Genomic DNA, 70,203 nt, shown 5'->3' on the forward strand with positions numbered 1-70,203 from the left:
CCGTGTTGAACCTCATCAGGTTCACCCGAGCCCAGCCCTCCAGCCTGTCGAGGTCCCTCTGAATGGCATCCCTTCCTTCCACCGTATCAACCGCACCACTCAGCTTGGTGTCGTCAGCAAACTTGCTGAGGGTGCACTCAATTCCCTCATCGATGTCATTAATAAAGATGTTAAAGAGCACCGGTCCCAAGACAGACCCTTGGGGGACACCACTTGTTACCGGCCTCCACCTGGACATAGAGCCATTGACCACCACCCTCTGTCTGCGGCCTTTCAACCAATTGCTTATCCATCGGGTCGTCCACCCATCAAATCCACTTCCCTCCAATTTGGAGATGAGGATGTGGTGGGGGACCATGTCAAAGGCCTTGCTCAGGTCCAGGTAAATGACATCGGTCGCCTTCCCTTCGTCCACCAATGCCGTCACTCCATCATAGAAGGCCACAAGATTAGTTAGGCATGACCTTCCTTTGGTGAAGCCGTGCTGGCTGTCTCGGATCACATGCTCATTCTTTATGTGACCGAGCATGTTGTCCAGGAGGATCTGTTCCATGATCTTCCCAGGCACGGAGGTGAGACTCACCGGCCTGTAGTTCCCCGGGTCCTCCCTGCTCCCCTTCTTGTATATGGGAGTGACGTGACCCTTCCTCCAGTCATCCGGGACCTCACCTGACAGCCACGACTTCTCAAATATGATGGAGAGCGGCTCGGCAACCACCTCAGCCAGCTCCTTCAGGACCCTGGGATGCACGCCATCCGGCCCCATAGACTTGTATTCATTCAGTCTAAGGAGGCACTCTCGGACTTGCTCTGCCCTTACAGTGGGGAGGGATTTACCTCCTTGGTCCCCACATAGAGGTTTGGTGATGCAGGGTTCAGGGACGTGAAAAAGACTAGAATCCTGGCCACCAGTGAAGACCGAGGTGAAGAACTCATTCAGCACCTCAGCTTTCTCTTCATCTGTTGAAGCCAGTTCTCCTTTTAAATTTACCAAAGTAGGTACGCCCGTTTTGGCCTGTCTCTTCTGGGCAATGTACCTGTAGAAGGTTTTCTTATTGTTTTTCACGTCCCTTGCCAAGTTCAGTTCTGCCTGCGCCTTGGCTTCCCTGATCCCACGTCTGCAAGTCCGGACGGCATTCCTGTACTCTTCCCAGGTGACACAGCCTTGTTTCCAGAGCTTGTACACCCCTTTCTTTGCCCTCAGTTCTCTCAGCAGGTCCTTGCTGAGCCATGCCGGTTTCCTACCTCGCCTGCCCACTTTCTTATTCAGAGGAATGGAGACCTCTTGTGCTTCCAGGAGGGCATCTTTGAAGAGCCGCCAGCTCTCCTCAACATCCTTGTCTTTGAGGGCAGCGCACCAGGGGATCTTGGCCAGCAATCCATTGAGTAGCTTGAAGTCTGCTCTTCTGAAGTTCAGTGTCCTGGTCCTGCTCTTTGCCAGGCCCACATCGCTTGAGATCACAAACTCAACCAGGGCGTGGTCGCTGGAGCCCAGGCAGCCTCCAACCTTGACGCCTTTGATGATCTCCTCAGTGTTGGTGAGCAGCAGGTCCAGCAACGCTTCACCTCTGGTTGGTCATCTGAGCCAGCAGTGTGCCCTGGCAGCCCCAAGGGCCAACCATACCCTGGGGTGCACCAGGCCCAGAACTGCCACCAGGCAAGGGGAGGTGTTGTCCCACTGTGCTCTGTGCTGTGCAACTGCTCCTCTGGCACTGGGTGCAGGGTTAGGTACCGCAATGTAAGAAAGACATAAAACTACTAGAGAGCATCTAAAGAAGGCTTCAAAGATGGTGAAGAGTCTGGAGGGCAAGACGTGTTGAGGTTCCTGGGTTTCCTCAGCCCAGAGCAGAGGAGCTGAGGGGAGTAGAGGGACAGTGCTGAGCTCTGCTTTCTGGTGACACTGGACAGGACCTGAGGGAACGGCATGGAGCTGTGTCATGGGAGGGTCAGGTTGGGGGTCACAAAGGAGTAATCAGGCTCTGGAACAGACTTCCCAGGGCACTGGGCATGGTCCCAAGCTGCCTGAGTTCAAGGAACATTTGGAAAATGCTCTCAGATGTAGGGTTTGAATTTTGGGTGCTGCTGTGTGGAGCCAGGAGTTGGATTTGATGATCCTTATGGGACCCTTCCAACTAAGGATATTCTGTGGTTCTATGACAAGATGTAGTACTGTTCTATGTGTTAGCCACTCGTGGCCAAGGGCTTCATGACCTCTTTCTGAATGTGCCTCTAGTGAATGATCACTGGAGTAATCCTCACTGTCAACACTGAGATACACATCTCTGTCACCACCTGTGTCACCACCTGTGACAGGCTAAGGCAGCAGTGCAGGCAATGATGTCAATCTCTTCAGAATGGCACAGCACTGCTGCAGAAAGGTGTCTGATACACTGTGAGCCTCTGTCTGAAAAAGCTTGACCAGACACTGATTTTCTTTGGACTAAGGAAACAACAGAACCCCATAGAACAACTGAGTGGGAAATCACCACTGATAGCTATTGCATCAAGTTCTGCAACAGCAACTAAGAAATCACTGGTGTGGGCAGGACAAACACTAAATGATCAATAAGCTTGTTGCTACCAGAGAAACAGTGGAAACATAAATGAGAACAAAATCTCTAGTTGTGCAAATGTTTTTGTGATAGAATGAGCTGACCTGGACTTCATATTCTTTTGGAAAGGATCAGACGTCAAAGAGCCTGTTAGTTTAGGGCCAGGACCACAGTGAAATACTTGGAAAAGCAAATAGCAGCTAAGTCTTAGCTGACCTCTTTCTTGGGACAAGCATTGTCAAAAAAAGGACATGTCACAACAACACATCCTTTTGTGTTTGTGCAGCATTGCACAGCTATGCTGGACAGCTTAACAGCATAATCCATCAGCTATCCCAGAAAGCATTTCACCTACAGGAAGGGTTGCCTAATCTTGCTTGACTTCACAACAGATCTAAACTTGATAAGTAGACTACACAAGAACCCTAATACTCTGATGATTCTGCACTGATGACTGACCACGATCCAAATTTTCATTTATTGTAGACTGATTTTTAAATTCTGCATCTCGCTTTAGATTAACCATTCGTTTGACAGAAAGAAAAAGTCCAACAGCAATAGCAGGGATGTGTATTAACTTCTTCTGGAGGAATCTGCTGCCCCTTTTCTATCTCAAAACAAAAATATTCCTCTCAGTGCTGAGTATATTTAACTCAGAGATATTTTGAAAGAATTACTAACAGCATTACTGCTCTGAATTCGCTGTTATGACACAATTGTAGTATCTTTGTAGATCCTGAGTTGTAGGCTGTCTGTGATGACCCAAGCACATGATTCAGGAAAATGGTACACAAATGCCCATGGGGCTCTTTTACAGCAAGCTGTAACATGCTGCTAGACAGTTTGATAGTAAAAAGATTTAAGGCATGCTTAAAAGGTAGAAGTGACACAGTACTACTTGTTGGATAATCCTTTGACTTTTGAGCTGTCAAGTACACAACAAGGGACCGCTGCACTGTGTTAAAGACTGAACAGAAAACAGCCTTAAGCAAAAAAGGGAGAAGGGGCAGCAGCCACAGAAACATCTTGCAGTGTGGGGAGTGCTTTAAATTGTGTGATTAAAGATATTCACCATGAACAGACGCATTCAGTCAGTTGATATGTCTTCCCACCAGCACAGATATCATCTTCAGCAAAATGGAAGTCACAGCAGTCGTAATTTAAGTACTGTTCAAGCAAGAGAATAGCTCGCTCCCTTTATAACAGATTTGATGTAATTGGCTACCAATATGAGTTAAGGCCAAACGATCCTTACTCAAAAGTATTGCTGTTGCATAGCAATGTCTGTACCAGACTGGACTGGGTTATAGATGGTACCATGTAACATATTAGTTGTACCTAAATGTATCAGACAGACAGAGGTCTTCATTATTAGTATTGCTCTAGTATGCTCAGCTGAACAAAACTATTAGGCAGAAAGGTATGGACTATTCAGAGGCTTTCCACTTGCACAGAAAACTAGAAGGATTTTCTCCAGAAAGCATAATTTGTTCTAGACAATTTCAGAGGCATTTTGTCTATTGACTTTGGAGTTCTGTTTTAAAATCACAGCATACTCAGAGGTCAAAGTAGTTTGCTTGCTGCCCATTCTTTTATTTCAAAGGATTTATGAGATTGCTTTATGCTTGCTATTGTATATTATGACTGTCCTGCAGACCATGAATGTTTCACCTGATGTGCCATGAAGTTACTTGTGGGCAATCTGTAAAAATGTTCTTTGAATGTACAAAAGACACATTTTGAAACTCACATCTGACGCTGTGACCTGGTTGAAAAGAGCAACTCGAAACAACATTCTACATTGTAGCAGTGAGTTTGAATGCTTTCCTTGTAGCTTCTGACTCCAGTCTGAATATTTTAGTATCTTAAAAAGCAACAGAAGTCTCTTCTTTGCTCAACCTCTTTTGCCACAATACATCTTTCTTCAGTTCCGTAATTTTTTTTTTTTTTTAAATACAGACGCTCTGAATATTGCTTTCAAAATTAATTTGTATTTATACAATATGCTTACTGATAGTTTTCTACTGACAATCTGCACAGACCATGTTGGCACACAAGTGTTCCCTGAGTCAGACTGCTCTAGTAATGCTAGACTGCTCTACAAAATGCTTTATTTTTTGCAATTCAGGTTTAAGTGGCACCAGGCACAAGAACTAGACAATAACATACAAGTTTTCACTATAGGTGTTCCTATTCACTGCAGTGGAGTTGGACTCGACGGTCTTCAACAGCCCCTTAACTAAAATGATTCTTCGATTCTGTGAATTTATGAAAAGTTGCAGTAAGTACAGGGTGGGCACAGAACAGCAAGCAGTCCTGCATGTACTGCATTTTTATACTCTCAGAATGGTGACTGCTAGAGGGGTCTGGAGTGTCAGTACTCCTTATGTCAGTACTCATTATAGAGAAAAGAAAAAAAAAAGAAAATTAACTTAGAATTCCTTAGAGACACTGTGCATAACTTAATATCACGCTTTTTTTTTTGCTTTGTTTTCACTATCTATGCCACAGTATTTGCTTCTGTACTCGAGTCATACTTAGTACTCAAATTTCAATGAACAGCTTTTATATTTTTGTTTCAGTCTTTTCAGTATGCTCCATCCTTTTCTCCAAGGTGCCACATGATATCCTTCATTTCATTTAGGGATTTCTTTCTTTCTTTCCCTCTTTCATTCTCTCTTTCTTTACCTTTTCCTTTCTCTCTTATTTCTTTTTTTCTTTTTTTCCCTTCTATCTTTTCTTCCTTCCTTCCTTCCTTCCTGCCTGCCTGCCTTCCTTTCCCGCCTTCCCTTCCCGCCTTCCCTTCCCTTCCCTTCCCTTCCCTTCCCTTCCCTTCCCTTCCCTTCCCTTCCCTTCCCTTCCCTTCCCTTCCCTTCCCTTCCCTTCCCTTCCCTTCCCTTCCCTTCCCTTCCCTTCCCTTCCCTTCCCTTCCCTTCCCTTCCCTTCCCTTCCCTTCCCTTCCCTTCCCTTCCTTCCTTCCTTCCTTCCTTCCTTCCTTCCCTCTTTCTTTCCCTCTTTCTTTCTTTCCCTCTTTCTTTCTTTCCCTCTTTCTTTCCCTCTCTTTCCCTCTTTCTTTCCCTCTTTCTTTCTTTCTTTCTTTCTTTCTTTCTTTCTTTCTTTCTTTCTTTCTTTCTTTCTTTCTTTCTTTCTTTCTTTCTTTCTTTCTTTCTTTCTTTCTTTCTTTCTTTCTTTCTTTCTTTCTTTCTTTCTTTCTTTCTTTCTTTCCCTCTTTCTTTCTTTCTTTCCCTCTTTCTTTCCCTCTTTCTTTCTTTCCCTCTTTCTTTTTTTTTTTTTTTTTTTCTTTTTTGGTACCTAATGAACCTCAACCAAGTAAAAGTTTGTTTCTGACATTGAGTTCCAGCCATCATTTGGTTTGGTAAACACAGAACAGGCAGCCTGGGGCGTGTCATGACATTACACAGGATATATTTCAAGGAGTTCTACAAGGCTGTACCACGTACAGCTGAGAAGCTGTACTCTTATCATCACACGTGAAGCTGATAAGGTAAGCATTTCTTTTGGTTATGATTGATGTTCTAAACCTTTTTTTATTAATCATCATAAAACTTACAAAAATGTTGATGGAACGTCATGTTTGTGCTTTGTGATCAAGAACAGTCAAGAAACAAACGATTAAAGGATGACTTGTTAAAAAATCTATTCTCACCTTCACATGTGTGTTCTGCATTACTGTACTGTTTCACAGCCTGCCAGGTATGAAGTCAAAGTATTTGTATGAAGTAAAGCTTAGTAAATCACAGATGTGATTAAATTAAGAGAGAGATGGAACACATGAATGTACTGATTCCACACAATGAAACATTTGGCAGAATATCTTGGATTTCCCCTGCACTTGGAAAATTCTGCCCTAGGAAGATTCTCTCTGCTTGTGACAAAATGGGAAGATACGAATAGTATAAACACCTTACTGCTGCACTTGGCTTTACAACACTGTTGTCTATTCTATGTTGTCTTCTTTACTAAAGAGGTTTTTTTTCCTTCACTGTTAGATAAAATGCTACGTGCTGAAACTTCAGGGAAAATTTCACAAGAATGTCAGAAAAAAAGGCAGAAAAAATGTTTAAATACTGAAGATGTGAAGTATCTGCAAATGAAACAAGACTAAACAATTTCTGTTTTATTAAAAGGTGGATTTTATGAAAAAGGTGCCAATAAAATTAAAGAACAATTTTTGAAAAGTGAGGTATAATTAAGTCAACCCAGAATGGAACATGTACTAGTTAATAGACATTTGTCATAAAGCAGATGAGTTTGGTAAATCATTATCTCTTTCTATCACTGTGCTTCCATTCCCCTAATCTATTTTTAAGAAGAAAGTAATGATGAGGTTTGAGACCTCTGATAAAGTGGCTGGTATAAGAATCCAGCTTCCATTTACATGCAGGTAGAATAAATCCAGTAAAAACTCGTGGCATTTTTCCACACCTACCGACTTTATAATGTCAATAACTGCAGTTTGGATCACAGAGGGATGATCTATTAACAGGCCTTAAAAGTGATGTTAAAAACTATAGTAAAGAGTCTGGTCTGCAGCCTCAGATGAATGAAGGCTTAGAACAAACCTGTGTGTGTTTTCTTTTCTGTACAAGATGAGAAATGATTATCAATAAGCTTCTTTCAAGGCAAGTCTTTGCAATATTTTCAACACAGTACACATGTACAGAGGATAACTCAAATTTCAAATAAAACAGTCACCAGCCTACACACAACTGGTAGCTATACAGGATTTTGATTGCTCACAAATCCAAGAACATATTTGCCTTTTAAATCCACACTAATCTGCCTTTTAAATCCATACTACTGAATTCTACTTACTGAAAATAAGCTGTGCACTGTGTACAAAGGTTCAAGTGCACTGACTTCCTTGCAATACAACTAATACATTTTAATGTTTCCTTTAGACAACACCGATTTCAGAATGGATTCCATCAGCGTAACAAATACAAAATTTTGTTTCGATGTTTTCAACGAGATGAAAGTCCATCATGTCAATGAAAACATCTTGTATTCCCCTCTGAGCATCCTTACAGCACTGGCCATGGTCTATTTGGGGGCAAGAGGTAACACTGAATCTCAGATGAAGAAGGTGAGTTACTTACACTGGTGTAACGTGGACAGTGGACTCTAGTTCTGCTTGTTAATCCTTCTAAGTAATAACACATTATCTACTCATGAGGCTCTCACATGTTTTAATTCACCAGATGGATCATAGTCAGGGAATTGTATTATTTTTTTCTAAATTCTGACATCTTCTACATAATCTATTTTTTCTATATTTTATATTTTTGTATTAAAAAGACAGAACCCTGGGAAAAAAGGAAGAGAGAGAACATTATTCACAGTGCATAATACACAAATAAGTTAACTTACAGATGCTCACTGAAAAAAAATATAATCTAAGAAATAGGACTATTTCCAATTTCTCAGAAGGTGACATGAAGTGTGCACCAGCTGCAAGCTCACTTGCAGCCTTTTAGTTCATCTAATCTAGCATTTGTTGTGGGCTTTTTTTATTTTTATTTATTTATTTTTTTGTGAGCCAGCAGCTCTACTGCCAACATCACATGTAAATTTTAAATGCATAATATTTTTGGTCATGCTTGTGTTTTTTTCTCACTGGCATTTTCTCTTGCAGGCTCTTCATTTTGATAGCATTACAGGAGCTGGAAGCACCACTGACTCTCAGGTAAAGACAAAACTTCTCTCTTTTTGTTCCTATTTTCTCCTCGGGACAAAACTAGAACTATTCTGCCTCTGTTCCAAGCAGTTTCAGACTGTCAAAAGTGATGGTAATGCTCTCAAACCAAGCAGATCTGTGGAGGGAGCAAAAGTGGGTCTAACTCATGCTTGTTGAAAGCCAGGGAAACTGACTCGGAGACTGGTTTATTTATCGGCTTAATGCATCATCATCAGCCCAGGTCTTGTGGGTGAATTCCACTATGGCCTGTTATTGATGGGGACAGTCCTTCGGGGTCTGATTTGGTAGATAAGGAGAAGCTAATCTGACATATCATCTTGTTTCCCTGTCATCACCTCAGTGTGGCTCTTCTGAATACATCCACAATTTGTTCAAGGACTTTCTCTCAGAAATCACCAGGCCAAATGCTACATACTCACTCGAGATTGCTGACAAACTCTACGTTGACAAAACATTTGCAGTTCTTCCGGTGAGTTGAAGTGTGACTTAACCTTACTGAGATTGCCCACTGGGCTCACCTGGGACTCAGCACTTCTGTGAGCCACAGTGGGAATTGGTTTGGGCCACAGAATGAGTCCAAACCTTTACGTGGCTTTTAGGAGGAGGCCAGGCAATAGCATAAGGGCTCTGGAGATACTCAAGACCCATCTGGATGCTTTCCTGTGCAACCTATTGTAGGGAACCCCTGCAGGGGGTTTGAATTGATGATCTAGAGATCCCTTCCAGCCCCTGAGATTCTGCAACTCTGCAATACATGCCCATGCAGCAATTGCTACAGGGAGCAATCAGAATTGCTGTTCATTCATTAAAAAAAGGTCTTTTAATGAAAAAGGTGATTTGTAAGGGAAGAAAATGACTTGAAAGCGTGAGGACTGAAACTGACTAAAACGTTTTGTTCATCTTTTTTAAAGCTACACATAAAATATCTCACTTCAAGAAAGTTTTAGTTTTGAAATAAAAAAATAGGAATGTAAGAATACAGAATTCAAAAGAAAAGGTGGGCACCAAGACGAGGAAATGAGTATTGTCTGTCTTTAATAAAGTTTGCCGAACAGAAGGTTTTATGGTAAAATGAAGAAAATATTTCAAAATTCTAACTTGCAGTCCTGTCTGAAGACAAAAGTGACAAATCTAAATATGTGAAGTGTCCTTGTCCAGCTTTAAGATTCAGTTACAGCAAGAGAGCTGTTTGAATTGTTCAAGAGTAGGGACAGAAGTTTCTTTTAACCATCATTCTCCATTTCATTAATTTTGCATTTCATGTTCATCTATTTTAAAGTTCTTAACAGTCAAACACAATTCTTCTGCTTACAGGAATACTTAAATTGTGCAAGGAAGTTCTACACAGGAGGAGTGGAAGAAGTTAACTTCAGAACAGCTGCTGAAGAAGCAAGGCAGCTCATAAACTCCTGGGTGGAAAAAGAGACAAATGGTAAGAACTAAAAAATAACTGACATTTATTCCTATCGACCATAATCTATACCCTTGTCTTCCTCTCTTCAAAATGTCTAGAAAAGGCAGACCAAGGAACAGCACTTGATTATTGCCGTGAAAGCAATCTCCCACAGAACTCACCATGCCCTCCATTGCAGACATTCATGCAAACCAGACAGGCTATTCCTAATCGCTCACTGCTTTGCTTCCTTTTCACAGGACAGATCAAAGATTTGCTTGTATCAAGCTCCATTGATTTTGGTACAATGATGGTCTTTATTAACACCGTTTACTTCAAAGGGATATGGAAGACAGCATTTAATACAGAAGACACTCAGGAAATGCCCTTCAGAATGACAAAGGTAGGGACATGGGCACTGCAACTGGAAAAATTCAAGAAAAATTGCTCCCTGCTCACACTGTCTTGTGCTTCTGTTTCGCAGCAAGAAAGCAAACCCGTGCAAATGATGTGTCTGAACAATACCTTTAATGTGGCCACGCTGCCTGCAGAGAAAATGAGGATCCTGGAGCTCCCATACGCCAGCGGAGAGCTGAGCATGTTGGTGCTGTTGCCTGATGAGGTTTCTGGCCTGGAGCGGGTACGGCCCTGGTGGGGGAAGGCCACTAGTTCTGAGCTGAATGGGAGCTGGCTGCCTTCAGACCTTAGGCTGTCCTCTCACCCCCTGGCTGTGCTGTGCTGCCCAGGCAGGAGAGCACAACAGTGGCCCAGGTGCTTCCAGGTGCTCAGGCAGAGGCTGGCCTCTAAGGAGAGCCTTGGCCTCGATGTTATTAAATAAAGAGTGTAGCTAACAAAAAACAAAGGGCTGCTGCAGTCCTGCAGGAGGGGATGTTGGTATATGCAGTTATCTCCATCAGGTACTAGAGACAGATATGTTAGCAGGATTTTTTTTTTCCTTTGAAGACATTTCAATTTCCATAGATCAAGTAATGCTCACACACTATTATCAAGTCACAGGGACCAATTATTCTGTTGATGACCATTAATAGATTTTTTTCACAAGAGTCACCCCTACAAATAATTAAATTATTATTATTATTATTATTATTTGTAAATGCCAGGGATATTTTAAAAGATCTTTTCTCATTGAATTAGAAAAAATAGGAAAAATATAACAAGTACAGAAAACAAACAGCATTTCTGAAAAGTTAGCTGCAAACATCTGCAAATATCTGCAAATGAGCACAAATTTGATTTGACATCATCAAAACCTGATTTTTCAGAAGGGCATCTGATCTGTTGGAAAAATTTTCAGATGACAAAGTTTTGGAGAACTTCATCAAGACAGATGATACGTAGGCTATAGTCAGGAGGAAGCATAAAGGATAAACAAATAGATTTACGCTTGTGTCACTCCTGTTGTGCACACAAATAAATGAAAAAAATAGTAACAAGTGGTATTAATACACTTGTTATGGCCACTGTGTTCTTGCCTTCTGTATTTCATTCTATCCCTCTCTTTGCAGATTGAGAAGACAATTAACTTTGAAAAACTCAGAGAGTGGACAAGTACCAATGCAATGGAAAAGAAGAGCATGAAAGTGTACCTGCCCCGCATGAAGATTGAGGAAAAATATAACCTCACATCTATATTAATGGCCTTGGGAATGACCGACCTGTTCAGCCGTTCAGCCAACCTGACCGGCATCTCTTCAGTAGATAACCTGATGATCTCTGATGCTGTCCATGGGGCGTTCATGGAAGTCAATGAAGAGGGCACTGAGGCGGCAGGTGCAACAGGGGCAATTGGAAACATCAAGCATTCCCTTGAGTTAGAAGAGTTCAGGGCTGACCACCCATTCCTCTTCTTGATCAGATTCAACCCAACCAATGTTATTCTATTCTTTGGTAGATATTGGTCTCCCTAACGAGAGAAAGAGCTGAAATAATGCTTACCTTCCCCTCAGAAATCAAACCTCTTTACTGTAGTATTGTAACATAATTTCAATGCAATATTTTATCCAAGTGGAAAGCCTTCAATATCTAAGGAGATATTCTTAAAGAAGCATGTGAAATTTCAGATCTTTATGTGCAGGAATTTATTCTCAGCTTACATTCAGGATTCATATCTAAGGTGTATATGTTTCCAATATGCTTGAATAACTTGGGAAACAAGGCCAGTGCTTTGTTTTTTTTTGTGTGTGTGTGAAGTCCTGCCATTGTTATTGAGAATCTGGTTCCTCTATAGGAGTTCTCTGAAATGAACACAGCTTTCAGGAAAATCCTGGTCCTTTCCATTGAATTGGCTGGGCAATCATTCTTGGCAATCATCCTTGTCATGCCTGTTCAATTTGCAGATGAAATTTTTAACTTCAGCAGACCATTTGTCTTATTTGGACTTATTTGTGCTGCAAATACTTTAAGGCTGTGTAACTTTTTTTCTGAGGGAGCATACAGAAAGTCTACCATTTCTTCTTAAATCATCTCCAAACAAAACATCTTCCTGATTGATATTATTTCCCGTTTTCATCCCAGTGATATATCACTGATTTTGTGAATGCTAATTAATGGTCTTTCTATTTATTCTAATAAAAGCTTTGCAAACAAAACATGTCATTATCTATTCTGGGTTACTGTACTACACAACCTGAAAAATATGATATAGTGGGTAATAATTATTGACAGAAGTGATTAAGCTGGAAAATGGATTCTATTTTCACAACCCGAATGTACCCATATATGAGGTCACTAAATATTTTAAGATTTTTTTTGTAACTGGGTTTAATCAAGGTTAAACCCTATAGCTCCTATTCTTAAATTGAGCTTCTCACAATACAGCATACCAAATAACAAAATTCTTTGAACTTACTGTATTTCCAGAGAACTTTTACAGAAATCCTCTAAGGATCCTCAGCAAATACATCAATGTGATGCACACAAGATAGAACTTTAAAAATATGAGAGAAGTATTAAAAGGCAGACTGCTTCAGCTTTTCCATGCTGACAAGAACCACATGAAGAAATCTTTCTATTGCCTAATGTGACAATCCTCTGCTATTTCACAGTCTTTAGAGGAAAGGCTCTTTAGGTTATATTTTATCCAATTATAATGGTTACTGGTGTTAATAACAGAGTTTTTTTGCTGGGATACACATGCAGAATTGCAAATTACAGTATTAATACTGAAAAAATACTGATACTTCAGTACTTCAGAGCTGCCTCAAACACGTGCCATGTCAGCACTAACTGTAACTTGAAATGATGATGTTAGCAGCAGTGAAACACATTTCATACCCATTACAAATGGGAGAAATGCGATTACTGGTCTTCTCAAGAGGGTCAGAAAGGATTAGCTACAGTTTGCACTGTAGGATTCAAGCAAAAAAGAAGTATTTCAAGAACTACGAAATTTCAAGTTTTTGACAAGCAGTCAATAAAGTTTTGCTACAACTAAAACCAAACAAACTAACAAATGGCAAAGGAAAAAAGGCAGGACTGGTAAAATATTGTCCTGAGCAGCAGAGTGTGTAAGGTTACTAAGCAGTTATATGGAACTGAAATACATAGGTATGTCACTCTGCATTTTCTGGGTACAATAACAGTAAAAATCCACATTTGCTATGGAAGTATTTAATACATAGCGTGAACTAAAAAAAAAGCAACTATCCAATTGTTTGATCTTTTCAAAGCAAAAGATGAAGAGAATCAAGGCAGAAATGATGAATTCCCAAAACTATACACAAGAGGGTATCCAAGGCACAGAGTCCACCTAATGTCTTAACTGGGAAATGGAAGCATTTGACTTGTTTTAAAAAGGCCATTAAGTGTCACTAAGGATAAAAAATGATGTTTATCGACTTTCAGAAAGAGCAGGGCACTACAAAGGTGCCTCTGAGCTCTAAAGCCCAGCATGGGATAAGAGAAATGAATCCCAAGTCCAGGTGTTGTCCAGTAGTCCTTTTTGCTCCCTGATACCATGACTGAAGTTGTTATGTGAAGACATCGCCTTCTGTCTCTTCACTTCACCTCATATCGTCTCAGTACTGTGTGCTTAGAGATGCAGCGCTTCTAGTGGTCCATGGAATGAAAACAGCCAGGTGCAATCACACTCTTTTGAATGCCTCATGAGAAATGCTCTCTGAACTAAGTGTACCTTTCCTTCTCACATCATCTGTAGAAGGAACCATCACAGAATCATTTCGAGACCATCTGAGTCTATTCTGCACTTCTCTGCACGTTTGACTACCTTCTTCTAAGCAAACCAAATCTATGGCTGAAGTTACAAGACTCCGCATGTGGTGTCATAGTCACCAGAGGAAGAGCAGTCAAGAGAATATCCTGGTTCAGAGCTACTTTGGGCTCTCAAAAGTTACCTGGAAAAGCACAGCATGTTGAACTAGACTTTGGTGTTTTTTTTCCAACCTTTATGATTCTATGAAATATTGATTGGATGTGGAGCAGTTTATTTGCTGTTTCCTGTGGCTCATGATCTAAGATTCTTCAGTCTGGAAAATAAACTGCAAAGATGACTGTCGAGGAGCAGCAAGTGTCAGTCTGCTCAGCAAGGGAAGGAGACCGAGGGCCACAAGTGACAGTAGGGCTAGAAGCGCCCGATAAGGAATTAAGTGCTACATTTCCCAATACTATAGCCATAGATCAGTGATTCCCAACCAAATATGTAGTGGTGAGGTAGGCCAAAGATCAAACCAGAAGGTTAAACCCATGTATACAGCCCCAGAATGGCAACAGGTGATTATGCCTCTGGCACATTCTTTATCTTGAAGAAAAACAGCATGGATCCATATAAACACATTGTTGCTCAACAGTAGAAATAATCAACAGTGTTGCTTACTTCTGTGAATGTCCTGGCAAAACATGTAGACCACAATGCCAGCGAACCTCTGTATGGATGGGATCTGTGCAATCTGCCATGACTAAAGCTCTGTCCAAAATTACACAACTTAGGGTGTCCAGCTTCTGACGGGATGTGAAAAATTACCTGTGCTATGTCCTTTTCCCTTCTTGTGTTAGCTCCAGTAAACTGTATTTTAACCAATACCTTACAGTTCCTGAGTGTCTTCTTTACTGCATTCAAAGGGTATCTTATGAATTACAGGGTCCTCCAGTACAATGAGATTATTGGCCTGATGCAGGCAAGCAAAGTACCTTGGGCAAGGGTCACAATCAAGATACTTAGTTTAATGCTTCTCCCAACTGATGGGATGCTAAAATCTTACATGATTTTAAAAGGAAACTGGACAAAACTGAGGAAGAGATATCCACTGACAAATAATAAACACATAGAAAATAAAATCAGCTATAGAAGTCATGAAACAGGAAATAGTGTTAGAACTCTGAGGGCAAGAGTAAGCCCTAATAGGGGCTTAATAGCCTTAATAGCAATGACAAGCCTCACTGGAGGAGCTCTCCCATATATGTTGTTCTCATGGGCCCAGGAATCTGTACTGGAAATTGGCACAGTTTGGATATCAGGGGTGATCTTTGATAGACAAAGCCCTGAACTGTCCTGGGTCAGCTGCAGGTGTCTCTATAATGGATGAAAACAACTCACTGTGCACCAGATTTTCAGCTAGTAAGAAAAGGACATTGCATCTCTACTCAAACACAGAATCATAGAATCGCTCAGGTTGGAAAAGACCTTAAAGACCATCAAGTCCAACCACAACATAACCGTACTACCCTAACTAAAAACCCTCCACTAAATCATGTCCCTGAGCACCACGTCCAAACAGTTTTTAAACACATCCAGAGATGATGACTCAATCACCACCCTGGGGAGCCTATTCCAGTGCTTAACAATCCTTTCTGTAAAGAATTTTTTCCTGATATCCAGCCTAAGCTTACCCTGGCACATCTTAAGGCCAAATTTAATTAGAAAATGTAGCAGCACTGCAGTGTAGCAAATGTAATTAAGAAAAGGTGGTATCTGCTAAGGACAGAGGACATGCAAGTAGACCCAAAAAATAAAAACTTTAGAAACACAAAAAGGGGACATATGAGAGGTATGTTTGGAGAAACAAAATAAAAGAGATATTTGGAAGTAGATGATGGGAGCACAGATAAAGACACACTCCTGGGAGGAGGTGCTCCATGCCAGAGGACATATGTCTAAGGCACTGCAGCCATGGGCAACCAACACAGGCCAGAGTCACCCTGGTAGGACTGTATTCTGCAGGAAGCTAACACTGGAGTAGGGACAGCCCTAAAGAACTGCAGCCCAGAGAGCACACTAGAGCAGAGGAATCTAGTAAGCAGCAACCACTGGCAGACAGAAACGTTTATATAGATTATATACTGACCCCAGGCTATTACACTGCCTACTGCATCACTGAAAGGACTGGGAAGAAGAGAGTGCAACAAGGAAACTGGAACTAGGAGGAAGGGAAGGAGAAGCGATGAACTGAAGCTGGGGAAAAGGGGGATTAAAGATTTAAGTGTCTATTCCACAGTTTGCTGCATTGTTTTTTGTCAATTCCTGAATCAGCAGTTTTTATGTTAATCAGCAACAAATTACGTAACACTCCCCAAGTCAAGACTGTTACCTACAACAGAAGCTCAGTTCAGCTGAACCTTAATCTTTTGGTCCCTCCTTAAGGAATGCTGTATGTGTGTCTCTCTCCAGGCCCACTCACAATTGACCTCAGACCCAAACTTCTACTGAATCTCCAGTACCACCTCTTTTGCTCCTAAGTAGATAACAAAGCCCTGAGTGCTTTGCTTTAAGTGCCATTACCAACCACACCTGGAGCCTTTACCCACCCCTATGGACCCAGGTCCTCTATTTAAGCTCTGCCCTGAACCTTCACTTCTTTCCTGTGCTATGTTAGATGTACTAGCATTGTGTGTACTAGTTTCCAGTTCAAACACAGCTGTGTCCATACCTGGCCAAGGACTCCTACTGTGACCTGAGCTGTGCCCTGCTGCTAAGGACCTGCTGGGTGATTGCTGGACCAGAACCTAATCTTGACCTAAGAAATGATTTCTTGGCTTGACTATGGACATGCCCCGTGATATGATACTGTCTTGTGATTTGGACTCTTGCTTGCAGCTGTGCAAATCCCTAAGGACCCCAGTCTCTGGCCACCCAGAACCTTGTCACTACCGAACTTCCTGAGGGATTGGCCTTGCTCTGGGTTCTGATCTCTGGACTGTACTCACCCTTTACTCAGTCCAGGCTCCTTAAGCCTCATTCTACCCTGCCAGGCTCTCCTCTGCATCCCTAGCAGGGCTCCTCATGACAGTGTGGCCCCCCCCTTACTCAGGTCAGGGCCACTTGTGCCACAATTTTCCACCCACATCATTGTCTGCTGACTCAGTCTACGTCTCTCCCGTCTTGTTACAAGAATAATTTGGGAGATCACATTGAAAAGTCAAGGCATATGATATTCTCTACTTTACCTTTGTTCCTAGAATAAGCCATTTCATTATAGAAGATGAAAATGATGGTCAGCAGAGATCTGTCCTTGATAAATCCATGCTGTCTTTTCCTATCACCTTATATTCCTTCATATGCTTTGAGACACCTAAGGAAGGCCTTGTGTCAGAGCCTTCTGTAGCAGTCCTCCCTGGAATATAATTAATTGTACATCAATTAGTGATCTACATGATAGTTGGCATGAGAAAGTGGGCCTGTGCTATGCCACGCATAGAGTTAGGGTTCCAGTCCTGTTCTGCATGGCACATAGGCCTGAGCAGCAGGATAATCTCTGCATTCCTATTGGAAGGCAGCTCCCACTTGGCATGGTGATTGTACCACCTGTATCCTCATCTGTACTCTGAAGTGAAGCATCATGTTTTCATTCAAATATCCTTTTGTTTGACAGCAGAAATGAACAGAATTGTTTTTTTTTCTAAGAAAATTCTGCAAGATTGGAAGTAGATGATGGGAGCACAGATAAAGACACACTCCTGAAGAAGAACAAAATGTCAGTGAACTTTTAGCTCTATGGATGAGACTTGCATCACATGTCATGCCTTGACTGGAGGTCTGCCCAATACTGAACAGCTTGGGGTTCCCCAAGGGAATGTAAGATTACTGATACTACTCACTCTTTATGTTAGCTATAATAAGTGGTACATTAAGCAATAGATCTAAGTGCCTTTCTTACAAGCATCATAGTGAACAAATGCACTTTTCAATAACTACAGAGAACTGTAATCTCTTGGGTTCTCCTCCTTCCCCTTTCTGAAAATGTGTCCTTTTTCTTCAGGTTAGAAACCTTCCTCAACCACTCTGACTATTCTTTGGACGTTGTTTTGTTCTTCCTCCTAAATAGGCTTTATTATTTTCCTAAGTGAAAGGCTTTGCATGTAGGTGAGGCTACAACTCATTCAGTAACAATGAGGAAGACTGTCAGATTTTGGGGAAAATTCTCCCACCCAACCTTTTGCTAGCCAGTAGGATGTAATCATTGAATGTCATGCCATGAAGACAACACCGATGTCAGATCAAATATCTACAGGAAGTTTTAAGAAATCATTGTCTGCACAATGAAGGCTAAATGAAATCAAAATGAATGTGAGGTCTGGTAAGAGACCTGATGAGAATTAAGAGCAAAGACAAATAGTTTTTCACAGTCTTGTCATAATCTGTCAAAAACCAAGGCAGCACAGCAGGCAACAATATTATTCTCTTCACAATGGCACAGCACTGCTGCAGAAAGATACCAGGTGGACTATGAACTCACATCCAAAGGAGCTTGACCAGTCACCTGATTTTCTTCAGACAGGGGAATCAACACAATCCCACAAAGCAGGTGAGAGAGGAACCATCACTGATGGCTACAGCACCAAGGTATGCAATGGCAATCTATTAGACATTCACCTGAGCAAAATGATTTCTCTCTCCATGAATGGTTGCTTCTTTCCCTCACAAAAAGGTAATTTCCACACTCACAATGTGCAACAAAGACAGAGAACAGTTAATGTTCTCCTTCCTAATGTCAAAATTGTAGTAGCAAAGAGGAAAACAAAATCTAAAGTTCTGAGTAGGTTTTAGTGATTGGATAAGAGGCTTTGACCTGTGAGCTCATCTGGACTTCATATCCTTTTGTATAAAAGTGCTTTTATTATTTTCAGGTCTCTGAGACTGTTGGTTTAGGGATAGGCCCACAATGAAATGCCTGGCAGAAGAAAGAGCAGGACAGCCCTAGCTGACCTTCTCTTGGGACAAGCATTGTCAAACAATCTGTGACAAAACTATTTGTACTGCTTTGCACAGCTGTGCCGGGCAGGGCAATCCATTACCATCTATCCCAGATAGCCTTCCAACTGCAAGAAGATTGCAGCTTACTCTCTCTAGACCCCAGGTCCAACCAACTATGCAGGTATGCTGACAGTGCTATGCTGACAGCCTGTTCTAATCAAGATATCATTTGTTCATGGACAATTCTGTTGCTTATGCCTGGCCTTCCATTGAAAAAGAGAGTAGTATATTTTTTGTATCTGACAGAGAAGCAGAAATTCTCATCCTCCACACCTCATGTTGTTTTAAACCACAGACTACTTCTTGGAGAGAAAAAATGGCTTTTGTAAGACTCACAGAACAAAGCTCTGCAAGTCAAATGCATACAAAACTGTTCTGTAGGTCTGGAATCAGGATACTGTGGAAGTCAGAAAGAGCAGCTTTAAAAAAACATTTGGAATCATTCTCATTGTATATTTGCAGCACAATAGTATGACAGTGATAACTGACATAACTGCATTGATTTCCTTGGTATTTTTTAGCTCTTAAAGTACACGATGTTAGTGAAAAGCTGGACACGTGACTCAGGTCTTACAGGTATGTAGTCCAGAAGACCTGGAGACCTTCACTACCACAATTTGAAGTGTAAATCCACTACAACTTCCTGAGCTACAGAAATGAAATGGGGACCCAGAAATGAAATGGGATACAAAAGAGGGAATGTGGCATTCAGTGCTCTGGCTCACTGGTACACCCAACCACTCGGTGAGAAACAGCCTGTTGTTACTCACTACTCTTAGGACAGATTACGGTGAATTGTTAATAAAAGCATTTCTTCGTAACATCCAAAGGAGGACATACACTAAATTATATTTTTATTCATTAATTATACATGCTTAATTGTATATGGCATGGTTGCTTTGGAAAAACCTTGTCCTTACTGACCATATCTGCTCTTTGCTAAGACAAAATGGCTGACAATTTCGGCCATGGTGGATACCTTCCCCCTTTTCTGTAGCATTAAGACAGAAGTTACTCTGGATCCTGTTTGACAAGTCAGACTTGATACCTTCAAGTATCTGGAAGTGTAATTTTCATGCTGGATGTCACTTCCAGAACCTCCCTATCTGGTAAGCAGTTCCCTGCCTTAGTAAGAGCCAAAACGGTCTCTCTTTTCCTTGTTATTTCACCAGGATATTGCAGTGTGACAGGACTACCTGAACACTGTCACTCTGCAAATTCCAATTATACATCTGGAATATCTATACACAAATTATTAGTGTTTGATTGACACCAGGTGATGGAAAAGTGCATCTGAGAAGACTCATTCCCAATCTCCTTTCTCCTTCAGCAGACTAATATATGTCTCATAGGTAGAAATAACATTTACTGAGTAGCACATCAATCATCATAAAAGTAGGCAAAACAGCAGAAGTGATTAAAAACAAAATGAAACAAAAAAATCAGCTGTGTTGTAGATATCCATCAAAAATATCATTTGCACTACCATCTCGTCTTGCTCAAGTCCTCAAACTCAGCAAGGAGAATGTAGATTTCTAGTATATTTATTTTCACAAAAGAAAGGAGAGAAACAAAAAGAAAATGGCACTGACCAAACTTCAACTAGTGGTATAGGAAAGTAATTCTTCTGCTTAACAGAGATTGCAGCAATCTCTTTGTATGTCCTGAAGAATTATGTTGTACTTTTTTCCCCCATTTTTAAATCAAACAGTGCTTTACAGAGGTCAGAATGCTTTCTTTACTATTTGTCAATTCTATTATTTCAATACAGAACAATAGCTTCTATAACTGAAATATATTTGCTATTGTATATTATGATTGTCCCTCGAACCATGAACACTCCTCCAGTTGAATTTCACAATTCATCTGTCATCTGCCAGGCCATTAAGTTATTCATGGAAGATCTTTGAGGAACATTGCAAGTTTGTACCATAAACACATTTGGAATTATTATTTTGCTTTGTATGGAGCTGTTTTGCAGTTCCCTTAGAATAAAAGTTTGTTATAAAGCATTTACATCCATCAAAAGATGTATTTAAATATTCCAACTATAGAAAGTTTGTATCTGCTCTTCACTCTCATCTCAACTGGTTTCTTCATGTGCATGTTTCTTTGTTTCCTCTATTTTGTAAAGAAAATAATAGGTCAAGTCTTGTTCTCACCTATCTCCTGTCTAGCATGGCTCAGATCCACGTTGTACAAACAAGAAGAATCAACTGAAACAGACTTCAAGTCTGTTTCAACAACCACAGTAATAAACAGACTAATCGCTAATTATGTTTTCCATCTCTAAGGTTCCCCCATTTTTCTGTTTAAGATCCTGTTATCTGGTTGTAACTGAAGCTCAGCGGAACATGAGCAGTATTTCCCAGTCTTCTCTCCCATCCAACAGTCCTGATGGATTAGCAGAACTGGCAGAAAACACTTTGTTACCCAGAATTAAAAACTAATATTTGCTCTCCCTTCAATCCAAAATGGATGTTTGGAAAATAAAATCTGACCCAATCCCATTAAATGATTTCTATGCATCAAAGGTCAAACTTCTGGACAGAACCTGTGGGTGGGTCCAAATTCAGGCTATATATTCCCCAGGGCTCAGCCAGTCTCTGTACATACAGCTGGAAAGCTGTATTGCCTTTAGTGCTCAAGCTCAAAAGGTAAGCAACTCTCTAGAATTACCCTCTCTCTATATTAGTTCTTGCTTGTGCCTAAACTTAAAATAAATGAACAAGTATTGTGTTATGTATTGTATCTTTAGGGGTGAAATACCTGCATGATACCGGCTATGAAAACTTCTTACCTGTGTATGCATCCTGTGCCATTTTATTATGTATAAAAGCTGTGTGTTTGTTTTCAGGAGGCTTATTCTTTATGCTTAAAATGTTTTGAATTTCAGAACATCTTATCCTGTCATTCACTACCTGATATTCTTTGCAGTTTGCTTGATTAACCTCTAGTCCTACAGAGTGCACCAAGAGCAGAGAGGGTTCTGAAAAACTTCTGGCTTTCACAGGTTATATAACACAGGAAAGCAACTAGATTCATGCTGATCCCAAAAGCTGTGCTTTATATAAGCACACTGTTCAGTTCAGATCTTTATAACAGAAACAGAACAAGTATAAAGCTTCTATTGGTCTACGTCATGAACAATTCATTCAACAGCTCTGTTTTATAGTAGACATTGCTGTTTTATCATATCTCTTTTTTTTTATCATTTCTCTTCTGTCTGAATGTCATCCATAAAATTTAAATCCTCAGAAAGTTTATAGTACAGTACACATACACATTTTGATAAAAGCAAGCCATACCTGAAAGTGCAATAGGGCAAAATATGAATTACACGCATGTCTTTCTCCTAGACTTCATGATCTCATACAAATTACATCCCTTATCTATTCTTCCATCATTAAAACAAAGGTAAAAATACTTTTGAAGATCTACTTTTGATAGTAAGTAGTGTGCAATGAAGAGATATTTTTCTGCGCTTACTTATTTTTAGGAAATAAAACAAGAAATTCGACAAGGTTCTGCTTTCTTATATATCTGTCCAAACTCAGAGTAAGTCTACTGGAATTTGCTCTTTGAATTTCCAGCTTTTCAAGCCTACCAGATTGTATTTTCTTGTTTTGATCAGAAGTACTGAAATGTACCAATGAATTCTAGCTTTCACTGATTGAAAATATGCAGAGGAAACTGTTGTTTGGCTGCTTTTAAATGGTAAAGAGAAATCACACATAGATCTAAGGCTTCTGAGACAGTTTGCTACCCAAAAGGAACTGAATGCAAATGCATAAAGAAATAAATTTATGAATATGGTTTTGAACACGGATGAGAGGTGGGTATAGCAACAGACACAATACCGCAGAATTACTTTAAAACTACTTGCTTACATTTAATTGCCTAAAAACTGCTCATATTTTATGGTGGTAATCTACTATAGAGTACCCTGCGTGGCACTATGTAGCATTCCATCCTTACATTTTCATTATTCTGCTCTTTGCTCTAGACAACTCAGAGTTCACCATGGGCTCCATCGGTGCAGTAAGCATGGAATTCTGTTTTGATGTATTCAAGGAACTCAAAGTCCACCATGCCAATGAGAACATCTTCTACTCCCCCTTCACCATCATTTCAGCTCTGGCCATGGTCTACCTAGGTGCAAAAGACAGCACCAGGACCCAGATAAATAAGGTGAGCCTATAGTTAAACGTTAAAACCTTTGTTCTCCTCAATGGAGCCATAGCACTTAATTATGCAATGATGTCCCTTGGAAACTGCATAGCTCAGAGGCTGAAAATCTGGAACCAGAGTTATCTAAAACTGTGGCCACCTCCAGCTCCCAGAGTGTTACACAAATGCACTAGCCAGAAATCTTGAAACTGGGTTGCCTAACTTCTTTTTGTCATAACTGTTATTTCAGCTACTATTCTTTTCAATTGCAGGTTGTTCGCTTTGATAAACTTCCAGGATTTGGAGACAGTATTGAAGCTCAGGTACAGAAATAATTTCACCTCCTTCCCCATGTCCCTTTCCTCTGGAAGCAAAATCCAGCAGATGAAGCAATCTCTTAGCAGTTCCAAGCCCTTTCTGATGAGCAGTTAGTGCTCTGCATTCAGCAGTTGGGAGAACACTTTGTACATAAGAACAGAGAAAGAAAGGAGGTAACAGGGGATTCAGAACAAACACAAGATGAAACTCAGGACAAAAATACTAGGTGAATGAGGAAACTTGTGGATATTTGTATGCTTAAGCAAGACAGGTAGATGATTCTGGATAAATGGGTCTGGTTGGAAAAGAAGGAAAGCCTGCCTGATCTGCTGGAGCTAGATCATATCAGCAGGCAGTCAGGAGTTCCCTAGAGAAAAGTATGAGGGAATTACAGAAGAAAAATAGCACAAAATTGTATATGTTAGAAAAGGACCACATCAGTGTAGTTACTAGCAGTAAGACAGACAGGACAAACAATATCTAACTACTTTATCCTATTAATACACTACGTAAAGCCTACTAAGTAATAAAACTAGAATAACATCATCTTTCTTTCTCTTTGTATTCAGTGTGGCACATCTGTAAATGTCCACTCTTCACTTAGAGACATACTCAACCAAATCACCAAACCAAATGATGTTTATTCATTCAGCCTTGCCAGTAGACTTTATGCTGAAGAGACATACCCAATCCTGCCGGTAAGTTGCTCTAAAATCTGATCTATTTCCATGCCAAAGCTCTACCATTCTGTAATGCAAAAACAGTCAGAGGCTTATGTTCCACTAACAAAATTTCTTTTTTTGCTGTTTTTGCATATGGAAGAGAGGACAAAACTTTTCTCGAACACAGTCCTGAACCTCTACAGTTTTCAGATAATACATGGCTTGCTAAAAGAATGTCAGATCTTACCATAAAGCAATACAGCTAAAGCATATTACACTACTTAATGCACTATGCGACATAGCGTATAGTAATGCAGTGTAAAATAGCATTTTACACTACTATATTATTTATATCTGTTAACTTCAGTCTTGCAATTCACATTTGCAAAATGCTTTGAAATTCATATCTGAAAGCTGAATACTCTTGCTTTACAGGAATACTTGCAATGTGTGAAGGAACTGTATAGCGGAGGCTTGGAATCTATCAACTTTCAAACAGCTGCAGATCAAGCCAGAGGGCTCATCAATTCCTGGGTAGAAAGTCAGACAAATGGTAAGGGCAAGCCACCATATTTTCCCTTCTGTCACCATATTTGGCCAGCCTAGAAGAGCACTTAATTCACAGGAGGAAAATATAAAATCTCTCTTTTTGTTGCTGCTCCTGGATAACAGATCACTTCCCAGATATAGAACTATCAATCAACTTCTTTTTTTTTTTTTTTTTCCTTCAGACAACCTCCCTTTAAGATGACTATTTGCAAGAGATTTGCAGGAATGTAATACTTCCAGTCCTGATGAAAAGGACAGCATTAGAACATGCTTTGTACATAGTGACAATTGGTTAATTCCAATACTGAGAACCTGGATATAGCTCAGACAGTGTGCTTTGTGTTCAGGCTTCCCAGAGTTGTTGTGTGCCTGTTAAGCAGGGCATACAGTCATTAGGCACTTGAAAAATCTTAACGGATAAAGGGCAGTGGAAAGCCAGAGTTAAGGAATTGTAAAACTACAGTTTTGACTTTTGCCCTAATGCCTCTCTGAGTGGTTCCTCCATTTTTCTACTTCCTTCCTCATCTCCTCACAGCATTCCTTTCCCTCATGCTTGAAACACAGATGAAAGACTGAATTCTAACTGAGATGAAAACATCCACAACCACACCAACCTCTGGTGTGGAGTCACGTTCTGAAGGCAAAAACAAGGCCATGTAACCTATGTGTGTAGGCTACGTGCAAGCTATGTGTTTGACAGGACTATGTGAGGAGCATACTACATGCATGAGGACTGCAGAATGAACAGGAGCAAAGTTTTTGAAGTAAACAGAGTAAAATTCTGTTTCCCTCTTTTGTTACATTTTTTACATAGACCTCAAATTTCCACTTTGGTTAGAAGCAAGTCATATTTATGTTTTTTGGTACTGTTTTGGTTGGAGACCATTCTGGGATAAGAGAGATTCCGGTGGTTCTTCCCCTTATCACAAAATATGCAGGTTTAGTCATTTTGTAACACATCCCTTTGTCCTTTATCTTTTGTTGTGATTCCTTATAGAGAGAGAAACAAGAGTTACTGACAATAGAAGAAAGAAAATCAGTATTAGAAGAACAAGATTATAGTTGCAAAAACAAACCAATGTCCTTGCCCCTACATCCTCTTCTCCATAACTTGTACACTCTCTATCTACCTTTTGCTTGCCAATGTGATATACAACTCTCTTTTCCTATTCATTTTTAAAGGAATGATCAAAAATGTCCTTCAGCCAAGCTCCGTGGATTCTCAAACTGCAATGGTCCTGGTTAATGCCATTGTCTTCAAAGGACTGTGGGAGAAAGCATTTAAGGATGAAGACACGCAAGCAGTACCTTTCAGAGTGACTGAGGTATATGGGCATACCTTAAAGATGTAATCTAGAATTCATGAAGAGTGTAGACCTGTTGTTACATAAACACTACATTAGCGTATCTGCTCATTTGTCTGCATCTCTTTCAGACACTATGTTAAAACCAGGGAGTTTTCTTTATTTCTCTCTTCACACTATTGCTGACATTGCAAAGCTCCCGAGAAATAACTTGAGATTCTCACTTTTCCTAGGAAAGCCTTCCTGAATGAGAGCCATCAGTCATCTTAACCATAACTAGACATTTCTGCAATCTAAGAACAATCTTTGTTAAAACTATATTCTCTCTTTTTTTTTTTTGGTTCTACAGCAAGAAAGCAAACCTGTGCAGATGATGCACCAGATTGGTTTATTTAAAGTGGCATCAATGGCTTCTGAGAAAATGAAGATCCTGGAGCTTCCTTTTGCCAGCGGAACAATGAGCATGTGGGTGCTGTTGCCTGATGAAGTCTCAGGCCTTGAGCAGGTATGGCCCTAGAAGTTGGCTTCAGAAAATTAAAAACACACTGAAATTTAGTTGTTGCAAAGCTCTTTTCAACACAGTTATTCTAAAACATTTAACCAGCACAAATTTCATTGTGATTCAATATGTGATTGTTGCATAGAAGTGTAGAGTTGTCCCTGTGGGCCCTGCAATAGCCTATGCTGAGCATGGCTTGCTTAAGGAACTGCTTTGAGGGTGAAATGTTTGACACAGTAGACAAGATGATTCTCACCTAAGCAGCTGTTACTGCAGTGGCTTGAACTCTAAAGGTCTTATGTCTCCATTCCTGTGCTCTGAGGAGCATCTTGGAGAGTTCATATTAGGTTTACTGGTTCTAATAATTGTCTCATCTGGTGGTGCTCAATGTGCTTCCTTCATGTCTTCATAAATTAACTAAAAATTGGATGTGGTTAAAGCAATTTCAGAAATAACATGTACATAATGTACAATTGTTGATATGAACAGAACACAGGCATAGCATATTGTAATTAGGACTGTAGTTATTCTGAATAGGAAATGCAGTGTAATAAATGAGAATTCATTGAAATGTTTGTACGCTAACTCAAATAATCTAAATTATAAAGATGAAGAAGCATTTAATCACAGCTAAATTTCCATCATATCCTGACACACAGGCATTTGAAAGATTATGTACGGCTCTAGGAAAAAAAGTATGTAGGAAAACTAGTACATTTTGATTAGAAAGTCTGAAAAGGAGGAGCTTGATCAAAGAGAATCAGTGTGTTTGAGGAAAAAAAAGTTTGGATAAAGGTGGTAAGAGAGAATATATTGAGATGGTGTTTCTACAAACTGCCATGGCCAGATTTGTGTAAGAGACATTCAGTAAATTAGCAAGGAAAGAAATATTAGCACGTACAAAGAAACATTAGTAATACCAAAAGAAACCAATTATTCCAGATGCCGATGCCATGATAGGGTTAAGAGATTCCCACCCCTTTAGTGGTCACCAGTGCAACCAGTCACTTTGCTAATTTACATCTTCTTTGTTTTAAGTGGCAGATATAGCTTTGAACTGGTACAGTGTAAGTAAGATGGAAGCATACTTGCCAGCTAAAAATCTAATTTTTAAAAACTCAAATTCTCTTAAAATATCAGTTCCCAGTATAGTAACAGCTGGTAGTTAAAGTATCAGTAATTAGCTACCATTAACAACTGGTTCCTGAGAGGTCTTAAATGTAGAGACAGCTTTAAACTCAAAAGCATAGAGTGATTTTTAGAATATATTTCCCAAGCAAAGAAAATAAACAGGAAGGAGCTTTAAGGGATTAGCCATCTCATTATTATTATTATTTGAAGAAATGGCAGTAAGCCTATAAAAGGAAAAGAAAATAAGACTGAGCAGAGAAAAAAGAGTTATGGTATGCTTTTCTCTTCTAGCAAAATTGATCTCTATACGCCTAGGAAAAAGCAATGACAAGAGCAATCAGTTTAAAAGATGTACACAAAAAAACATATGATATTAACTAGTACTGCATTGCCATGAAGGAAGTTGTCACCATCCCATAGATCTCATTCTCATTTCCTTGCAGCTCGAGACTACAATCAGCTTTGAAAAAATGACTGAATGGTTCAGTTCTAACGTTATGGAAGAGAGGAAGATCAAAGTGTACTTGCCTCGCATGAAGATTGAGGAAAAATATAACCTCACATCTGTCTTAATGGCTATGGGAATGACCGACCTGTTCAGCTCTTCAGCCAATCTGTCTGGCATCTCCTCAGCAGGGAGCCTGAAGATATCTCAAGCTGTCCATGCAGCATACGCAGAAATCTATGAAGCAGGCAGAGAGGTGGTAGGCTCAGCAGAGGCTGGAGTGGATGCTGCAAGCGTCTCTGAAGAATTTAGGGTTGACCATCCATTCCTCTACTGTATCAAGCACAACCCAACCAACACCATTCTCTTCTTTGGCAGATGTATTTCCCCTTAAAAGGAAGAAAGTTGAAAGAGCCTGTTCCTTTCAGCAAGACCCAGAGCACTGTAGTATCAGGGGTTAAAAGAAAAGCATGTTCTTTGTTACATCCAGACTTTATAAAAGTTAGGGCTTTTTCTAGAAAAAAAAAAATCAGAAAGAAGTTACACTGTAAGAACAGGTGCACTTCACCTTTTCTTTACGCAAAGAGTAATACTGTTAACTCATGGATGAAGGGCTAAGGGAATGAAAATTAGACTCACAGTACTGAGTCATCACACTGAAAAATGCAACCTGATACATCAGCAGAAGGCTTATGGAGAAAAAATGCAGCCTTCCAATTAAGCCAGGTATCTGTATGACCAAGCTCCTCCAGAATTAGTCACTCAAAATCTCTCAGACTAAACTGTCAACTGTCACCAACCATTCCTATGCTGACAAGGCAATTGCTTTTTCTCTGTGCTCCTGATACTACAAGGCTCTTCCTCACTTTCTAAAGATGCATTATAAAAATCTTTTAATTCACATTTCTCCCTAAACTTTGGCTCAATCATCATGACCAAATATGGTATGTTACTATTCAAATTGTTTTCCTTGTATTCATATGTAATGGGTCTTGCGAATGTTCTCTTTTGTTCCTTTAATCATAATAAAAACATGTTTAAGCAAACACATTTCACTTGTAGTATTTTAAGTACAGCAAGGTTGTGCAGCAGGGAAAGAATGTCATGCAGAGGAATAAGCATGGACATACAGGCTAGCAGCAACTGCAGAACAAGTACTAATGGGTGAGAAGTTGAACAAGAGAACAGCAACTTAATCTAATAATCTAGTGGTCTATGTCAGCTAAAAGAGCATAGCGAGGGAAGAAATTGGTTCTCCCTTCTAAGCACCACCTGGCACATCTGAACCAGTGCGTCCAATTTGCTGCTTCCCTGGTCCCGGCTGGGGTGATGGGACAGATTTTGGCTTCGACTGAGACACCCAGAGATCTGCCTCAGCTCACACTTCCTCAAGAACAGCTCACTGCCGACAGAACAAAATTTAAAACTTACGGCTAGTGGTGACAGCAGTCAGTTGTCCCATCTGTGATCCACCAGGGCTGGCATGCTGGAATGAAGAGGCTTGGGTGGCATGTAGCTGCTAGTCAGCACCACTGACATGGGCAGGGGAAGAACTGAGTGTGGTGTAAATCGCTGCCTCAAAGCCACTTCTCCTCTGTGCCTGTACCATGTTAAAGCTCTTCTACAGGAGCTGGGTTTGTTCAAGAAAGCTTCTGTTTCTCCTACCTGCTGCTTGTACCTTCACAAGGACAGAGCGAGAAGGGTCCAGCCGTGGCTGGAAGGGGCTGACTTTCAAATTTTCCTAGTTTTCTTTTGGTTGCTGCTGCAGCTGCAGAAGAAAGGGTTCAGAAGCCAAGATTGAGATGAGATGAGGATGCCTAACCCATATTGGAACACTTGCACTGACACCTCAGCCTAATGGGATGGGACAACAGCTGGACTGTGGCTCACCCACTAGCTACAGAGCCTGATCTGTATTACCAGATTAGGAAGAGCAGAAGAACATGTATTTATAACAAGAGGTTTTCTGTGCTTCTCTACCAAAAGGTGCAGCCCATGAAGAGCCCATAGTGCAGCAGTGGATGAGGCCTGAAGGAGGCCGCAGCACATGGAGAGTCCTTGCAGGAGCAGCACACAGTGCAGCAGGAGGGCTGGGGGAACTGCCACCCCTGGGAACCTTTGTGAAACAGTGCATCCTGAAAGGTGGACTCTGTGGGAAAGGAAAAGAAAGAAAACAGACCCGTGATGAACCGTCACACAAACTGCAGAGTGACAGAGGAAGGCTTGGGGCAGTGCGCTTACTGCAAGGAGTGGTGCTCCTTCCTCACAGCAGTGCAAACAGCTTGGCACCAGCGCTGGGTGGTCTGTGGTGATGTTTTTTTCCAGTTTCACCACATTGCATTTTGCTTGTTCTACTTGTTTTAGCTTTCCCCCTCCACAAGATAACACATACCTTGGCAGTAGCTAGGGTCATAACTTACAGTTAGCAAACAGGATCTTGCAAAAGAAGGAAGATAACATGACACCACCTTCTCTGGTGTATAAATAGTTCAAATACTTTCCTTCACTTTCTTGTAAATTAGCCAATTGCTGGTCAGGAGATAACAAACAGGGAAACTTATTACAAGAGAGATAATGATGTTTAATATTGTCTCAGACTTTCTGTTGGTCTGAGCATGGAAATGGAGTACACAAAATCCTCAGGACATTTATTTTTCACCTGATTTATTCCCAAACTGCACTATTTCTAGGCCATTGGAGTTCTTATCAATTAAATTATACTTATCCCCACACAAAAGATGCAAAAAAAAGTGTATCTGTTTGTGTATGTGTAGATGGATTCAGTCCTGACACCTGATTTCTGCTGCACTCTGCCTCTACAGCAACACGCAAATATTCTAGTCTCCAGGAACCACTTCCTTAAGCAACTGTACTGTGTGCCCATTCCTCGTACATAAATGAGAAAAGAGTATGAATTCTCAGCCCCATATTTTCAAAGTCTCAAAACTTTGGAACTGTTTTGGGATGTGGCAAACCACACATCCACCAAGGAATGGAAACCAGAGTCCTCTGATCTCAAACACATAAATATTCATCTAGCAGTCAAAAGAGTCAATAGCCTTCCATATCTGAGGAGCTGTGGAGCTTCTCTGATAACCAGCACAGGGACGGCAGGCCTGGAGGTAGTCCCAGGGCCAGTGACACATATCTGACCTCCATCACCCAGCAATGTCGCCATCCATACAGAACTGAAGTAATCAGCAATGCACCTATGGCTCTCTGCTATCTCATGCCCTTTTATCTCCAGCATCACTTTCAGCACAATTAAAAGAGAAGGCTCAGACTCACAGCTTTAGAACTCATCGTAAGAGGCTTTGATTGCTCTGCCACCACACCCCATATAGACCCATAGTATATCACGTATGCAAAGAAGCACAGTGGATTAGTGAATTGCACAGAGACAAAACCACACCTATTTGTCTGCCTACTGTCTTACACCAGCAGGAAGGTAATTCATGTAATGAATTTCTATAAAGATGAGAGAATATGGCCCTTGGGTCCTACAGCTTGTTCTAGTCCTAGTTCTTCAAATAGATAAGAATGTAAGTAAAACTACTCACTTGAGCAAAGGCAGCGATTTGCAGGAATTGATATTCTGAAGTTCAGGTCATTAGAATGATTTCCAGTACCTTTGGCTGGAAAGGGCATCTGAAAATCACCTGGTCCAGCACCTTGCTCAAAGCAGAGCTACCTTCACAGCCATATCAAATAGCTCAGGACCTTGCCTAGTCAAGTGCTGCCTATTTGTATGGTTGGAGAACCCACAGCCTGCTGATTAATTTGATTTTAAACATAAATGTCATTGGTGTAGCAGTAGTGAAAGCCATTCAACTGGCTTTACTTTCTCTTACCAAATGAGAATTAGCTGCAGGTGAGAATAAGCCCTGCCAGTTCTTTGTTTTGTCTCCCACAACCCACAGAGCTCTCATTGTCTGTCCTCACTTTTAATACTTTTGAACCAACATCTACAGATTATCTCTGTAAATCCCAAGCAGTGCCTATTCACTATGTGAACAATAAATTCCTATATTTAACAATATTTAAGAGCAAAGGCCAGATAATATGTAGCTGCACACTACACATTTCTATACCCAATAGCATAATTTATACTTCGGCTCCATGTTGCTGCCATGTGGATAACAATGTGCAATCATTTGTACCTGGCTTCCTTTCCTAACTAGTATATTCTTAAATGTCGCAAGATAAAGACTCCAATTTCATATAGTCTAACTGCCTTGTGACATAAGCAAACACTCACAATTTCATGGAACTCCTAAGGAAAAAAGGATCCCAAACCAATTTTGAGCTTTTACATATTTTTTCAACCCACAGAGCACCTTGCTACTTTTGTTAAATGTTAGCAATAGCAACCCACGGTCTGAAATCAATGCAATGAACTTCTACCGTGGGTACCATACTGACAACAGGAATGGTGCAAGTCCTCATACTGGAAGGCTGACTCCTTAGTCACATAGGTAAAATTTAGAAATTGTGCTCTGATAAGAGGTCAGTATAGGAGAGGGAAAATAATGAGGTGCCAGATGAGTGCACCTTCCTGTAAGGAAGGCAGAGAGATGGGAATTAAAGATGGACAAGGGATGCTGTGGAGGTACCATTAACTTTCACAGGGCTGTAAGAGCAGCTCTCTTCCTTACTGATTCTCTGCTGCCTCATTTCTTGTGGGCACAGTTTGTTACTCTCCAGTAACGCCCCTTCTCCAAGCTGTTACCTATTCCCATCCTCATCATATCCTCCTTTTTGCTCCCTGTCCTTCAGCAGTCTCTACCTGCTTCTTAAGGTAGTGAAGTTAGAAGGGCAGAGCTGGGGTCAAGCTCTGTCTCTACGAGGGTAAATGCCAGGGAGATAAAGGTTTGAGAGTGGGAGGAGAGCCTTTTTCCTGTGTTGCCCAACTACTTAGTCCAAGCTGCATTTCAGCTGCGTCTGCAGAAGATGGGGGATGGAGGGTGATCAATGTCATTGCTCCAGCCACAAAGCAAGGGCTTTGCCTCCCCTTATATGCAATCTGCTAGCTTTCCTTAGTCAAATGTTTCCTCTGTGCTGCAGAGTCCACGTTAAAGAGGCCTTGTCTACAGCTAGGTCTATGTTCCCAGAGAAACAATTAGCAACTGCAAAATCAGGAGGTACTAAGAAAGCCTCTGAAGGCTTTCCAGATCCAGGGGTCTGGAAAATGAAGGGGGATTGACAAGAAGAAAGAAGAGTCTAGAGCAGTTTAAGGGAACAATGCCACTAGTTTTAAGCAACACATCTGGTGTTTAGCTTTAATCTTTGAAAGAGAAAGAAGTCTGAAGGTGCACCAGCCTAAAATATGACAAAGCCTTAAAAGTCTGCACATAGCTGAATCCCAACTGGAAAGAACAGCTTCAAAGAGCTTGGAAGTGCTGAGGTGAAGAAGAGCATGTGATCATTAGAAGATTTCAAAAGAAGGTCCTCAGCACAAAATCCAGAAAGTTCACCTTTCTGTGGGACAAAAGATGCATCCCTCACAAAGGCTGGAGGAACAAAATCTTTGTATCTCATTTTGCCTGAGAGCAGAAGGGAATACAACATCATCTTGTTTCACTTGGTGTACATCACATCATTAATTTCTATTTAGTCACTGCTATGCAGAACTTGCTAACTTGAATTGTGTAAAAAGCACACCTGGTCTCAAGAGACTAAGATGCTTAATGCAACAGGCAGAGTGTAAGAGACGGAAGGATGAAAAAAATATTGCAATGATGAAGGCATGATAAGAGATGTTCAAGTGATAATAACAAATGACACTCTATCTTGTCCAAGATTTTTTGTCAATATGAAGGGAAAATTCTATTCCAAGCTCCCTTTAAAGGGTTACTGTGCTCCAGGACAAAGACTTGCTGCATGCACAGGTGCACTTAGATAGCTCAGATCAGTCCCATCCTAAAATATGTGAAAATAGAGATACGAATAAGGGGCCAAGCAGATGTGTAAATAGCAAAGATTGCCAGTATGTGTTCACAAATGAGTATTTGAACATTTCACTGCTGAAACTTCTGAAAATATCAACTGCCTTATGAAACTCTGGTTATTCCACCACACAGGAGTATTTGTGGTCAAGCTGCATGAAGAAATAGCAAGTGTTTAAACTAATTTCCTAAAAGTGAGCCTTTCCTCTACATGCTGCTCTTGCACATCCATGCGTGACTCCTGCTCAGGAGCAGGAATTGGTTTTCTGATTCAGCAGTTGTGTAGCTGATGTAGTTACACCCTTTGAGAGATTTCTTCAGAAAAATGACATGCTTAGGCTAAAGTGCATGCAATCCACACATACACCATTACTCGCAATGGAGTACTGCGCAGCATGAAATTCAGGCTATTCTTCATATTTTTGGTTTTAACTGCTACCTTGGTTACTTAAAAAATGCTCAACATCTGATTCATTCAAAGGAAAAATGCACACCGGTATATGAGAACAGCATGTATGTTAATTTCCAAATAAACTTATCTCTTTTCAGATATCGAGATCATTGCTTCCCCAGAAGTGTTGCACTGGTCATCAGAACAGAATATCTCAGGAGAAACACTGCCTTTACTAATTACAGCATCTAAGCTAAAGCACACAGTGGTTATAGTACAGTATGACAAATTATGCCAGTGCTCAATTCATGTGCCAAATCTCACCACGCCTTTGCTTTCGGCAGGTGTGGAGCAAAATGCCTCAGTAATATTTAGACAGGAACACCACCACACCTCTTAACAGCTCACAAAGTCTAAATGCTATTGGAGTATGTCAGCAAAGATTGCTTGGCAAGGGAAGGCTTGCGAATGTACATGTAATACGTACACATTAGATATCTATCTACACTGTTTCAAAATAAAGACGCATGTGTTCTCACTCAAAGCTTTGAAGGGAAATAAGCTACTCAAAGAAGTAATTTCTTTTGAACTTTAAAAGCTATTTGAAACTTCACGATGATACAAATTTATCCCACATAAAAATCTCTTAGGACATAAATCAAAATCCGTTATAATTGTTCCAGCAGAGACCTATACACCATCGTTACACTTTAATTTACAAGGTCAGGACAAGCTCTTGCTGCATTCTGTGACAAAAAGGTTCCTTCTCACACCAAAGTCCAGGTACTCACTCCAAGCACACAATCACTGATCATCATTACCACCACTTCAGTCTCTGTGCTCCTATTCCCTGTACTGTTCTGTCCCTTGAGAATTACAGGATTGTTATGAAACTAAATGTTAAGCTGCCCTCCCACAGGATTCCAATATTCTCAGGTTTCAAAACCCTTGTCTTCCCCACCCCTCTTATCTCCTGAAGTCCTTATAATGGTTTGGGACATTTAAAATCCTTTCATGTTTAAAACTTACTGGCCTGTTCTGGCTGAGCCAAAAACATGCATAGAAAGCTCTGCTGGCTGAATACCTACAGCATAGGTTGGCAGCATACCTACACAAAAACCATACATGGCATATTGTATTCTAAAATACTGTGTGAGAGCAGAAGCTATGAAATCTTTCTCTCAAAACCCCTAAGTACTTTTAGATCACTTTACAAATGATCTATGTGGACGCCAAGTATTTAGCCTACTCCTGATCCCAGGTACCAACGAACTGAGCAACATACTGTGTAAGAAAGTAGTATTGACTTGTGCTAAGTTGCAAGGAAACTGAAGGAAAACAAAATGTGCTTATATAGCTGAGATCTGGCCGGGGTGCCTGACGTGCTGCCAATATTTGTCCTGCCAAAATGGAAACATGAATGACCACATTGAATGAGCCACAGGCTTACTTCCCACAGGAAGGATAGGATACTACCAATACAAACGTAAGTCTTTGAGCATGTTGGAGTATTGACTTAGTATAGAGTGGGAGTGAGGGAACCACCGCTCCTGAGTCAGCCTCAGCACCGCCCATTGAACTCTATCTTCTAGTGCTGGTAACTTCACACGATGCTGGAAAATGTTATCATCATCACACTGATTTACTGTATATCTCCCTTTTAGGTGAGAACAATTTTAGCTACTCTGTATGTATTTTTTTTTCCCCCACTAATAACCAGCCATGCTATTCAAAAGGCATTTTTAAAAGGCAACTTTAAGACCTTGTACAAACACCGTCCTCTCATTCATTCAAATCCCACATTTCTGCATATATGGAACAGCTCAGTCACTTCTTGTAACAGAGTAAGCACTATGACTAGTTAGCAAATTAAATTCATCCCTGCTTTAAAAACAGAAAATCCAAGTAACTGCTCCAAGGGATGAAGTTTATTTAGTCAATCTATCATTTGTTCTACAACACAGTTAAATTTGCAAAGATGACTCAAATCATTTAAAGCTCTGGAAATCATTTGAGGCCAATGTAAACAGATTACAACTTTCCCAGGCGCAATGGAAGCAATTAATTCTGCAATGAACACCTCTCCTACACTACTGTGCTCTCTGGAAAACTTAACAGATGCATCTAATTATAACCCACACTGAAACATGGTGTTTCTGTGTAGCTACAATTTCAAAACAGCCGGGAGGCAGGGAAGAACCATCCTATTAAAGCTATGAGGCTGTTCCCCTGCAGGAAAGCAACTTTAGCAAAGCTCTGAGTTCCCAAGTCACATTGATGCAGAAAGTTCACCGCTGGCAAGGTGCCCTTTGCGTGAGCAACCTCATCTGCCATATAAAACATTTGGAGATAATCCCATAGCTCAGTCCTTAGCACAAGAGACTGTGCCAGCCACTCCCCTACAGAATAAGTCCACGTGCACATTCATAGACCTCAGGGCAGAGGAAAGGTTTCAGAAAGCAGTTTGCACTGAGAAGATAGACCTTGAGATGAGTCTTCCTCAATATTGAGGAGGAATCCCTCAAAGACAAGCAGCTCTTATCCAGGTGTTTAAGGTGATATTTTCAACAGAGGAAGGAGGTAAAGAATGAAATAAGGGGCAGAGTTACATAGGATTTTTCAGTCAGAGGTGAGAGCTGAGATAGACAGGACAATGGAGGTAAGCACAGTGTGACTGTGAGGAGAATTAGCAATGGAAATGCTTCAGTAGCCAAGGCAAGAAGAAAAAGAGTATTCAATAGAATATCAGTTTCTGGAGAAAGTAAAGAATACATCTCTGAAATGCTACAAAGGGCAAACAGTTGCTTTCAACTTAGAATAGGGAAACTGAGGCAGCAGCAAAAAAAAAAAAACAAGTCTAATCTGAAACCCACATCAGGTTCTAGTGTTGCTGCAGCAATAAGAAAAGTGTCTGATAAGTGTTTCTCAACCTTTGTTATCTCACAATGAAGATGCTTCCCTGCTTATACAGTTTTAGAATCCTCCAAGATTAACAAAATCCACTTTACTAAAATAGAAGCCCACCAGAAATGACCAACTTTTTATCAGTAGGAAACGGACAAGAGAAAAACTCACAAATATGATGTCACTTTCCTTTCTCTGTTCCTCGGAAACTGTTTCTATTAGAGGAATCATAAGTAGGTCAGCTACTGCATTTTTTTGGCCTCCAAATTGCAAAAGAAATGTTGTTTCAAGCAGTGATGGTTCAAGTTGTTACTAGCCTGTTGCCACAAAAACGTTTATAGAAATATTTCTGCAGTCAGTTTTGTAAGGTTCTTGTATGGTATTACTCTCACCGTCACCTCACATCCTACTCTGAGATGATTCAGTTCTTCCATAGGGATGTGGCCTTTAGGGCAAAATAAATTGCAAAGTCATGAGTCATAAGAACCTTTGAAGAACAGGTCAGGCAGACTATAAATTCAGCCTACCCACCATCTGAACTGCAGAAACCTTGGACAGACCCAGAGCAGCAGTCTTCCTCCCTGCACAAAATAAGGTACTGTAATTATTTCTAGAGATTGTTTATTTCCTGTACTCTTGGGTGATGTTGACAAATGCATAGAAAAAAAGGCAGAAGAAATCTGAATAGAAAAGAACAAATACTTGAGGAAGAATTTTACTAAGATGGCACAGGTAAGGTCTAGAAGGGGCAAGTCTAGAAATATGCAGCAAGAGCAACTTATTCTACGTAATTCTCACTGGCAGACATGTATATCATAGCAGAATAAGAACCACTTAGTTCTTAAGTGTTTGCTTAACTTAGATCATTTGTTCCTGTGCTCTTCAGTTCTCATGTACATCAAGACACAGTCAGTACATCTTTATGGCCATTCTGTATAAATCAGAATAGCTCCTATTACATACCTAAGGCTCTCAGCTTCAACTGCAATGCAAAGAACAAAGAACAGCACTTGAGTTCTACTGAGTAAGGAAATTTTGTTTTGCAGAACTGGGAAGCTAGCACCCTAAGACACAGTTCCAGGAAATTTTTGAAAGTTAAAAATGGAATTCAGGAAATTTCTTACCACACAGTAGTTAGAGACTGCTTGCCTAGTGCTTCAATATTTTCTTGTATCCTAAAGGAATAGAGTATTTGTTCACTACAGTTATGAGCACCAAAAGGCTCTTGCACCAGTAGTCATAAGAAACAATCTCTCAGCGTCTTCTAGCCCATGCACCAGTGAGTAACATTATCATATGTCACTTGAAGATACTGTAAAGAACAGTGCAATAAATGTCCTGATGAACAAATACAAAATGGAATAGGAGGCTGCTTTTTCTGCATCATTTGAGTTTGATTAGTGTCGTTGGTGAAATGGGCTATGCTACACTTAATATAACCTTTTAGTAGCTAATACTCCTCATTTTTCATAGAGACACCTCTCTTCTTTCCATCTGTAAGATCCTTACCATATCATGATATTGCTTACATAGAATTCACCATATAGTTATAAATTGCATGCTTTTTCTTTTAGTACAACACTGTAATCATGTTATTTTGATGAATTTTCATTTGTTACTCTTGACTGTCCCTTGCACGGATATCTGTCTTTCCAAGTGAACTTCTGCTGATCCAAGGAGAGTTCACTCATACACTACAAACAACACACATAGTTGGCAGAAATGAATACCGTACCAGTGCTGACAGGTCAGAATGCTTTCATTCAGTTTCCTGAAGTCAGAGGAGAGCTGAGGAAAATACTGGCACAGTCTAGATTTTGCCTTTGGACATACACTGCCAGTGACTTTCAGTCATTCAAAGGATCACTGTGCTGCACTGTCAATCTTCCACAGTCAATAAGTGTTGAAAATACTTCCAGAAAGCCTACAAATCATAAAACAAACTTCAAATACTGAAAGGAAGCCTGCAGACATATAGTAAACACAATTAATTCTTGGCTAATAACATCTTTTGTCTCTTTCTGTGCAGGTTCAGAACAATGGAAGCTTTAAATAAAGCAAACACAAGCTTTGCTCTTGACTTATTCAAGCATGAGTGTCAGGAAGATGACAATGAGAACATTTTGTTCTCCCCTTTCAGTATTTCATCTGCCCTCGCTACTGTGTATTTGGGAGCCAAAGGCAACACTGCAGATCAGATGGCAAAGGTGAGTCTGAGAAGAGTTGATCTCTTAGAGTAACATTCTCTATGAAGGAAATTGACAATGATGCATCAACAGAAAACCATATACAGGTCAAAAGCCACAGCCTGCACTAGCTTCTGCAAACACCAAACGGGAGCAGTGGCACTAGTAACTGCAGACACTCTCTCCTTCTAAATCTCACTGGAAGAAAGAAGGGTTCTTTATCCCAAAGCTCAATAATTGAGCACTCACCAGTGAGAGAGAAACTTGGATTCTCCACCTGCCTTGCCCCAGAAGATTCTCATTTTCTGTCTCATCTCTTTGGAAATGGCCCTATGCTGAAAGACCCTTTGCTATATCTCTAGTAAGTTTCAGGCTTTGCTACCATAAATCTACAAACTCACGAGGTCAGAGAAGAAACACAGGGTGATAATACAACCCCTTCTTTTGAGTATGTATTTTACACGAAAAATCACCTGAAGTTCCTAAACTCTATTTGTGCAAAGTTCACAGCTTCAACAGGCAGCAGTGAGAACAGTCCCAATGCAAACATGGTTACCTAGCCTGTACTGCAGGAGAACTGGTGAACTGGCATCTGCTAAGGCAGGAAGCTGCATCGCCTGCTAAAGCAGCAATCCAACTATTGAGCTACAGGATAAATGAGGACCAGCAGGGTCACAAAGAAAGGAGAGATCTTCTGTCAGGAAGAAGGGAAAACAAAACAAAACAAAAGGCTTCTGAAAAAATGTTCCAAGGTTAGATGTACAGTTTTGTAGCCTGGGTAAGGTGCACATGCCCAGAGGAAGGCATGCAGGGTATGAATCTGCTCCCAGTGTTTTCTGACATGTAGTGGGCTCTCCGTTTACACCTATGCTTCAGTAGTTTCCACCTGGAAATAACTGGCCCTTCCCAGGTATACTCCTGTGAGTACAAGGGCCAACTTGAAGCAGGCAAATTCCTCTAGAAATACCAGATACATGAGAGTTCTGCTTGCAACCCTCATCTAAGTATGCTCAAGACATCTTGTACACAGGGGTTCAAAAGTAAAATCTGGCATTGTCTTTTCATCACCAGACCTATGACATCACTGAAAGTTTTTACTGAAACAGCAAATTTTCTGTTACTGCATTGATTACTGCAATTTCCACTATAGGTACTCTACTTCAATGAAGCTGAAGGAGCCAGAAACGTCACCACAACTATAAGAATGCAAGTCTATTCCAGAACAGACGAGCGCCTATCAAATCGCCGTGCCTGTTTCCAGAAGGTAGATCACCAAGTCCAATGATCACGTAATGGTCATGGTAACACGTTCCCTCGCTTTTATTTTGTCTCTCTGCTTGCCTTCCTTAAATGCAGTATACACAACTATTTGGTACAGCATCCTGTGATACCTTCATCTTATGCAATATTTGAGACATGTTCCCCATTTTTAGGTAGAATTGCAAAATTTAACCTCAAATTTGTGAAATTTGAAATGTAATGATGGGGCTATTCTCTATCAATGGATCTCTTGATCTTCTCCCTTCAGCTTTGAGGAGAGGTTTCTTTCTCTCTTTTTATTCTCTTTCCTTCATTCTTCCTTCTCTTTTTCTCTTTCAATCTTTCCTTCATTCTTTTCTTCTTTCTTTCTTTCCTTTTTAACTATCACTGTTCAATAGCTAGTTATTTAGCAACATGTTCTTTGAACAGGCATGGTCCCTATCTCAGAACAAATCAAAACAATATTACTCTCCCACACATTTGATTGCAGCATCAACACAACAGCAACAAAAAAAAAAACAACTACAGAAGTATCTTTTACAGGCTACCTGTGCTTGATACATTTCAGAAATTAGTTTCTATTTCATGTGAAAGTTTAGTGAATAAACTGGCATGTTGGAATTTCCTAAGGCAGACTTTGCAATAAATCTTAAAGAAATGGAAACTTTCGTATTCCTGAGATATTTCTTTGACAGACTGGCAGGCATCTTTTTTCAAAATAGACTTAATTTAAGTGAGCAGAAAATTTGGAAATCACTCTCTGAGTGAGTAAAGCCATTTTTCCTCACTGACAATGCAGCCACTGTGGTAAAAAGTTCCTCTCCCTACTCTTTCCCATCAGTCCTTTTTCTTTCTGTGGGTAAATCGTTTCCCTGAAGTCTATCCACAAAACCCCTGTGGCAGCAAGTTCTGATAAATGGGTCTACATTTGGGTCTACAGCCACGGTGGGAAGAGTAATTTTGGGGACTACGTCAACAACCCATTTACACTGCATGAACAGGAGATGGATTGTTTCTCATGAGTAATGCTTGTCTGAACTGTAAGAACTATGGAGCACTTTAGGCAGTGAAAAGAAACTGTTCTAACAGCTTAGAAATTTAGATGGCTGTTCATGCCTCTGATTCTCTTGTAGTAACAAGATGAATACAACACAGGTCCAGTTTTTTAGTTCAATAATTCACAGCTTCATTTCCTCAAGCTGGTTTGACAGTTTGAGTCCATATTCATTTAATCCTGTTACTTAAATATAAAGAATTTACTGCAATTACTGCAAGAAAAAGCATCTGCAAAATATTAATATTTAAAGGAAGGTTAAAAAAGTTAGGGGAAAACTTACCACATAATTAACTTTTATAAATCTTACCAGGAGTCACACAGCCAAGTCTTCATGTATAGTTTAGCAATTACATTCTGTCTCTCTCTCTCTGTTGTACTTGGTTTTGCAACCTCCATTTAGAATCCCTTAAACATTCTACACAGTTCAAGCTCTTACTACTTGCACTCCAAGGCTCTTACAGAGTCTATAGCATTGTGAAACTTTTAGTAATTTCATGTCATTCTTTTAATATCTGTCTGAGTTAGTACACATATTGCACTGCAGTACAGTCAACACCACCTGAATAGCAATAGCTTACATAGAGCTGCACGAGGAACAAATTTAGAAATTTTGAAATGCATAACCCTTATTTCCTTGTCTCCAAGACAGAAATAGGCAAATCAGGTAATATCCATGCTGGGTTTAAAGCACTCAACTTGGAAATCAACCAACCCACTAAAAATTACCTGCTCAGAAGTGTCAACCAGTTATATGGAGAAAAGTCGCTGCCTTTCAGTAAGGTACGTAGGCCATTTATTCATGTTATACTGCGTGTGTCAAACTTGATGATCTACCTATGACAACAAACAATAATAATTTATATACCTTCAAATATTTTCATTACATCTGCAAATTGTGTTATTATTTCTAACACGCATACTTCCTGTGAGGTTCTTCTTGAGAATTTAGATACCATGATTTTACTTTTATAGGATATGTATTTAATTTGTGTGACTCACAGTTGTGGCTAGGCAAAAACATTTTAATTATGCATTTCCAAATTAAAAAAGTACTGTGTTCTTCTGCTATATGCATTATACATAAATGCTATAGCCTATGTAATTTTTATTCGTTCTCTCCACTTGGCTATAGTTATTTATTGGCATTTACGTGGCAGGCAACAAACATAAGACAGATGTCTCTCTTGCACTGCAGGAATACTTACAGTTAGCCAAGAAATACCACAGTGCAGAACCACAATCAGTTGACTTTGTGGGAGCAGCAAATGAAATCAGAAGAGAGATCAATTCCAGGGTTGAACACCAGACTGAAGGTAAGCTCAACCATCTCCTCTCCCAGTTCTGAAGGAAGCAATTTTAGTCGTGAACAAATTCTCTGTGCCCAAAGGGCCCAAGGCAGGTAAACAATTTAACTCAGAAAGGGAAATCAAAACAATTTTGCTGAAGTAATCATCTGCTGGAAAGCCCTTATTAAAATTATCTTTCTCCATTTGAATGGGAAAGGAATGTGGTTTTCTCTATAAAAACAATGTTGTCGTGTATTTGCGAATAATCTCAAGCTAGAAGCATGCCAAATCAACACTTCAAATTTCCTTATTTCTTCATTAACTATGCCAACATTTACTCTGAAACAGTAAAGGTGCACAAATATGTAAATGTTCTTTGGTTTTCTGTAGGTAAAATAAAAAGTCTGCTGCCTCCTGGATCCATAGATTCACTCACCAGGCTAGTCCTGGTAAATGCACTCTACTTCAAAGGAAACTGGGCAACAAAGTTTGACGCTGAAGAAACCAGGCAAAGGCCTTTCAGAATAAATACGGTATGGTAACATACTGCCTTATATACCAGACTGCAGGTTGAAAAAACAGTGAAAAAGATGGAGGAGATAAATTCCTGCCATTCTTTAAATCCACACTGCACTAAAATTAGAATATTTAAAACATATGTTATATCCATAACACATCCATAACACATCTTCAGTACAAAGATTGCACACACATGCTAGCACCCAAGGCACAAATAAAATTAACATAAGCCAGCTTGAAACAAACTTCCACACACCTCTTAAAGCAGGAAAACATAGATGTGTATAAAACTGTATGAACTAGTTCTATATATTTTCATTTTTAACCATACAATGAATCAGAGTGGAACAGAGCTTCCAGTAAATATGTGTCATCCTAGCTGGCTAAGATAGCCTTCATAGCCTTCAAGTGCATTCCCAGAAGAGAGGGGCCCTCTGTAGATCCTACAGCTTCTCTAAGAGCCACAGGGATGTACCTCCACCATGCTATTCAATGTAGCCTTTTACTGTTCTGGGTATAAATAGCAAGCTTTTCATTTGATTTGTTGCAGCATACAACTAAACCAGTGCCAATGATGCACCTGGCTGATAAATTTAATTGGACCTACGTAGAATCAGTCCAGACTGATGTTCTTGAACTTCCATATGTCAATAACGACCTCAGTATGTTCATCCTGCTGCCACGGGATATCACTGGCCTACAAAAGGTAAAGGGTAACTTTAAGCTCAAATTGTGTGAGAAACAAGAATGTTTTCATGCATATCCATGGTAAAACATTAGGTTACAGTCTTATTTCTAGGAAGGAAGGTTTCCTTGAAGGAGGCTCAAGGAAAAACAAACCTCAAACTTGCCCAAATGTTATGAAACTGAACCTCTTGAATGTTTGGTTTAGTTTTCTTTTTAGCTCCTGGCAGGTGGCACTTCTGTGCTTTCTAATGTTGATCAGTGCTGGAAATAAGTAGACCAAACCCAACAAGACTGGCTCTAACTCTAGCTGAAGAACAATGAGGACAGAAAGACAGTTCTGCTGACGGTCTGTACTGACTCAGACGGATATTATGACAATTAAAAAGAAAAGCACAGCCTAGACACCCTGCATTACTTTCTACGATGTTCAGAGCTAATATACATGCACACTGCCACCTTCTGTAAACACACTGAACCTGACTTCAGATAGTAAACTATTGTGAAATTCTCATTTATATTAGTGGGTGCTTTGTAGAAAAAAAAGTTATTTTCACTAAATTCTAAGACATACAGAAAACAGAAATGTGAGCACCAAGTCAAATAGACTACTGTTACTTGATGGTGATGCTGTTTTACAAATATTTAACCCCTCTACATTCCCTGATGATTACTGAGAACAGTTCAAATGCTGCACTGACATACAGTAGAGCAAAATATTCCTTCCTAGTAGAAAATATTTCAGAGTTGGCAATTCACTAATGGTTTTTGTACTTGAAAAGTACAATTTTCTTCTACAAAAAAAGCTACAAAATTTTTGTAGCTTGAAAAGTTCTTAAATAAAAATACAGAAGAAATAACCCTTAGGGATCAGTTTTTTGAACACTGTGTAACTTTCTGGTTCTCTTTTCAATTAACTGCAGCTAATAAATGAATTGACTTTTGAAAAATTGTCTGCATGGACCAGTCCAGAATTAATGGAGAAAATGAAAATGGAAGTGTATCTGCCCAAGTTCACAATAGAACAGAAATATGACCTGAAATCTACTTTGAGCAAGATGGGGATAGAAGACGCTTTCACAGAAGGTCAAGCTGATTTCAGGGGAATGTCAGGGAATGCTGACCTGTTTCTGTCACAAGTTTTTCACAAATGTTATGTGGAAGTTAATGAAGAAGGCACAGAGGCAGCAGCTGCCAGTTCAGCATCTCTAGCGTCACGAAGCCTTGGTGCTGCAGTTTTTTTTGTAGCAGATCACCCTTTTCTCTTCATTATCAGACACAACAAGACCAAGTGCGTCCTTTTCTTTGGAAGGTTCTGCTCCCCCTAGAAAATCAACTGGTAATAAACAAGCCCTTACAACAATGATGAACACAATGTATGCCACAAAGAGCACCTCGACAGACTGTGAACTTTACCGTAATTTTCCTGTACTATTGACAATCTCTGCCAGAAGAGAGCTCATATTAAAAATAACATGAATTCAAGCATCTGATTCATTTTCCTTTATAAGCATATTATACAGCACTACAGAACACCAAACTGCACACTGAACAACATGGATGTGTCTTTTCAGTGCTTTCCAAACCAGAACTGCTACAATGCAGAACAGACAAGGCTGATGTAAAACAGTACTTCCCGATACACTTCCTTTTGCACATAAGAAGAAAAGAAGCAGGAGAAACTCATTCTTGTATAAAGTTGTCACACCTCTTCAAAGCTAACTGTCCCAGGCCACCTCTACCACAGCCTTTTCAGTTTTAAATCAGCTTCACAACATAGCATGGCTGGTAATGAAACAAAGCTGCAAAATCCTCTGTGTTGCTGGTACCGTCGGTTTGCTCTTGCACACAAAGGAGCTAACACACGTACTTTCTAATCTCTGACCCTCATAAATTGGCAAATACCAAACAATGCAGAACCAGAGTTAAATAAAACACACACCTTGAAATGCTCTCTTTTGTCCTAACCTTTAATTTATTCAACACTGTTCCAGCCCAGCACTGCTTTACTCTCCTTTGCCACTTATTTTGCTGCTTGAAGGCAAGACCAACTGGGAGAATCAAATCTGTAATGTTAACTCCCCAAGTGCTGTCTGAAAGATTGCATGCAAATTCTTCCCTACATATTCACTGCTTTCACAGCTCTTACCCCTAAGGAGGGGGAATTCCCAATCAGTCATGCACATCTAAGAACACAAGCGATGCTCCTACTTCTCTGAATTCAGAATGGTGAGAAAAGGACCGGGCCTCTTCACAGCACTTGCACACACTGACAGCATCTCACTATAAACATCCCCTCCCACGAAGGTAGGATACCTTTTTTCTGGCAGAGAGAGGAGTGTTGACTGATGGTGAGTCTTTTCTGTATTATTCCATGTGGCCAGGCTCCTTTTGGCTCTGCTTTCCCAAATGGGAAGGAACATAGGGAGAGTGTTGTGAAGCAAATGCTCCATTGTATCCTCACACAGCTTCACAAGCACTGCCTTCTGCCTCAGCTGTGAAACATATCACAGGATCTCTATGCTCAGAGGTGTTTCTGACATGTCCTGCTTCACCTAACAGAATGGCTTCATGTCCCAATGGAAAAGTCACTCAAGGACTACCTGATATTTCTCAGGAATAAAGACACAAAAGCCATGTCTGGGAGGCCAACGAGAAACAAAACCCCAACAGTGCGCAACCAAACTCAGAAACAAATGTCATCCATCTTTTCTATTTTAAGCATAGTTGCAAAGATGAAAGAATGAATGTCCTTTTGGCAATGCTGGATCATTACCAAAGGCCAATAGCAACCAAATTAGAGGGTGAATCTTGCATTGAGGAACAGCATTTTCTCATGGTAAGTAGCACACACTGGGGCAGACTGCCTAGAAAAATTGAGGACTTCCCATTCAGGAAAGGGCTGTAGCTGACCTAATTTACCTGTGGGCCTGCTCCAGGCATGCACTGGACTATAAACCAGCTTCTGTCTAGTTTCTGTCAACATCCATTCTACCTTAGCACCTCAGTTTCTCTTCCTCTCTGGCACCTGTGCAGCTTGACTAGCAGGGGCACTTAGCTTGCTTGCTTGCTTGCTCTCAGCATATTTCTTTAGGATTTGGAATCTCTCTAGCTTGGCCTTTCCCACCGATCAATCATTCAGTGGACTTTTCTTCTACCCTGATTTTTTTTATAACCTTTCTTATTGTACTAACGTCACCACTTGTTTAATTTCTGACATTTCTTCACTGCCTTGCATAACACTGATTTCTATAACTTTTCAGAAGACTTGACCTACTCTGTTCCTGTAATCAGACTTACAGCAAAATGCTTGGCACACCATAGTTTCCTTCCCTCCCTCCTCTTTCCTTCCCTATCCCTTAGACTCTTACAGATGTTGCCACTACCTTCCCCTTCTCCTACCCACACAAGAGCAGCCCTGCTGTTTTCTGGGACAGCAGAGTGACAACTATCGTATTTATCCCTGCTGTATTTTTTTCACTCCTTCCTTGCTCAAGTTCTGCCAGTGGGGCTGCTTCAGTTCTTGCCTTCCTCCATGGCATACAAGTACTGTGCACTCAGTATTTTGCAGTGTTTCTCTGAAGTGTTTCCCAGCTATGGATGCAATTAGATTCTTTCACCAACACAAGAAGCAAGGTGTTCAGCCTTACATCTTCAATGGCTTTGCCTCTGCCTGTGCTCCCAATGATCTTCACTCTGAAGCTTGACTCTCAGAGTCTAATTCAGCCTGTAAGCTCTTGACATTTTACGCCAATGCATCTTATTCATAGAATCATAGAATGGCTTGGGTTAGAAGGAACCTCAAAGATCATCTATTTCCAAGCCTCCTGCCAACGACTAAATCAGGCATTAGATCAGGCTGCCCAGGGCCCCATCCAACCTGGCCCTGAACATCTCCAGGGATGGGGCATCATAGCTTCTCTGAGCAGCCTGTTCCAGCATCTCACCACCTTCTCAGTGAAAACTCTCCCCAACATCTAATCTAAGTCTATCTTCTTTTAGTTTGAAACCATTCCCCCTCGTACTATCACTATCTACCCATGCAAAAAGTTGATTTCCCTCCTTATTTATAAGCTTCTTTTAGGTACTTGAAGGCTGCTATCAGGTCTCCCCTGATTCTTCACTTCTTCAGACTGAGGAATCCCAGCTTCTGCAGCCAATCTTCATAGAAGAGGTCTTCCAGTTCTCTAATCTTCACGACCCTGCTCTGCACTCGTTCCAAAAGGTCCACATATTTCCTGTGCTAGGGCCTCATGCCTGGACACAGCACTTCAGATGGGGCCTCATGAGGGCAGAATATAGGGGGACAATCACCCTGCTGGCCACCCTTCTTTTGATGCAGCCCAGGATACTGTTGGCCTTTCAGGCTGCAAGAGCACACTGCTGGCTCCTGTTAAGTTCTTCATTTGCCAGGATCCTTAAGTCCTTCTCAGTAGGGCTACTCTCGATGAGTTCTTATCCTAGTACGAACACATATCTGGGATTGCTTCAGCACAAGTGCAACACCTAACACTTGGCCTTTGTGAACCTCCTTATGTTCACATGGACCCAATCCTCAAGCCTGTCCAGGTCTATATTAAAAAACAAAGAGTCATGGCTTCACAAGGCTGGAAAGTTGGACCAGTCCTACAATACCTGCTTAAATTCAGAAACCAAAACCATGCATTCTGGTTCATCTAGTAATCATTTTACCAGATTTATTTACTTTAAACAACAAGCCAGTTGTCTTCACGACACCAGAAGATCATTGAAATGAACGAGTGAATTGTTTTGCTGTCCTCCTAGTGACAATTGTGGTGTAACAGTTAAAATGAGATTATGATCCACTTTGTTCCTTTGAAGTGCCTAAAACAAAAATGTAACAAGATGAACAAGGAACTAGAACATAACAAGATCAACAAGGAAGACAAAACTGTATGAGATGTTTTTGGGATTCATTAGAGAGAAGCTTTGAGTAGGCGGGAACAGAGTTGACATCGGAGAGAAGGAAAGGGAAGTGCAAACTACTATATTTCTAAATTTATTCACTGCTTAACACGCAGACACAAAACCTGACAGGACAAGACTCAGGTCTTCTCTCTCACTGGATCACAGGTAAGCATTTAAACCAATTTAAATAACTTTTCTGATGTTTTGAATGGTTATTTATAGCCTGCATGACAGTGGAAGTAAAACGTACGAGGGTTATACTGTAGTCATTTTTTATATATGCTTTTCTAGATGTCATGCCTTACAGAAAATGAATGTGTGAGCTAAGGAAAGCAGTTGGGAGCATAACTGATCACAAGAAGGAAAATCTTGTCAGGACAGTAGTTGTCTTACTAATTAAAATATTCAGTTTGATAAAGGAGTCTCATACTTCAGGTGAAGCAAAGGCTATTTTCATTCTGCCTTGTACATGATCAGGACAGGGACTCAGAGGAGTAGAGTAAGACAGGTTTCTATCCTGATGCTCATTTGGTCAGGTTCTCCAAGGAGAGGATGTCACTCCATGGTACAGATTTGGTATAGACTGAATAACGACTGCCAGAAAAACTAAAGTGGTTTGGTAGCCAAAAACTTGATGAATATCTGTAGACTTCAGAGACAGACCTGCAATTTCTGCAGTGCCATTCAATAAATATGAATTGTTCTTTACATAATAATAACAACAATAACAACAATATTTTCCAGTCTCTCTATCAGAAAACACCCTAAGAAGGTACTACTGAACAGGTAAGTTAAAGTTTGGAATGCTCATAGCTTATACACAAAGATATTTGCCAGTTTCTGAGGAAAATAAAATTGCCAGAATATAAAGAAGAGACTGTAGTTAGACTCTGTGAATAAAATGGTAACACTTCAAAAGCAAATAACAACTTTGTCATACATTATATTATCTGAAATGGGTTGCTAGCCAGAAAAATTCCATAAGCCCAAGAGTTACACCTAAATACATTCTCAGTATTAGCTCCTAATTCTATCTAGATCCAAAATGATGTAGTGAAAATCTCAGATGTCCCATGTACGAAAATTACTTAAAACTTCCCTGGAAACATTACTTTGATAATGAGTTAGGAATGAAAATGAACAAAATATGCAGCTTACAAATCTACACACTTTTTGAAAAACAAAGGCAGAAAGAAACATGAATAAAAGGGCAGATCTATAAAAGAGAACACATCTATAATGATAGGGAATTATGAGATGGATAACAAAAACCCAAAAGGAATTGCTGCTCCCAGCAGGTGGCACATGTATGTACATGTAAGTGTATGTGTAGAACATACAGCTAGGCTATTAGTTTCAAAAGGTACCTATGCACTGCACTGCAAATGTAACATTTCTCACTAATATGCACTGCATACATCATTTTAGACACTCAAATACTACAGTTCTGTCTGTTGCCTCTTTCCAGGCTGTAGCAATGGAACAGGTTTCATCATCAATTGGCAACTTTACAGTTGATCTTTTCAACAAGCTGAATGAGACCAGTAGGGACAAAAACATCTTCTTTTCCCCTTGGAGTATATCATCTGCTCTTACCCTGACATACCTGGCTGCAAAAGGCAATACAGCACGAGAGATGGCAAAGGTAGGTAGCTCTCTGAAGCTATGATGCTCAACACTGCCCAGTAATTGCTATTGGGATGCCCTGTTTCATTGTCATAGGGAAAAATTACATTTGGGTTTGCACAAATGCACTGCTATTGCTGAGTGCAATGGCTGTGGAAGGGAGTTCAGCCTTGTAATGCGCAGACAAAAGTACTGTGATGATGCTTACAGAGGGAAGCAACACTATTCCTTGTTACTGTATGGGATTTACATGTACTACAGCTCCAGTGTCCCCCCAGTTAGATCAGAAGATAGCACAGTGAGTCATCATACGGAGCCAAACAAGACAACCATTTTATCTCTATTAGGTTTTAGGTCACGCAAATTCTTTCATGCCAACTTCTTACCTCTGGAAACTCTATTTGCAGGTTCTTCATTTCACCAAAGGTGTGGAAGCTGGAAGCTCTTCTGTGGCCAGACCCTCTCGGGGGAGACCAAAAAGAAGAAGAATGGTATCTGTTAGACCTGAAATCATAAGATAAGAATTAAAATGTCTGGAAACAGTTTTAAGAGTCCACTATTTCTTGCTCACAGCTCTCTTTATATTTTAAGTATAAATCCCAGTATACTTTGCAACACATCCAATTTCAGTTCCTTTCACTCATTCAGACTCAAAAGTATAGAAGCACAAGTCACTGAGATAGTCTGGAAGGTTTGCAATATGGTAAATCAGTTAATCAGGTCATAAACGGAGCCCTGCAAACTGCAGCAGTGGCAAATTTGGAAAGATAAAAAGTAAGAGAGAGGAACAGAAATGCCACCCCAATATCTATCCCTTAGCGTGTTTCAAAAACTTCATGCAAAAAATGCAACTGGTAAATGTACAGTTTCTCTTTCCAAGGACCCTGAGCATGAGCAAGCTGAAAACATCCACTCTGGATTCAAAGAGCTCCTGACAGCCTTCAACAAACCCAGAAACACCTACTCACTGAGAAGTGCCAACCGTATCTATGTGGAAAAAACCTATCCATTGCTGCCTGTAAGTTGAATTGTTTTATTTCAAAGAGGATTAAGAAAAACTGCCAAAAAAAAAAGAAAAAGTTTTGCACTGTATTCATTGTATTCACTTGTTATTAATAGAACAGTTTTGAAGCTGTTCATAAATGCCACAGATGATGAGTCTTGGTTTCCAGATAAACTTCACTGGAAAATACCATTTGGGCTTCTCCCAGTTTATAAGAATGCATTTGGCTGTAATGCAGGACCCCTTTTCATGCAGTACAGCTTATCACTAGGAATCTCAATACATACAATTGAAAATGAGATATTGAAATAAGCACATCCAGGGGATGTGCACAGTCTTCTTTCCTTCTCCAAATAAAAGTGGGAATGACAGAATAAGAGAAGGGAGATGTTTGTCCTTTGGTTATTTCTTAAACGTTAACTCACTGCTCAATAGAGAGCAAAAGGCTACATTCTGCAGTTGCTTATGTGCAAAAAGTTAACAAGAAGTCCAAAAGCTAACAAATTACTTTCTGGACTACAAAAATATTGTACAATACAGAATATTTCCTTCTTTCTTTGTTTCTTTCTTTTTATATGCCATTTTCCAGACATATATACAGCTCAGTAAGAAATACTATAAAGCAGAGCCACACAAGGTTAACTTTAAGACAGCACCGGAACAAACCAGAAAGGAAATCAACACCTGGGTGGAAAAACAAACAGACAGTAAGTTGAGCTCTACCCTAACATCCTTCCTCTTCCTGCTGCCCTCTTTGGGACCCTGTTCTCACACTTGTGACTGTAGCATCCAGGTCATGCCTTCTGGTATGGGCAGTAGATGGCTGTCTGCTTCCAGTTGCTTGCCATGAGACTGTGGCATTTTTTGAGGCAGGAGCCAATTGCAGTCAGCTAGCCAGGAGAACAGGGCAGCAAACATCAAACAGACTAACTGGTTTATGTCAGGGAAGTAATTCAGGGAGTAGGGCACTGAGGCTTGCACTTTTTCAGTAAGGAGTTGAACAGAGAGGATAAAGAATCAAAACATTCCCTCACTTTGTTACACTGGAGTACAGCCTGACTTTTCTGATTTTAAAAGGTAAAATCAAGAATTTGCTGAGTTCGGATGATGTGAAAAGCGTGACCAGGTTGATTTTGGTCAATGCCATTTACTTCAAGGCAGAATGGGAAGTGAAATTTCAGGCAGGACACACATCTATGCAACCCTTCCGCCTGAGCAAGGTAAGCTCCTCTGGTGTCCTTAGAGCAAGCAGACTGGACACTGCACCTACTGTTACCATCTTTTATTTCATCCATCCTTTAGCCATTCCTTGGTAAACAGACTCTCTGAAAAGTTGCTTACAGCAAAATGTGTCAGTGGTCAGCTCACCAACATTTATGGAAATTAAGATGCTGCTCAGGCAAAGGATAACTAGATCCAGACGGAACACAGTTTCCAAAAATGCCAGAGTCACTTAAAGCCTTTCTGCAAAACTGAGGTATAAGGGCTAGATTGTAAAAATCAGATATTGAGAGTCCATGCTTCCTGGACAGGAACTGCATGCCATGCTATGGATGAGCACAGTACCCACACCTCTGTGCTGCACAGTCCAACTGTGAATAGAGCTGCAGCAGCACAGCTCCACTGGATGGGTGCATGGCTGAGTGAGATTAGAAGTAATGTTGCCATAGAGAGGAGATCACAAAAAGGCTGCATAACATTTATCCTCTTACACCAGAGCTGTTTCACTGTTTCCACCACTGTTTCACTGGGTGGCTGTATGCCATGAATGCTCCCTCCCTCTAATTCTTGCTGATGTTCCTCTCTCCTCTGTGGGCTGATGTGCATGCTCTGGGGAAAAGAGAAAATCAGTTAGCTCAGTCCCCAGCAAAATACTCTGGGACAAGAGACAAGATCAGCAATACTGTCCAGTCAAGAAAAGCCCTGGAAAAAGAATGTCAAATCTCTGTTACAGAAACTGCTTCTGAAAGTTTCCTCTTTACAAGGAATTCCTTTTTTCAAGGAATTATTTCTAACTGATAAATAAATATCTTACAGAATAAGTCCAAGCTCGTGAAGATGATGTACATGAAAAATACATTTCCAGTTCTTATCATGGAAAAAATGAACTTCAAAATGATCGAACTTCCATATGTGAAACGTGAACTCAGTATGTTCATCCTACTTCCTGATGACATCAAAGATGGCACTACTGGTCTTGAGCAGGTAAAAAGCTATGCTACATCCATTCTGTATCACCACTCAGTCATCAGAACAAAAAGGACAGACTGATGACCATATGGCCCTTTCTTTCTTCTGCAATTAATTTGGCAGAAGTAGCACTCAAAAACTTGCAGCATTATGCATCACATCTGCTTTGCAGCCTGTTCTCTGGTCATCAGTGAAAGCAATTTATATTTCGTGTTTTTCAGCTGAATGTTAAATATGCCATTTAAAAAACTGTTTTAAAAATTGATTAAAAAAAAGACAGTCATAATTAATGATTGGTTTATTAATTATTGGTTTAGCCTTGCCACTATCAAATTCCTCTTACTTCTTAAACACTAGCTGGAAAGAGAACTCACCTTCGAGAAGCTGTTGGAATGGGCTGATTCAAAGAAGATGACAGAAACTCTTGTGGATCTGCACCTGCCTAAGTTCTCTCTGGAGGACAGATATGACCTCCGTGATACTCTGAAGAACATGGGCATGACAAGTGCCTTCAGCCTCAATGCTGATTTCAGCGGGATGACTGATAAGAGGGATTTGTCTATTTCCAAAGTCATTCATCAGTCTTTTGTTGCAGTTGATGAGAAAGGCACTGAGGCAGCTGCTGCTACAGCTGTAATTACAACACTCACAAGTACAGCTATCAACTATGCTCTGACATTTAAGGCTGATCACCCTTTCCACTTCTTCATCAGACATAACAAATCCAAAACAATCCTGTTTTTTGGCAGACTCTGCTGCCCAGTAGAATGAATTATTCCTCACTCCCAAAGTTCACTTTTCAAAGGAAAAACATGAACTGTAGTGTTAAAAGCTCAGCCTTCAACCATATAGCCATAAGTACTAGAAGTATATGTCTTTTTTCTTAAGTAAGGCAGCACCCAGACACCACCATGTGCCTCAAAGACTGTCTCTCTATTGCTTCTTTCCATTACATTAATGAAATTGCCTTTCATGGAAAGCAAATGCTTGGTGTATAATTGCTAACCTCTGTTCACCTTGCATTTTGTCCTTATTTCTCTGAATGCTCAAGGCTGAGGTTGATAAGCATCCCAACCAGCAATAAGACCAAGAAAACTACAGCAACATCCCTTATTGCTACCTCTTATTGAAATGTGATCTAAACAATTCAAATCTGCTTTCCATTTTCAATTTAATGTAATTGTATCTGTTTCCTGGCCAACATCTGCACAGTTTCCTTGCTACCTGGATCAGTGATAAATGTATGATTTGCAACTTATGAGTGCCTTTCAGCTAAGATAGTCCTGGTATTGACAGAAACACCAATAAGATTTTTATGCATGCTTCACTTCATTATTTTGCCATGATCTACATTTACAATAATAAATGAATTTGGAACTGTGTTTGTGCTATGCAAGATTCTAACTCACCTAGCTCCTTTAGAGCATCCTATACAATGAATGGCTGACACACATTTCTGCTCTTGCTGTTTCAAACCAACCATCACATAACCACTAATGACAAGGTGCTGAAACACTCTAATAATTAACCAGTGTCTTACTCCCACTACATTTCATACAACACTGAAAACACTGTTGTTCAACATGTTATCCTATTCATTTACTAGACACACCAAAATAAATCAAAACCTGTGATGAGATAACAGAGTTAAGGTATTTGCCCGCTCTTGTTGAGCATCTTCACCAATCATCTAGATAAAGGAATAGAGTGCATCCTCAGCAAGTCTGCTGACAGTATGAAGCTGGGAGGAGTGCCTGACAGGCCAGGAGACTGAAATGCCATTCAGTGAGACCTGGACAGGCTGGAGAGCTGGGTGGAGAGGAACCTGATGAGCTTCAACAAGAAAAAGCATAGAGTGCTGCACACGGGGAGGAATAACTGCATGCATCAGTACACATCAGGGGCTAGCCTGCTGGAAAACACCTCTGAGGAGAAAAAGCTGGGTGGCTTGGTAGAACAACAGATTGGCCATGAGCCAACAGTGTGCACTTGTGGCCCAGGTGGCCAATGGTATTCTGGGGTGAACTGAAAAGAGTGAGGCCAGCAAGTCGAGCGAGATGATCCTCCCCATCTACTCCGCCCTGGTAAGGCCACATCTGGAGTACTGTGTCCAGTTCCAGGCTCCTCAGTTCAAGAAAGACAGGGAACTGCTGAAAAGAGTCCAGCGAAGGGCTGCAAAGTTGATTGGGGGCCTGGAGCATCTGCCATAGGAAGAAAGGTTGAGACACCACAGACTGTTCAGCCTAGAGAGGAAAAGACTGAGGGGTGGATCTCATCATTATTTATAAATATCTAAAGTGCAGGAGTCAAGTGAATGGGCCCAGACTCTTCCCAGTGGTGTGCAGCAAAAGGGGCAGCGGCCAAAAACTGTGATGCAGAAAATTCTATAAAAGCACTAGGAAGTACTTCCTTATTTTGAGGGTAACAGAGCACTGGAACAGGCAGCCCAGAGAGCTTATGGAGTATCCTTCCCTAGAGATATTCAAGACCTGCCTGTGCTTTTCTGTGCAACCTGCTGCAGGAAGCTTTAGCAGGGGGTTGGACTGGATCTCCAAGAGGTTCCTTCCAACTCTTATGATTCTATGATTCTGTGATCAGAACTTTCTTTCACTGTAAGCAGTTTTCCACTTTTAACCACTGCTTACTGCACTATCAGCCCCCCTTGGAAGGGGCTGAAATAAAAGTCTGACCAGAGCAAATAGCCCAAAAGAGTGGCTTCCAAACATCCACTGCTGTATCAATAACATCAGTTTCTTCCATTAGCTTAGGAGGGCAGCAGCTGTGCTTTCCTCTGCCTATAGGAATTGCGTAAAGTTTTGTAGCCATTATGATATCCAGCTACCACATGTGTCAGAACATTATTTCAAGCAACAAGATCTGAATGCTGGAGGGAAGTACTGTACAAACATATACTCTTAGCAAAATTCCACCTGTAATTACAGCTTACCCTACACCTCAACAAAAGGTAGTCTATTTGGAAACATACCTCCACCCAACAAAGTATATCTACACCTTCTCTGTACATCATGCTGCTTCTGAATTCAGTGCCCTCCCTCACCTGTAACCCCCAGCTCAGGGTTCGGCTGTTTGTCACTGAGGACCCACTTTGGTTCAGCCCTGCTGCATGTTACTGACTCAGCTTTACAAAGAAATGTACTAAGGTGTGAAAAAGCACACAAGTGAAAACTACACAATAAAGGTAAAAACACGAACAAGTTATTGTCAGGATGGAATAGTCAGCATAGCAAGGACTTGAGGATAAATGCTTGCATATGGGGTGTAAAACTTTAATTAAGAAAAAAAAAAAGTTAAGAATTGGAATTCTCCAGTTTGTTCAGGTCCTTCTGAATGGCAGCAAAATCCTTCTGGTTGGATGGTGTATCAGCCACTCCTCCAAGTTTTGTACTGTCTGCAAACTTGGTGAGGGTGATGCTCTATGTCAGCATCCTGGTCATTAATGAATGTATAAATAGTACTGACACTGGTGTTAACCAGACTTGCCTTCAGCTGGGCTTCGTGCCACTGATCACAACTCTCTGGGCCTGGCTGGGCTCACTTATCCATCCCATCATTTGTCAGCCTGGCAGGCTTTCAGGCAGCCTTACAGGAAAGAGTATTAAGCATAGTTTCTAAAGTAAAGTAAACAACATTGAGTATTCTCCCTTCATCAAAGAGGCTAGCTGGCTAGCTGCCTCATCTTAGAAGGCAATCAGGGTGGCTAAGCATGATTTCCCCTTCACATATAAATCCTGACTACTGTCATCTCCTTGTTCTTCATGAGTTTCATAGTAGTGTCCATCTCTGTGGTAGACTGACCTCACGACAAGCAGAAATGGCAGAGAGAGTGCGGAAAAATAAAGATAAGGAATGTTACAGTGCTGGTGTATTTTTAGCACTCGAGGCTTGGATGCAGAAAAAAACCAGCAACAATACAACCTATTTTAGAACTAAAATGCAAATGTATCAATACTTTGTAAGGCTTTTATTTTACCATCAGTAACTGGAACAAGAAAATCCATTCTTAAATATTATTTATACTCCAGTCACTCACAGGTCTATTGAAACCACTGTGATACTTATTCTCCTTTCCTCTCTTGTAGGACAAGGCGGAATGGAACTTCCCACAGAGTAAAAAACTGGACTTAGTCCAGCACTGATTTTAAACTGTACTGTTTTTTTAACCAGCATAAGTGTGAATGCCTAGATGTACCAAACTACAGAGTAAACTGATCACAGGTATAGGAGTACAACAGAATAGACAGAAAGACACAACCTCACATCCACACTGAGAAAGCTGGGGATGAAAGGTGACTTCATTAGAATGCCCAAGAAAAGCGACTTGTTTTATCAGAAAACTTTTAATGACCATTTGTCAGAGACCAACCTATTTGTAGCCAGCAAGTCAGGCAGGGGTTTTGATGCTGCAACACATTGTTTCTACCATTCTGTTTACAGTAAGCCATTATTTCCTCTCCTCCACGTGGCACAGCAAAACCAAGAGCACTTTTCCTTTCCCATATTTTCTCCCCTTTGAAACTCTACTCCCTCTTACTAAACAGGATCTTGCAGCAGATACCACAGAGTGTCCACACAGTTTGGGGACCCTTTTGTAATTTTCCTGTATTTTTGGCCAATCTTTGTAGTTTGTAGTACAGTAATTATCACTATTAACTGCTTTCTTATTTCTCCTAAATATTCAGCCAAACAGGTAACAACAGTTTCAGATATGTAGCAAGAACATTTCTTAACCATACAACAAAACATAGTAGTGTTCAATAGATTTCTGAAGAAAGAAAATGAGATGGATACTCCAGGTATGAAAAACGTGCACACTTAGAGAACATGTAAAAGAAAATAGGCATATGTCACTCCTGAAACCTTGCACTGCGTATGCATCAGTCAGATTCAAAGTGAATAGCAACATAAACATTTAGTTCTAGTTCTAAATATGGTTTTGTATTCTTTATCCTAATGTTCTTGTACACAAGATAACTGCATACTGGTAACTGGTTTACTCTGCATGTGTCATAATTGTGGGCATTCCTAAAGCACTCCTAAGTAACCATACATGTAGTAGAAAATATAGATAAGGATTGCAAAGGGAATGGATCAATGCATTTAATCCAAGTCATGTAGATAAAAACTGGAATTGCTAATGACAGTTTTAGTAACCAATTACATTGGTTAAAATAAAATGCATATATACAGATAACTGTCTTGCATTATATCTTTAGTGATCTCTGATCTCATACAATCTGCTACTTCTACTCTTTACTACAAAACAACAAACAGTTTCAGTAAATAAAATAATTACAAGCAGAGCTTCCAAGCAGCTTTGCAGTGGCACAAACTTCCTCCGTTCCTAGAACATAATAAGCTTGGCACAGTGCAGGGCCTGTAGGTTATTAGGCTGAATGACAGGATGGCTGACACCAACAGCCTACCTCAGTTCTCCTTTTCAGCCAAATCTTCGAGATTAGCTTCTCTTAATTCCCTAGTTCATAGAGTAAAAAGATGAGGAAACTGTAAAATTATTTCAATGTGGGCCTCGTCAATGCACTGTGACTCTATTATTTCCTACAATCCCTACATACTTGCAGAAAGGTTGTGAAGGGGACCACTGGAAAAAAGTATACTGGGCTTCATGTTTTAGGACATGCACCAACTAACAGTGGTTTTGAATTGGCCTCTCTCCCTCCATCTCTCTAATTCTGAAAGGCAGTGATGGAGAAAAGAAATGGGAATAAATGAGGGAACAGGCACATTAATACAAGAAGAGGATGTTGGGAAGAGAAGGGAGGTGCAACCATTTCTACACTTCCAAAAGTATTCATTGCCTCACAGACCGCCACAGATCCTGACTGAAGCAACATCTTAACTCTTCCTTCTCTCGCAGGATTTCAGGTAGAGTAAATATTTATATCTAAATAGCCAGCTTTATTTTGGCAGTCTTAAAAATTCTTATAAATTCTCCAGAATGGAGTGGCTAAATGGTAACTAAAATGTCATGCAGGGAAATGGAGCATTCAACTCTTCATGCAAACTGCAGCCTTTAGGAAAATACTGCACAAAGGGCACAGTGTTCAAGATGCACATCCAGATTGGGCAAAACCTACATAGCTTGAGTGCAAAAAAGTGTCCTCACTTGCAGGCAGGGCGCCCTAATCACCAGGCTACCAGTTGATTTAGAATCAGAGGACTGAACACAGAATGCAGATGATAATGCACTCCTACTGATCCCAGAGTTGAACACACGTGACTGCATGACTCCATACTGCAGTGTTTTAGACAATCAGCACTGTTCAAGCCTCTGCTTTATTTATGTTAAAGAACTACTGGATCAGCATCCAGCCTTTTCCTTTCCTGGGTGAGCAAAGCAGCTATTAGACAAGCAGTGTTCATACAAACACACATACTCGAGCCCCAGAAATGCTTGATTGCTGTGTGCAGTTTCAGTTCTGACAAGCTCTGGCAATAGTGGACATACTGGCCTGAAATTCTTTAAGCAAAAACATTCAACTCAGCCCAGTTCCCTCAATATGCTCTGGGAATATCTAGCTGATGAGCTCCTCCAGGCACAGCAGTAAGAAATACCAGGCTTAAGGTAAAATGCTTAAGATATGAGCTAGGCTGCAGGGCAATCACCTCAGAAGCACACCTGAGAATGATTCAAAGCTGTTTTGGAGCTCTGGAAAGCTTTGAAATACAAATTTAAGAATCTCAAAAGCTCCAGCTATCTCTAAGACTGAACAGCAGCTGGTTTTGGGGACTGCTGCTTGCTGCTTGTGATTTAAGCATGCAAATTGTGAGTGAAGCAGGAATGAAAATTCCAGTCATTTACACTGACCTAATGCTTAGTCTTTCACTCAGTGCAATCCTGCACTGACAGTGGAAATTTCTGAATTTATCCTAATATTTGTCAACAGTACTAAATCCATCAAAAATATGTTAGAACCATGGGTCTGTTCTGGATCCAGGTATGAAAAACTACATCAACCGTGAGGCTTCTATGTTCTTGTTACTATCTTTGATTTTGTTCCATAAAGACAGAAGCAGAAAGAGAAGGGGAAATCTGCAGGTTCTCATAAACCAGCATGAAACCAGAGCAGAGCTGTCACTTAAAATGGGAACTGTTTGGAGTTGTATGTAAGACACAAGAGTTGACTTGAAGAACAGTCATTAACAAATCCAGCTACAAATGTAGGCCTATGTTCACAAAGATCAAATAATAATCAAATAATCTACAGATCTCCACCAGCCTTCTAAAGCATGTGACAAATGGCATCAATTCACAATACTTCTTTCAGCAGAAAAGAATGAAGTTTAAGGAAACAGGAATAAAAACTCAGAGCAGCACAGTGGGAAATGTTTCTATTTCACTCCCACAGAATGCAAGAATAATTCTGTGAAACTTCAGTAAACGCTTTTTAAAACAATTCTGGTTTGTGAAAACATTCCTAACTAAAATAGTGTTTATCTGATGATGAGTAAGTGAAAAGAGCTGAAATAAGAATATAAACATTTGAGAGTGATTGGAAAGGGAGAAATAGCGCAGGTCTTAAAGAGACTTGCTATCTGACTGTACTTGGCATTTTGGCCATGATAGGGCCATCCCAACAGTGTGTTTACAAGGGTGCAGGCAATTTCCCACCAGCAATTTCCCATTTTTTTAAATATGAAGAAGCAGTCATCACCCTCCTCTGCTCATCATCTGACTCAGGCTGTACCGATGGAGCCCTTCTCAGCATCAACCAACAGCTTCACCGTGGACCTTTACAGAAAGCTGGATGAAACATCCAAAGGACAAAACATTTTCTTTGCTCCTTGGAGTATTGCAACTGCTCTCGCTATGGTCCATCTAGGTGCAAAAGGTGACACGGCAATGCAGATAGCAAAGGTAAGCTCTGAAATCAGCAGTTTATCACCTTAAAGCTGGCTCCCACATGACATGCATTATTCACCTGCCTACACGGAACAAAAAGGAGCAACATGAGAGAACAGTGATTTGTTATCATGTTGGCTGCAAGAAACTGCGTGCAGACCTGCAGGGCACTGTCTTTCCAATTTACTTCCAAGAGCTCCCTTGTCTGCTACTACCTCTACATTCAGCTTACACTTACAGTTGGCAGAGCAATACAATTGGTCTGGCAGAGTGAAGTTACTGACATTAGAGACATTCTCATTCTCCACACCCAGTTAGTAAGCTTTAACCCAAGCTTGGCTGCACAGCAGCAACATCTTTCTTTGCTTGTGACATGGTTAGTCCATAAATAAGACAATACACCCATGAAGAAGGAATGGTTTAGACTGGATATCAGGGGGAAGTTCTTCATAGAGAGTGGTGAGGTGCTGGAACAGGCTGCCCAGTGAGGCTGTGCCCCTTCCCTGGAGGCATTCAAGGCCAGGTTGGATGGAGCCCTGGGCAGCCTGGTCTAGTATTACATGTGGAGGTTGGTGGCCCTGCCTATGGTAGGGGGGTTGGAGCTTGATGATCCTTGGGGTCCCTTTCGACCCAAGCCATTCTGTTATTCTGTGAATAATGGGGGTATACTAGAAATGAAAATATGATACCACTTATGACTTTTGCAAAAATTTCAGTGTTGTACTCCTAGATTATATGCATTCACATATGCATTTCTCTGTGCAATGTACTTGAGTTGTACATTGGTGCCCCACTAGTAAGACTGTGAATCACACTGTGCTGTTCGTTCTGACTGACAATGATCTGAAAACAAATTTCACATTTCTAAGCATGACTTGACCATTTTTCCAAACAAATTCATGTCTGAGCAATCATATTGATATGTTGTTAAGTAGTGAATATGACTAAAATTTATATAATTATGGTATGGTTGTAGAATCTAAGTCTGGAGTAAGGTCTTGTTCTCTATAACTTTAAAAGAATTATAGGGTACAATCGTTAAATTATCCTAAGTAGAAAACTAACATCATTACATAACACTAGAGCACTTTTATCTTCACAGAACAAACCGTTCTTAGGAAAATCTATCACTGCCACAGGTTCTTCATTTTAACCAGACTGCAAGAGAAGAAAGCCCTTCTGAGAGGACAGCTCCTTCTCTGGGGAGACCAAAGAAAAGAGACATGGTATTTATTTCGACAAGACTCACAGAAACAAGTCTCTGAGAATGGGATAGCTCAGCACCACTGCCTTAACCTTCTAAAATTTGTTTGTCTATACCCACTGTCCTATTTCAGTAAGAACTATACATAAAAAATGTGAACAAGTAGGTAATATTACTGCAAAACTCACGAACTCAGAACTTCAAAGCAGAACAGAGACAGTGATTGACTTTCACATTTGTTACTTGCTTTTCGTTGGTCTATGGCAATAGGAATAACTAATATTCCTACTAACTTCAGGATTACTTTTTTTTCCAGACTGTAAAACAGCCATTGCCTTCACATCTGACTCCACTCCTGCCCTCCTACACTCTGTTCCAACTCTGCCATGCATCACACATCAGACAAACAGAATTCCCCTCTCAGCTAACACACACTGATTCACCCTTGCTCATCAGCTCTACAAAGACTTGACAGCAGGATGAACTGCACAGAACTTTTTTTTTTTTCTCAAATGGACTCCTTAAGCCTCAAAGGTCTGTAAAGTCAAACAAGCTGCATTTCTTTAGCACAGAAATTAAAGGAGAGCTCAAAGAAACCAAGTTAGAAAAACTGGAAATAAAAAGGAGCGGTTACACCATTCTCCATCTGGATTAATATTCAAGATAAAGCGTTATGTCCACGTTCATTTTAGCTATTCACTGCCTTTGTAAGTTGTAGCAAGATCTGCCTGGTGAAGTCCTCCAGACATTTCTCTCCATGACCTCTTCACTATGTTCCCATTGCCTTGCAAAACCTATCTACTGTTCTGTTCTCTGACTACCAATTTCTTCCCCACATGTTCTTTCTGGAAGCCTGTATCTCAGCTAGCGTGAAAAAATACCAGAGGAAGGAATGCCTCCTCACCAATCTTATGACAAGTCCCCATGCACCAGCAGCAAAGAATCTCAGTGTCTCACATGTAGTGCATGGTATTTGCCACAGAGCAGGCAATTATACTGAATTGGCTCATAGGGAGCAGGGGACAAGCAGCTTACCCCCATAGTACCAAAGCCACAGCTGACAAGAAAGATCCTGCTCTAAAACCATCAACACCCACATTCTGGACAGATTCCTTCCAAATTCCAAACAGCAACAGCAAAATTCACATCAAACAGAAAATCCGAATCAACTCCATTTCCTGACATTAGTGCCTGTCTGAACAGAGTAGCTCCTCAAAAGCTGCAATGCTACCTTAATGGTTTTTGTATTAATCAAAATTAGGCTTGAGTGTGACTGAAATGAGACGACCCAACATCCTGGGTGCACCATGTGAGGACAGCTGGTGTCCTCAAAGGTGTAAGCAGCTCTGCCGAATGAAATCATAACCCCAGAGGCATAAAACATTTTATCCAGTTACGCACAGTGCTGCAAAAGTGACAGATAGCCTACAACGAGCTCCATCCCTGCACACTTTCTAAGTTGAAATGATCTGGGGATTTTAAATAACCACAGAAGGTGTAACGCTTCAGACATAAATATTTCTGTACTAATTGGTGCCTCTTTCCAAGGGTGCTGAGTATGAGGAAACTGAAAACATCCACTCTGGCTTCAAAGAATTCCTTTCTGCCATCAACAGACCTAGAAACACTTACTTACTGAAAAGCATTAACCAACTGTTTGAGGACAAGACCTACCCATTACTGCCTGTGAGTTGAACATTTCTGCTTATTTTTACAGAAAGAGCATTTGACATACATATCTGACAATCACAATTTCCCAGATGTTCTGCCTTTTAAATCTACTGCAGCCTTTAGAACTGTAAGAGTTCTACAGCTGAACTACAGAAATCTCTTTCCTCCTTCTCTTAGTTTCCAGCCTTTTAAACAAGACCTTCCTCTGCGGTCCCATGGATACTCAGCTTCTTCAAAAGCCTTTGGTGAGAAGGTCTTCCAAAATGCCTTTTGGTAATCCAAATTGGCTGTTGTGGTTTGACCTTGTCATTTGTAGGCTTCTTGTCACCTTCAAAAACCTCCCAAAGATTTGTGATGTAGGACTTCCTATTACAGAATGCTGTTTCAATACACCATGCTCATCTACATGCCCAGTAGGCCCGCTTATTCATTTGCCCTGAGCAGACTCATGAGTTTGTAATTCCCTGTATCTTTGAAATCTTTTTAAGAAATGACATTGTATTAATCACCTTCCAGTTTCTTGGAAGGTCCTGTTAAATGAGGTTACCGTTCTTTCATCTTGTAGGTAGTTTTAGTCTCCTGAGTAATTACTCAGTCATTAAATTAAATCAGTCCTACTGAATGCTCGTTGCTCACATTCTACATAATTTTGTGTAACTATGGTTTAAGACTAATCAAGGAATTTCCTGCTGGGAATTTCCATGAACAACTTCACAGAAGACAGCAGTGTAAAAGTCAGTTCTAGTTTATTCTACCATCACATTCCCTTTATGTCTGACCCTCTATTGACCTTACAAACTCTTGGCAGCTTCCTTGACTGAAGCAAATCTTAAAACATTGTTTAAGTGTATGTGAGGCTATTCTTCCTCTTGTACTGAATATCATAAAACATAATACACACATACACTTCAAGTTCTTCTGAGAAATCAAAAATAATTTTTCTTTAAAAGTGTAGAATGTTTATTTCATGGGATCTGAAAATTGCAAATTTGCACATTGGATTTAAAACACAAAAATTTGAAGTACTGTTTTCTGTGAAACACAAATACTGAACTTTGAGCAGTCCTTGCTTATTATTTAATATAGAATCATAATCATAGAATGGCCTGGGTTGAAAAGGATCACAAAGATCATCTAGTTTCAACCCCCTGCTACATGCAGGATTGCCAACCACCAGACCAGGCTGCCCAGAGCCACATCCAGCCTGGCCTTGAATGCCTCCAGGGATGGGGCATCCACAACCTCCTTGGGCAACCTGTTCCAGTGCTTCACCACCCTCTTTGTGAAAAACTTTCCCCTAAAATCTAACCTAAACCTCCCCTGTCTCAGTTTAAAACCATTCCCCTTCGTCCATATCACAGTCCAACCTTGTAAACAGCCGTTCCCCCTCCTGCTTATACGCTCCCTTTAAATACCAAAAGGCCACAATGAGGTCTCCCCAGAGCCTTCTCTTCTCCAAGCTAAACAAGCCCAGTTCCCTCAACCTTTCTTCATAGGAGAGGTGCTCCAGCCCTCTGATCATTTCAGTGGCCATCATCATAGAAAGTATCAGAATTTATTTTAAGAGTTATCTAGTTTCAGATGAATTACATTTTCTTCAAGTCTCTATTAGTAGATTCCATAATCTGTTGAAATTATCTTTTTTTACTATTTTTGTGCTTAAATTTAACTATATACGCACACATTTTCCATTTCTATCGTTCAGAAATTTTTAGAACTCATCACAAAATACTACCAAGCAAAGCCACAAGCTGTGAACTTTAAGACAGATGTGGAACAAGCCAGAGCACAGATCAATTCCTGGATTGAAAACGAAACTGAGAGTAAGTATTGCTTTTACAGCTTTTTCTTCTCTGACTTCAAAATCATTTGCGTTTCCACGTGAATTGCTCTTGCAGTAAAGGATCCATAAAGGATAGAAACTGGGGGGAAAGGATGAATAAATTGCAGTTAAATGTCTTGAAGGATGCCTACCTCCAAAACTAACCGTTGCCCCTTGCAAAGCCTTTCCCTTGACTCTTCACATCATATCCTCTTCTGAATTATTTCTGTTCACAAGGAAGCAAAAGTAGATACTGGATGAGTCCACTCTGATTAATGAAGTTTTATTTCTGCAAGCTTCAACTGGTTGCAGCTAACTTCACAGAAGCTCTTCTTCACAAAAGCTTTACACACTTAACATCTTTTACTACTAAAACTGAAATAAATGTTTTTAAAAATAGTGATGCTTCAAAAGCCTTTTATATACGTACACCATGAAAAATGTACAGGGGAAAAATCTCAGTGCAAACACTTTTGCTAGATAGCTAGGCACAGAGAAAGCACATCTGAAATTGGTGAGTCATGCAGTCATACTGAATTAACAGTTCTATTTTTGATTGATTTTTAAGGGAAGATCCAGAATCTGCTACCTGCAGGATCTCTTGATTCTCATACTATATTGGTCTTAGTAAATGCTATTTACTTCAAAGGAAACTGGGAAAAGAGATTTCTGAAAAAAGACACATCTGAGATGCCCTTCAGATTAAGCAAGGTAAATTCCTTCAAAATGTCTATTATTGCTGAACAAGAATTCCCTAAATATTTCATGTGCATTTCATACGCCACTGCAACAGCACTCATAGTAGAAGCAGATGGTATAAACTCTGAGAACAGCAACACTGAAAATAAATCAACAGTCTCACACAGATGCACAAGAATGGATTTTCAGGTAAGTTAGTAACTTCTTGGAACCAAAATAATTGAAAACAACCATGGTTAAGCAGCTTAAGGACAAGACGAGATTTCTCTAAGTACTGAGATACCATTTTCAGAAGAAATTCAGTTACTTCTGAGAGCAGTACTTGGACACCTAGGTCTCTTTTCATGCCTTTCAGACAGAGGCTGTATAATCTGAGCTCAACTAATCTAAACTCTATGTTCTTTCCAAATACCCTGCCCATTGCGTAGAACCTCATGGGGAATTTCCAAGAGGGTTTGTCATTCTAGCCAGGTGCACACGGATGATGTGTTCATCACGCACTGTGGGCACAACCAAGCTTACAGTATTTCAGTGATTGTGCTCAGACAATTCCCAGTAACTGACAGCATGCATATTTTTGGCTTGTGTCAAAGGTGAGCAGAAAGAATTTTCAGTTGAAACACTTACCTTGTTTGACATAGATTATGAGTGCAAACACCTTTTGTATGCCTGGTGATGTCAAGCAACTGTGTCGATACTGTGGTTGTGTTATCTGAAACCTACTACGCTACATGTGCGGTTTTAAGACCTGTAATCGAACGTGGTGCACAGAAAGGGTTTCATTCACAGGGTGGCTGATAGCAAAGCCTGCTAACAGATAAGCTTTTGCACTTGTGTAACAATGGAAAAGAGAGAGCGGATACATCACTGGTCTCTGAACATAATACAGCATAACAGTTCAGAAGATTATTGTGTAATATAATTTCTTTTAGTAATCCAAACTTCTACAGTTTGGGAAAGAGAAAAAGCCAGCAGCGGTCACAGCAAATATGGTTCATAAGTAAATTCAATCAATCAGCACTGTCTGGAAGTATGTAAAAGAGTTGATGACATCCAGAGAATGAAAGTCTGGATTTTTTTTCCTCCCAATCAACACATTCACTCAAGAAATGTAAAGTTTTGGGAAAAACTTGAAACACACAAAGTAGTTACTTGCCTACCAAAGCTAACTCTATCAAAAGAGTGAAAATACATTGCATGTAATTACGTTATCAGGTAGTGTCCATGCCTTTTTTTTTTTTTTTTTCTTGGAAGATCTCTGTGACTTTAAAACAGGAGAAACGGCACTGGAGAAGTATTTAAATGATGCTGAGTCTTATACTTGTTTACAATTTTTTTGCCTTCAGTTCAGCAAAGCAAGTATTCTTTACCATTCACCTTATGGAAAAAAGTACAACTTTTTTTTTTTTTTTTTTTTTTTTTTTTTTTTTTTTTTTTTTAGACCAAGACTAAACCAGTACAGATGATGTTTCTGAGAGATACATTTTTGATACTCCATGAACAAACAATGAAATTCAAAATTATTGAGCTGCCGTATGTGGAAAATGAATTCAGCATGTTCATACTCCTACCAGATGACATCAGTGATAACACTACTGGGCTGGAGCAGGTAAAACTGACATACTGCATCACATGCACTACAAAGCACCAACAGAAATCAATGAAAACAGTGAGGAAGAATGAACTTCAAATGACACAATGATTTCTCAGTCTAGGTTTCGGGTCATGTTAATGATGCAAACATATTAATCTACCTGACGACACATCTAAAAAAAGTATACTCCCTCAGCCTATTTGGCGCCTCCTTTTCTACCTCCAGAACAGCAGAATAATGAAAGTAAGAACCAAGTCTAAACCACCATGTCCTAGAATTAATCTTCTGAGAGCTCTACCCATCAATTTTATGTCATCTGCAGTCCGGATTTCCACCTTATATTTTGTAATGCTGCTTCTCAAATTCTGTGCTGACTACCTTGACCCATGAGGCACGAACAGCCACTCATGATCATGCTGAGATTAGCTTCTGAATCTAAATACATCAGGCAAACATCTTTTTATTTGTTCTTGAGGTTCCACGCATTCCACTTAGCGCTACTAAGAGAAATACCTTATATATTCACACATACCACGCACTTACTAATATGGCTAAGCTGGACACTGCTTAAAAGCAATACTTCTCATATCTGCTTCCAAAATAATGGATTATTCAGAAGGTTCACTCTACACCTCACTGCATTTAAGGAAACAGATAGGAGTATAGGTCACTCAGCACTATGCAGGACCATATCCTAGTGGATATTCAGCTGCACCCACAGCTGGTAGTTGGACCTTTTAAATATAGAGCATTAGACACCAATGTGTGCATGCCTTATTTTTTCCTGTTGTATCATAACTGTATTCTTCTAAAATTCATTGCAGGTAGAAAGAGAGCTAACCCATGAAAAATTAGCTGAATGGTCAAACTCAGCCATGATGATGAAAGTCAAAGTTGAACTCTACCTGCCCAAGTTGAAGATGGAAGAAAATTATGATCTTACGTCCACTTTGAGCAACATGGGGATCCAAAATGCTTTTGACCCTGTTCTGGCTGATTTCACAAGGATGTCAGCTAAGAAGGATCTCTTCATATCAAAAGTTATTCACAAAGCTTTTGTTGAGGTCAGTGAAGAAGGTACTGAGGCAGCAGCTGCCACAGGTGTCCTGGTGATGAGGTCAAGAACACCTAGAGTAACTTTTAAAGCCAACCACCCTTTTCTCTTCTTCATCAGACACAACAAATCCAAAACCATCCTCTTCTTTGGCAGACTCTGCTCACCTTAGAGTTACTCCCTGCTCTACAGAGCAAGAGACGCTGGCTTGCCAGCTCAGGGGCAGAGCTCCATACTCCTGCTGGAGCTGAGGGGACTGAGACCTGCATTCTTTCTATGCATATTCCACAGCCTGAAGCAAAGCTTCAGCTACTCCAGATAGCTACAGC

At 40.3% G+C, this 70,203-nt stretch overlaps 5 protein-coding genes across 8 annotated transcripts; all 5 read left to right on the top strand.

Annotated features, from left to right (window-relative positions):
- The first annotated feature begins 5,989 nt into the window (after positions 1-5,989).
- On the top strand, positions 5,990-12,528 carry LOC125690982 (ovalbumin-related protein Y). The gene is made up of 8 exons (XM_048939821.1): positions 5,990-6,057; positions 7,475-7,659; positions 8,209-8,259; positions 8,612-8,740; positions 9,586-9,703; positions 9,925-10,067; positions 10,149-10,304; positions 11,191-12,528. The coding sequence occupies exons 2-8, from the start codon at positions 7,492-7,494 to the stop codon at positions 11,590-11,592; spliced, it is 1,167 nt and encodes a 388-aa protein (XP_048795778.1). The 5' UTR covers positions 5,990-6,057; positions 7,475-7,491; the 3' UTR covers positions 11,593-12,528.
- A 10,358-nt stretch (positions 12,529-22,886) lies between these two features.
- On the top strand, positions 22,887-28,362 carry LOC125690983 (ovalbumin). Its single transcript, XM_048939822.1, has 7 exons — positions 22,887-23,081; positions 23,333-23,383; positions 23,948-24,076; positions 24,476-24,593; positions 25,772-25,914; positions 26,243-26,398; positions 27,967-28,362. Exons 1-7 carry the CDS (start codon positions 22,914-22,916, stop codon positions 28,360-28,362), a joined length of 1,161 nt encoding a protein of 386 aa, XP_048795779.1. The 5' UTR covers positions 22,887-22,913.
- Positions 28,363-37,493: 9,131 nt separating this feature from the next.
- On the top strand, positions 37,494-46,708 carry LOC125690976 (serpin B10-like). 3 transcript variants are annotated; one of them, XM_048939809.1, is made up of 8 exons: positions 37,494-37,803; positions 39,238-39,415; positions 40,545-40,658; positions 42,357-42,491; positions 42,907-43,024; positions 43,388-43,530; positions 44,067-44,222; positions 45,124-46,708. In XM_048939809.1, exons 2-8 carry the CDS (start codon positions 39,248-39,250, stop codon positions 45,526-45,528), a joined length of 1,239 nt encoding a protein of 412 aa, XP_048795766.1. In that variant the 5' UTR covers positions 37,494-37,803; positions 39,238-39,247; the 3' UTR covers positions 45,529-46,708. The 3 variants fall into 3 exon arrangements, with proteins under 3 accessions (XP_048795766.1, XP_048795767.1, XP_048795765.1); XM_048939810.1 differs by having other exon boundaries at positions 37,769-37,803; positions 39,349-39,415; XM_048939808.1 differs by lacking the exon at positions 37,494-37,803 and adding an exon at positions 38,450-38,487.
- Positions 46,708-55,575, top strand: LOC125690978 (heterochromatin-associated protein MENT). Of its 2 annotated transcripts, XM_048939814.1 has the most exons (10): positions 46,708-47,039; positions 49,243-49,294; positions 49,874-49,915; positions 50,598-50,774; positions 51,163-51,246; positions 51,636-51,773; positions 52,348-52,465; positions 52,836-52,978; positions 53,796-53,963; positions 54,306-55,575. In XM_048939814.1, exons 4-10 carry the CDS (start codon positions 50,607-50,609, stop codon positions 54,717-54,719), a joined length of 1,233 nt encoding a protein of 410 aa, XP_048795771.1. In that variant the 5' UTR covers positions 46,708-47,039; positions 49,243-49,294; positions 49,874-49,915; positions 50,598-50,606; the 3' UTR covers positions 54,720-55,575. The 2 variants fall into 2 exon arrangements, with proteins under 2 accessions (XP_048795771.1, XP_048795770.1); XM_048939813.1 differs by lacking the exons at positions 46,708-47,039; positions 49,874-49,915 and having other exon boundaries at positions 48,560-49,294.
- A 5,614-nt stretch (positions 55,576-61,189) lies between these two features.
- On the top strand, positions 61,190-70,046 carry LOC125690984 (heterochromatin-associated protein MENT-like). Its single transcript, XM_048939824.1, has 7 exons — positions 61,190-61,845; positions 62,970-63,056; positions 64,583-64,720; positions 66,411-66,528; positions 67,096-67,238; positions 68,668-68,835; positions 69,645-70,046. Exons 1-7 carry the CDS (start codon positions 61,624-61,626, stop codon positions 70,044-70,046), a joined length of 1,278 nt encoding a protein of 425 aa, XP_048795781.1. The 5' UTR covers positions 61,190-61,623.
- The last annotated feature ends 157 nt before the right edge of the window (positions 70,047-70,203 follow it).

Source organism: Lagopus muta, chromosome 3 (assembly GCF_023343835.1).
Source record: "Lagopus muta isolate bLagMut1 chromosome 3, bLagMut1 primary, whole genome shotgun sequence".
In the NCBI taxonomy this organism is placed as follows: Eukaryota; Metazoa; Chordata; class Aves; order Galliformes; family Phasianidae; genus Lagopus; species Lagopus muta.

What these genes read in the sequence shown, in the direction of transcription:
- LOC125690984 (XM_048939824.1), top strand. Translation starts at nt 61,624, where the DNA reads ATGAAGAAGCAGTCATCACCCTCCTCTGCTCATCATCTGACTCAGGCT. An exon ending in GACCAAAGAAAAGAGACATG is followed by an intron (nt 63,057 to 64,582) that starts GTATTTATTTCG and finishes CCTCTTTCCAAG; the next exon opens with GGTGCTGAGTATGAGGAAAC. An exon ending in ACACTACTGGGCTGGAGCAG is followed by an intron (nt 68,836 to 69,644) that starts GTAAAACTGACA and finishes AATTCATTGCAG; the next exon opens with GTAGAAAGAGAGCTAACCCA.
- LOC125690982 (XM_048939821.1), top strand. Translation starts at nt 7,492, where the DNA reads ATGGATTCCATCAGCGTAACAAATACAAAATTTTGTTTCGATGTTTTC. An exon ending in CTGAATCTCAGATGAAGAAG is followed by an intron (nt 7,660 to 8,208) that starts GTGAGTTACTTA and finishes TTTCTCTTGCAG; the next exon opens with GCTCTTCATTTTGATAGCAT. An exon ending in GGTGGAAAAAGAGACAAATG is followed by an intron (nt 9,704 to 9,924) that starts GTAAGAACTAAA and finishes TCCTTTTCACAG; the next exon opens with GACAGATCAAAGATTTGCTT.
- LOC125690976 (XM_048939808.1), top strand. An exon ending in GGTTGAACACCAGACTGAAG is followed by an intron (nt 43,025 to 43,387) that starts GTAAGCTCAACC and finishes GGTTTTCTGTAG; the next exon opens with GTAAAATAAAAAGTCTGCTG. An exon ending in ATATCACTGGCCTACAAAAG is followed by an intron (nt 44,223 to 45,123) that starts GTAAAGGGTAAC and finishes AATTAACTGCAG; the next exon opens with CTAATAAATGAATTGACTTT.
- LOC125690983 (XM_048939822.1), top strand. Translation starts at nt 22,914, where the DNA reads ATGGGCTCCATCGGTGCAGTAAGCATGGAATTCTGTTTTGATGTATTC. An exon ending in GGTAGAAAGTCAGACAAATG is followed by an intron (nt 24,594 to 25,771) that starts GTAAGGGCAAGC and finishes TCATTTTTAAAG; the next exon opens with GAATGATCAAAAATGTCCTT. An exon ending in AAGTCTCAGGCCTTGAGCAG is followed by an intron (nt 26,399 to 27,966) that starts GTATGGCCCTAG and finishes ATTTCCTTGCAG; the next exon opens with CTCGAGACTACAATCAGCTT.
- LOC125690978 (XM_048939814.1), top strand. Translation starts at nt 50,607, where the DNA reads ATGGAACAGGTTTCATCATCAATTGGCAACTTTACAGTTGATCTTTTC. An exon ending in AAACCTATCCATTGCTGCCT is followed by an intron (nt 51,774 to 52,347) that starts GTAAGTTGAATT and finishes GCCATTTTCCAG; the next exon opens with ACATATATACAGCTCAGTAA. An exon ending in GGTGGAAAAACAAACAGACA is followed by an intron (nt 52,466 to 52,835) that starts GTAAGTTGAGCT and finishes TGATTTTAAAAG; the next exon opens with GTAAAATCAAGAATTTGCTG.